At 42.4% G+C, this 72,089-nt stretch overlaps 1 protein-coding gene across 1 annotated transcript; it reads right to left on the reverse strand.

Annotated features, from left to right (window-relative positions):
- Positions 1–867: 867 nt before the first annotated feature.
- Positions 868–47,063, reverse strand: GNA13 (G protein subunit alpha 13). Its single transcript, XM_511632.7, has 4 exons — positions 46,551–47,063; positions 43,731–43,957; positions 8,388–8,438; positions 868–4,986 (listed from the first exon to the last, which is right to left on the reverse strand). The coding sequence occupies exons 1-4, from the start codon at positions 46,831–46,833 to the stop codon at positions 4,414–4,416; spliced, it is 1,134 nt and encodes a 377-aa protein (XP_511632.3). The 5' UTR covers positions 46,834–47,063; the 3' UTR covers positions 868–4,413.
- Between the last annotated feature and the right edge of the window lie 25,026 nt (positions 47,064–72,089).

Raw genomic sequence — 72,089 nt, forward strand, 5'->3', positions numbered from 1 at the left:
TTCCTAGTACCATCAAACAGGCATGATTAAGGACAATTTCTCACTTACTATGGCAAAAAATATTATATACAAGCTTTCTTAACACAAACCAAAGTCACATACCAAGTAGTATATGACGTTCAGTGATATTCACTGACTGAAAATTTATGCACACTGAGTTCCAGCATACTCTGATCCACCTGTAAACTTTCATCAACAGATTTGTATGTCACAAAACTCTCAAGACATAAAATATTGCCATATCATTCATGCTTTCAAAACAATGTTCGTATAAGCTCTCGCATTTGAAACCAGATGGTAAGACCTGAATGCTACAAGAGTGAACATAACTTAAATGCTAACTACACGTTCAAGTACAGACATAAGAATGCTAGTGGTACAAACACTGACTCCAAATAATGTTGTTAATCACCTACCAGCCTAAGACTAGTATCTACTTGATGGAACTTGAAAAAGCCATAAAGTCCAACTTGTTTAAAATGTTCAGATTTAGACTTACACTTCAAGATCTCGTATACATTTATTAATAAGCCCTAACCTCGTACCATAAAAAAATGGGCATGTGCTATATTTGGGACATGCGGACACACCCACACCCACCCACAATCTCTCCCCTCCTCATGTTTACTAGACTGAAAAGCCACCCTGTATCCTATCATTAAAAAACAAAACAAAACAAAACAGTGCTTTTAGTCAAGCAGCACAAGGACAGATCATCTGTGATTAACAGAAGCGAATGCCTTAAAATGATGGGAGAGAGACAAATTAACTAGGTACTAAGTCAGATTTCCAAGTGAAAAAGACATGAGCAAAACTTCTGGTCTTAATTTCTCAAATAAAACTAAAATAAATGAAATGGTAACAGAGTGACTTTCTCTAAATTTATTAGGGAGTTTGTTACAAATGTTTGGGCTTTACAGGCATGATTTCACGGATTCAAACAAGAAATTAACACTGATATTTAGCCTTCTCATGACATACACAGAAATAACATTGCTACAAATTGCAATGGAGAGAATCTTGTTTCAAATGGCTTAGTTTGGGGTTTTGTCTAAATGTATCATTATATAATGAAAGCACCAATTTGAGGGTTTCTCAAATAGTGATTTGAATTTTAGGACATAACAGTATAACATGGTAACTTTATTCTTCATATATAAATAAGGCATAATCGGATGTGTAATAATGCTGAAAATACATTTTATCAAAAGCATAAATACAAGTATTTGGGTACACATTGAAAGTTAGGACTTAACCAATTTCTTCTTACAAAAAATGATAAGGACATATGGCATTTGTTGAATCTAAATCAGCACTTCTAATCATTTCTGGTATTAAGGCGATCTTTTTCCTTCTACTTTAAACCAACCACTGCCACCAACTGAATAAGGATTTCCCTAAACAGCCTCAATTTGAGAGACTAACCAGAGGACCTTCTCTATGCAAATTACATGCCAATACACCTTAAAAGAAAAGAAGACAAAAGTGAATGAGTTTTTTCATTCCATACTGCTTTCTTTGGTTGCAGAGCAATCCAGTGCCCTTTCCAGATAATAAAATTGAAATGAAGATTTCAATTTAATATTTGGCAGACAGCAACAATGCAGGTTATTAAAAATATTAAAGGGGCAGAGGCATGCTTTGAATTATTCAGATTTTCAGAAAACATTTGACAAAACCCTTTCTCTATAAAAGTTACGGTCTAAATTTATGTTGTTTTATAAGGCAACTGTGCATACATTTCTTCAAGGTCAATGAAGACACTTGTGTGATATTTCCTCAGAATTAAATGAGAAGGCATTCAGATTTAAGAACAGAATGTAATACAGGATTAGGCACATTTTATTCCAAATCATAACCATAAAGATTTAGAAAATCAAATACATCAAAGAACTTTAAATCTAAATTACTTTTTTAGAGACTGGGGTAAGTTGGCATAGTGAAATTATGAGCACCTTTTCAATTCTGTTCACTAAATTTCATCTCTCTCTTCATATAGTGGTATTTCAAAAGGATTCAGTTTTCATGATACAGGTATAAGACTCCTTTCAAACGTTTTAAAAATACAATGTATAAAAAAATGTGGACTGAAGCCTTTAGATTGAACTTAAAGTTCTACTGAATGTCAAAACAAGCCTAAGTTGAATATAAGTAATTCACTGCCTCAAAATATAGTCTAGATTTTAAAAGAATGTTGATTCTGAGACATTACATGCAGCAGGGAAGAAAACTGCAAATGCCCAAAATAACATGATATCTATTTGGTGTTTCAACACTTCTTGGTGGTAATTCAAAAGGGGGAAACTTGGTGATTTCTGCTTTGTCAGGCAATATCTATGGTTCGTATCACAGATCTTAACTATGACTTAAGTAAGATGAAGTGTCCTCTTTCTATAGGGATCTAACTTGAGCCCTCACTGGAGTCAAATGTTTTGGCCATTCAATTTGCTAAATGTATGGGTAAACTCTCCAATGAATAGTCCAAATGTTACTGTGCACATATTCCGATATTCATTAGCACTGCAATTATGCTAATTTTGTGAATTTAAACAATGTATTCTTTTTGGCAAGAAGCACTAGATGTAGAACTATTCAAACATGCATGAATGATACCATGATACCATACCATGAACATGCATGATACCATGAACATGCATCACGGTGCCGGGCTACGTATGTGTAGCTCATGGATTACCATGGCATGAAAACGCTAGAAGTTACATGGATACAATGATAGTGGAAGTTCAAATGTGAGAAAAGTCAGGTATGTCAAGAACAATCCCTGGTTAGTTCACTGAAAAGCCCCACTCTCGTATCAGACAGCAAGACAGAACAACAGCCACTGACTTGGAAAGGCTGGGTGATCCATAACGACCAATCTTTCAAGGACCAATAAAATACCTGAGTACACAGTCAGCTATACAGTAAAATGACAGATATCACAGTCTTAAAATTTTCAGGAAAAGTAGAAAAGCTGTCAGACTTTTCAAGCTGTCGCCAGCCTTGGACTTCTGTTTCTCTAATTGTAGCACTACATACAGCCTAGAAGATAGTATTTCAGTACTGCAAACCAGCCATTCTGATGAGTTCACTATGAATGTATCTGCGATCACAAAGCTACTTCGTGGACACATTTTAATTTGGTAAGCAGTGGGGGAAGGTCAATGTAATCATCTTCAGGTGCGAACTAAAAAAATTACTACTGATTCTTAGAAGCATCCTTAAAACATTTAAAATATACCTCAAAAAAGCTGGACTTTCAACAACAACAATTATACAAATGTATACATACTGTATCTGTTAGAGACACACCAAGAATGAACAGGAATCTCAAATAATGCCTTCTTGAATAGTCTTGACAGAAAAATACTGCCCTTAGCAAACTCCAAATAAACAAAACGATGCCACAAATGCCACAGTGTGGAGTTTATGGGACTGGACAGGACAGCAAAAGATAGATGTTTGTGATGATACAACAATGATTTCCTACAGTAAGGATTGGTCTTTACTGACCAACTGAGATAGGGCTTAAAAGTCAAATACATGACATTCTGGAACAGGTTAAGTTTATTTAGAAAGTTCTGTTACCAAGTTGCTTGCAGTTTTTAGTTGCTGCTATGGCCAGAATGTTTCACATATGGTACATTAAACTACATGATAATTAAATATGAGAAAGGCAAATTCTATTTCACTCATTACGTTTGACCAAAACACGGTAAATAGCATTAGCTTGCCTTTTGCTCTCCCATACCACCTGTGAACTCTTCATCAGCGTCAGACCAAAGATCCTTATGTAAACTTGAAAACAGGAAGAACATTACCTTCAGAAACACAGAAATCTAAAAGCAAAACAGCTGTTGTGTATACAAGCAATTAAAATATGAAGGCTAAACCTTCTATAAACCTACAGAATGCCATTTCTTAGATCGAACTTCTAACAGCCCTTACAAAATAGGAGGTCACCATAAAGTTAGGCAACAAGTGTCACTGCTATGTGTAAGGCGGACAGAAGATACCTTGTTTTGGAACTGAATATTCCTAACCTCATCCCTACAAGTATTTAAGGACACCTTTGATACTTGGCACTGCAGGAGAATTCAGTTTGGAAAGTAGAATAATTTAAAGCCTGAAATATGCCTAGTCTGAGGTCAGCTGGGAAGTTTTAACTGGACTTGAATAGAAGCCATGGTGAAACAGATCAAAGCCTGCATTACAGCAAATCTTGGCAATGTGTCACTCAACAGCTTTCAGCCACAAACCAAAGGCCGCAGAAAAAGTACTAAGATTTTCAAGAAGTTAAACGTAGAATTAAGATTGTTCTAATTCTGGTTGTAAACTGCTATTTTAAAAAACAAAACAAACAGAAAACATCAAAAACACAAAAAGATATTAAAACAGCAAGTCTTTTGTACATCACTGTAGCATAAGCTGCTTGAGGTTGTCATGCAGAATAGTATCCTTCACGTCACGGAAAACAAGGCGGATGTTCTCCGTGTTGATAGCAGTGGTGAAGTGGTGGTATAAGGGCTTCTGCTGCTGGTCCCGGCGTTTGTTCCGGAAACATTCCACCAGGAATTTTTGGACGTCTCTTAAGCAGTGGGGATCCCCTTCAAATTCTAGGAAATAGTCTTTGATGCTCACAATTTGCACCTTCTCCTCAAGCAAGTCTGTCTTGTTTAAGAACAGAATTATGGAGACATTGCTGAAAACCCGGTTATTGACGATTGTTTCAAAAATGTTCAGAGACTCTGTAAGGCGATTGGTCAGTCGATCTTCCATAAGCACCTGGTCAAATTCACTTGAGGAAACAAGGAAAAGTATTGATGTCACACTGTCGAAACATTCAAACCAACGTTTCCTTTCTGATCTCTGACCACCTACATCAACCATTTTGAAAGGAACATTTTTTATTTCAAAGTCGTATTCATGGATGCCTTTGGTGGGTCTTCTGGCAAGCAGAATATCTTGTTGTGATGGAATATAATCCTGGAAAAGAAAAAACTTGTTTTATACCTAGTAATCCCGAAATAATGTGAATTTTTAATGGACTACTAACTGGACTAGTGAATAGATATGCAAACAAAATGATCTTTTAAGTGACATTTTCAGATAGATTATGCTTATTATAAAATGCCAAGACTTGTCAGACATGGTGGGTCATGCCTATAATCCCAGCACTTTGGGAGGCTGAGGCAGGAGGATCGCTTGCGAAGCCAGGAGTTTGAGAGTATCCTGGGCAATATAGCAAGACCCCACTTGTGCTCCCCACAACAAAAGCCAAGATACATTAAAATGTTAGCAGGACGGGTTCAAAATTTACTACAAATGGCCAGAATCTACTTGTTTTCATCCCTGCAATACTACTCAAAATTTAAGCGGAAGTCTTATCAATTGTTCTCACCCACCCTCACTGCTATATATCCACCTGCAATCTTACTCCCCACTATCAGCCACTCTTGGTTCTAGCCAGAGTGATCTTCCTGTCTGCATATCCACCTTCTCCACACTGCTCCTTGCTCCTCTATTAAAAGCAATGGGGGCTGGGCGCGATGGCTCACGCTTGTAATCCCAGCACTTTGGGAGGCCGAGACGGGCGGCTCACGAGGTCAGGAGATTGAGACCATCCTGGCTAACACAGTGAAACCCCATCTCTACTAAAAATACAAAAAAATTAGCCAGGCGTGGTGGCGGGCGCCTGTAGTCCCAGCTACTTGGGAGGCTGAGGCAGGAGAGTGGTGTGAACCCAGGAGGTGGAGCTTGCAGTGAGCTGAGATCACGCCACTGCACTCCAGCCTGGGTGACAGAGCAAGACTTTGTCTCAAAAAAAAAAAAAAAAAAAAAAGGCAATGGGATCTGATTCCAGTGCCAATTCACAAGGATCACTTCCCAGTTCCAAGTTCTGCCCACCTCTCTCTAACCTATTCTAAAAGTTCTTTTACTGTGCAACCCCACTCATGACTTAAAACTTCTATGTTTTCATTGCTGCTATATTACATGTGTGAAAAACCCTTTCTCTACTGTAATTAACTATATTCTAGCTTTCTTACTTACTGACCCAAGAACTCAAACTAGTCACTTACTCTGAGTGTCAGCACCTCTGTCTGTGAAATGGAGGTGATCACACTTCATCTATCTACCTGGGAGGGAGGGTTGCTGCAAGGATCAAATGAGCTCTTCTCTGCACTCTTGGTCAGTGAACTCTAAGACCCTGAACAAACAGAAGCTGCTGGTCACACAAGTCACCGGCTACTCTGTGATGGCACACTTCCTTATGCAATGTAACTGGTTCTTCCTTGTCAGTCTAGCATTTTTCCAAAACTACAACACAACTTTCTGGTAATACATGAACGGGACAGCTAATATTTATCATCAAGGTCAAAATATTTTAAAAATCAAGGCAGGATTTAAAACAATGCTGTTATTCACAATGCTGCACTTTATGCCTTTCTGAATAGTGTCATATGATTTTGAAATTTCATTACAAGAATACTCATTGTCTCAAAATGGTGCAATGGAATTAAGAATATATACATACACATATTTTTTTGAGATGGAGTCTTGCTCTGTTGCCCAGATTGGAGTGCAGTGGCGGAATCTCGGCTCACTGCAACCTGTGTCTCCCGGGTTCAAGCGATTCTCCTCCTCAGCCTCCCAAATAGCTGGGATTACAGGTGTGCACCACCACAGCCGGCTAATTCTTTGTATTTTTAGTAAAGACGGGGTTTCGCCATTTTGGCCAGGCTCGTCTCGAACTCCTGACCTCAAGTGATCCTCCCGCCTCAGCCTCCCAATGTGCTTGGATTATAGGCGTGAGCCACTGCACCCGGCCAGAATTTAGAATTTTTAAAAAGTAGGTGGGTTCTTAGTTACTGGCAACCAACAGCCATTCATTAAACAACTCTAGGACTCAAGTGTTAGCTTTTCCATGTTTTCTTCTAGCTTTGTTCACATACATGCCTGCTTTATTCATAATCAGCATATGCACACAGCGTTCAGCCTACCTCTGCATTTTTGCTTAATATTTTGTGAACTGTTCCATATGCTGATACAATCATACCTCATTTCGAAAGACAAGAAAATACACCAAATGCATTAATGTGCTGTACTTTACATTAACATTCCCCTACTAGTGATCATTAAGGTTGTTTCCAATTTTTAGCCATAATTAACAGAAATACTGCAATTAAAATTCTCATGCACATATTTTTTTTTCTTTTGGACTATTTCCTAAGATTAAAATAATCAGGGATATGATTATGACGTTAAAAGTTACAAACATTTTAATGAGTCTGGATACTTAACACCCGACTGCTTTCTAGAAGGCAATACCAATTTACAGCATACGCCTATGCCAGCTCCTTCAGAAACACGCCGGGCCCTGAGCTTTAAAAAATGTAATTCCATAAAAATAAAAAGTTTTCTATTATTGTCTCTATTAAAGCTAATAATCTAGTTAGCAATCTAAAGGCTGCTTCACATGAAGCACAGAACTTCATGCAATCGAGTGCTAAATAGTCTGGCAGAGCAGAGTATGTTGATGAGGACACACACATACTAGCTGTGTGAAGAAGAAGAAACCTGCCTTATGAGGAGGCAAATGAAGCTGTGCTACATTTAGAGAGTAACAGATGACTCTAAGGCAATGGCTTTCAAAATTTTCCTAAGCAGCAGAAACCTTTCTCCCAGTGAACTCTTCTGTGTACGCCCAATACAGAGGTCAAACAAGCAAGATGCTCTGCCTGCAGCGGGCCCTGCTGGCCACGGCGCCAGCTTAGAGCTGCTGGCTCTGAGGAATACCTACAGGAAAATGATAAACTCTCTTTTCAAGGGCGACTCCCCCTACCTCGTGGAGTCTCTTCAGCCTTTAAAATCTAGCCCTCCTACTCCGTGACTCGACACAAAGGGGGCATGAATTCGAAAATGTCATTTGACAAAAGATTTGGAAATCAGTCAACCCACTGTGTTCTATTTCTGTTTACAAACAAAAACCTCTAAAGATACTAAAGTATAACAGATAATGCACAGTATCATTTTCAAACACAAACTTCTTTCTCTGAACAGTTTTACTTCCAAGAAATAGCAGATAAAGCATTCCTCAAGAAAATGGTAGAGACCTGGACAGTTAGAGGGAGAAAAAAGAAGTGTCGTGATTAAACAATAAAAATACTTTCATTTTGAAAAAATAAAAATCATTCAATATTCTGAGCTACCAATCACTCTAAATAAAGCAGGGAAGAATCAGAACGCCACCACTATTAAAAAAAAAAAAAAAGAGAGAGAAAGAAGCAAATAGCTTAATACATAATTTTTCTAAATTTCCTAACATCGATATCCTGACTTCTGCTTTCAAATGGCACTAAACATAAACATTTGGTTTAAACACTTACTGGTTCTCCAAGTTTATCCAAGTTATCCAGGAAATATTTTACAGATTCACCCTAAAAACAAGAAGAAAACAAACAGTTATTAGGGCTTAGAAATGGAAGATCTTGTTACAACAGTTTATATCATACTGTCTGGTTGTACACTTAACCCAAACAGACTTTGTTTAGTCACCAATTTCAGACAGCTAACCTTCCTAAAAACATACAAAACGTCTGCTCTGTCAGAGTGCTAAATCTGCAAAGGCAGGCTGATTTCACAAATGCTTAATAGAATCAATATCCCAAGTGATCATCTACTTGGACAGGATTACACGCATGCTTTTTGCTATAACTACGTATCCACAGTGAAGACATATAATTAGAAGATGAAAACTGCTTTTGAGATAAAACATAAATCTACATATACAATTTAAGTGACAGTCTTTTTGTCTACATTTTCTAGCTTAATAGTGATGGTAGTTATCTTCAGAGACAAACCAAACCAGAGATGAGGTAAGAATACTGTACAAAATCCCCCAACCACAGGCATGGACAGGCGTGCCTTGCTCAGGAAGGCCCTGGATAGTGCTGCCAGCTTCACATCTCCAACAGGTCTTTTCCCGAGTGGCCTATCCTTTCTGAGCCCAGTTTTCTCTATGAAACTTCCAAGCAATTTCAAACATCTAAACTGTACGAGAATACATTCCTAACATGAAAACGCTTGACCAGAGGACACAGAGAAGAGGGGAACTATTTTGGGAAAGAAGGGGTCTGTGTCCGAGTCTCCTAGTCCTCACCCCCTGCGTTTCACTTTCCCGCGGGATTCTACAGCTGCAGCACTGCCCCTGCCTGAAGCTACTTCCAAGTGTTCCTGAAGCAGCACCTCATTTAGTATGCCTGGGCATCATGTGAAGATCTCCTCACACTGCAGGCTCTGGTTTAGTAGGTCTGGGTGGGACCCCAGTTTCTGCAATTCAAGGAGTGCCTGGGACCACACTTTGAGTCACAAAGCTTGAAAGTAGCAGTTCTATAATTTTTTGGTCTCAAGATCACACAATATGATCCAGCAATGGCACTGCTAGGTATATACCCAAAAGAAAGGAAATGAGTATATGGAGGAGAGAGATATCTGCACCCCCACGTTTACTGCGGCACTCTTCACAAAAGCCAAGATTTGGAAGCAGCCTAAGTGTCCATCAACAGATGAATGGATAAAGAAAATGTGATACACATACAGAATGGAGTCCTATTTAGCTATAAAAAAGAATGAGATTCAGTCATTTGCAACAACATATATGGAACTGTAGGTCATTATGTTAAGTGAAGTAAGACAGACACAGAAAGACAAACATTGCATGCTATCACTTATTGGTAGGAGCTAAAAATCAAAGCAATTGAACCCATGGAGATAGACAGAAGGATGGTTACCAACGGCTGGGAAGGGCAGCAAGGGTTGGGGTGGCAGGAGGTGGGGACGGCTAATAGGTACAAAAGATAGTTAAAGTGAACGAATATGAACCAGTATTTGATAGCACAACAGGGTGACTATACTCATTAATAATTTAAGTGTACATTTACAAATAACTAAAAGAGTATAATCGGATTGTTTGTAACATAAAGGATAAATGCCTGAAGGGAGAGATACCCCATCTTCCATGAGTGATTATTACGCATTGCATGCCTCTATCAAAACAGCTCATGTACGCCACAAATATATGAATCTATTATGTGCCCACAAAAATTAAAAACAGAAAAATTAAAAAAATAAAAACGGAAGACACGGAAACAAATGATGATGTCTCTGGACTCAATAAGCTCAACAGCTTCTGATTACTTCTTTTTGTGTTTAGTGTCCTCATTCAAATTTTATAAAAAGCTCAGTACAAGGCAACTGGTATCCTCTCCTCCTACCTTCCAAAAGTGTCTGGCAGATAAAATATGAATTACTGGGAGAAAGTTACCCTTCAATATTTTTTTCCTAACAATTTCAGAAGTGATCAAAGTCTTCTTGTTTTCTAATATTAATGTTAAGGAACAGATGTGAATTTCAGTCCTTTCTCTAACAAGGAGTGATCTGGCCAAGTCTCTAAACTCCTCCAGGCCTCCATTTCCCCCAGAGTTACATGAAGAAGTTCAGTGGTTCAATGGATAACCAACCACTTAAGTTCTGCCCTGTGCAACAATTTCAGTTAGTTCCACTGATTTAAAGTTAAGTTCTCCTTTCCTCATAGGCCATGTGTCTGTTAATCCTAAATCTGCTTTTCTTGTGACTCATTCAAGTGGTGTTGCTTCCACGTTCTTTGCTAATAAATAAAGGATTTAATGTATTGTGCAAGAATATTATGAGTTTAAGACTCACTTTTTGCTGATTGTAACTTGAGGCTCTCATATTTTTCCCAGTTCATCTTATGTTACTGAAGGGAATTTTTTTTTTTTTTTTTTTTTTTGAGACAGGGTCTCAATCTGTTGCCCAGGCTGGGGTGCAATGGCGCGATCTTGGCTCACTACAACCTCCACCTCCCGGGTTCAAGCCATTCTCCTGCGCCTCAGCCTCTGGGGTAGCTGGGATTACAGGTGTGGGCCTCCGCGCCTGGCTAATTTTTGTATTTTTAGTAGAGACGGGGTTTCTCCATGTTGGCCAGGCTGGTCTTGAACTCCTGACCTCAGGTGATCCACCCGTCTCGGCCTCCCAAAGTGCTGGGATTACAGGTGTGAGCCACCATGACCGGCCTGGAAATTTTAAAAATAAAATTTCAAAGAAATTTCATTTCACAGTTAACACTTTAAAAACTTAAGATTATTTTATTCGGCCCTTAGCTCTTTTTTCTGTTCAGAACACTACAGGTAAGTTTCTAGGTTACTGCAGTAAGGCTGAAGAGTAAAAGTAGCATGGCACTCTGAAAAGTGTTCCAGTATTTCTTTAGCCTTGTGGATATTTCAGCTCCATTTAAATGGCATAGCAGCCAGTGTACCTGGGTTCCAGCCCCAAGATAGACTTTATTACTGACAAAGTCAACGAACAGTATTAGGTGAGCTTCAGTTACCCTTTGAGTATTAGAAGTCTATGAGGTTCCACGAACCATATTTCTTACGAGTTTTACAAAATGGTGTCTAAGCTGGGAATGGCTTCAATGTTGCCCCCACTTCACAACAATAATTTGTTATAAACATCCTTTGCTTGTAAAGACAAAATGGGTCTGGGGTCCTAAGCTTGAAGGTAACAGAAAAGCTAAGAACAAAAGTTAGAAAATAATTTCTATTAAATTTATAGTCATACAGAGAGAGGCTTAGCAGCTTATCGACCCAGTTACTCAACAAGTGACATTTGTATTCAATGCTCTCTGCTGCACAGCTAAAATATTAAAAGGAAAGGATTTAGAATGTACTTCTTTAAAAGGATATGGAATTTAAGCTGGATAGCCAAAGAACACACAAGAAGAACTGATCTGCTGTTTTAGAACATACTCAAAAACACCAGTGGCTTTATGTCAATAAGAAAAGGGCAACTCTGCTTATAGAAAATAGGTAAAGAGTAGAGTTTTTTAATTCAAAGTCTGATTCATGCCTTAAGAATATAACATAAGGTTTGTAGAGATGGGTATCAAATATAGATTTTCTAATAAAAAGCAAGGTAAACATATTCTAGAAAGCAATTTGGCAATATGTATTAAGATCTTTCAAATGATCCTCAACACAGTACCACTGAAAAAGTATACACAACTACAACAGTGCTAGTGAATTACTATTATGGCAGAAGGAAGAGCTGGTTGAGAGCAAATGGATTGCTCCTTATATTTATCTAGATTCTGGACCAGGGGTCTGTCCACAAACTATACAGCCTGAAGGCCAAATCCAACCCAATGCCTGTTTTTGTACGGCTCATTTTTAAATGGTTGGGGAAAAAACTTAAAAGACTATTTCATGATATGTAAAAATGATATGAAATTCGAACTTCAATATCCATAAATAAAAATGCACTGGAACACAGCCACGCTCACCTGTTGGTGTATGGTCTATGGGAACTTCCAGGCTACAACAGCAGAGGTGAGGAGTGGAGACTGAGGCAGTGTGTTGCACTCTCATCACTCTGCACCACTGCTTGGTGCACCACAAACTGCAGTGACACAGTTATAACTTGAAAATATTCCAAGTGTCACCAGTATTGCCACACCATGACATTAAAAAAAAAAAAGGGAGTAAATACACATCCATCCAAATAAAAAGAAGGCCCTGAATACCACACTTTAAAGGCACAGTGGGATGTAAATAATTTTGCTATCAAATTCCATGGTAAAGCATTATTTATTATGCAATGACACTATAGCTATGCTAGAAGAATACAATGTATGCCAACATTTACAGACTAAGCTTTCTTCAATCCTCCCAACCCACAGAAAAGCAATGGTCATAAAACAAAAACAAAACACATGCAAAATTTTAAAATGGAATAGCTTATCACTGCAGAATTTCTTCACCAAAACAAAAAATGAAATGAGACTGCAACCAAAGTGTTTTCAAGTTTTCAAAGTTTTTGTTAGACAAGCAAGGAATGCCATTTACCAAGTGAGTGAGTAACTCATGTTTGATTGTAACAGCTGAAGAAATATGGCCAGAGAAAATAACCTTGTTTAAGACTATTAGCCTTTCAGTGAGAGCAGTTGCTCAGAGTTGAGGACACTCGGAACAACCATCAACTGTCAATTAAGAAACATGGCAAATTATTTCAGTGGTTTTCCTTGGCTCTTGCTGAGTTTATTACCACAATGCTCAGTTGTTGTTTACTTAGGGAATCAATGCCAAGTTTGAAGTGACTGAAGAACCAGCCTGTATGAACAGTCCATGTGGAAGAGCTACGTGTGAGAGTATTTTCAGAGAAGCTGAGAAAACACTAAATGAGTACAACCTAAACTGGAATATGCTAGGCTGTGTTACAACTGATGGTGGTAAAAATGCGTGGAACAGAAAAGGGGTCAAACATGCAAAACCTGTGTAAGGGTTACTCACTGCATTACTCATGAGCATGTACCTTGTGGGAAACACACGAATCTATTGTGCTCATGAACGAGTAATGTCAGTGATGAATTTAACACGCTCCTGTGAACTTGACCATCAGCAGGTCATGAGTTTCTGTCAGAAACAAAAAGTGAAAATTCTGACACAGTTCGATGTCTTAGCAGCGCTAAAGTTTTACTGACTTTTTTCTGAGCACAGGGATGGAACTGATTTCTTTTCCTGAACAAGAACTACCCTTAACCACTATTGTTGAACACTGAATGGTTTCGGAAATTAGCCTTAGGGCAGACCTGATTTGATTTCTGAATGAATTCAACCTAAAATTACAAGGCAAAATGGCATTGTTGGTGAAACTTACACTCTGGTAAAGTCATTTCGACAGCTAGCATAGTTTTAATCAAAACAATGTCAAACTGCTTTATATACTTTCTTTGCTGTCAAAAGTTAAAACAAGAAGTGAGACTTCCATTCCCATACAAATTTCCAGTGGACATAATATTTCTAAACTCTAACTACAGTTCCAACAGCATCTTTCAGACCCCTATGTAAGTGCAAAGGAAATTTCCATATTTCAAAATCCATTTAACTATGCAAATGAAGAGCTTCTACCTAACCTTCAAGTGGTTAATCTGCAATGTAATGACATGCTAAGAGGCAAACACTGAGAAGAATCTAACAGGATTCTGTAAGTATCTCTCAAGCATTGACTATGCTCAATAAAAATCATATGCTATGGCTGGCACGGTGGCTCACACCTGTAAGCCCAGCACTTTGGGAGGACGCCAAAGCGGGAGGATTGCTTGAGCCCAGGAGTTTAAAACCCACCTAGGCAACACACTGAGACTCATCTCTACAAAAAGTTAAAAAATTAGCTGGGTGTGGTGGCATGTGCCTGTAGTCCCAACTACTAGGGAGGGTGAGGTAGGATCATCACCTGAGCCCGGGGGTTGAGGCTGCAATGAGCTGTGATCATGGCACCGCACTCCAGCCTGGGCGACAGAGCAAGACCTTCTCCAAAAAATAAACAATCATATGCTCATTTGGTAGTATCTGTGTGAAAATATATTTTCAAGGATGAAATGTGTAAAATCTCATTACAGATCAGAATGGAGGAATATTTGTAACTGACTTTGACAAAAAAATGCTAAAACGTTGAATCCCAATAAACAAAATGTTATTCCAAAAGAATCCAATTTTTTTCACATTCGTAGCCACAAAAACTTGCACACAAGTTTATATTTTTAATCTCATCAATAAAAATTTTTATATAAATACCTACATAATGCCCTTGATTTCTTCCCTTGGCATGCAGTGCCTGAAATATTATACTATCTGACCCTTTACACATTTCTAGACCAATGACACTTAATCCTGGTAATCTATCAGAATTACCTAATGTGCTTATTAAAAATACAGATTCCCAGGTCTCCAAACAAATCCACCCAATCAAAATCTTAGCAAGTTCCGAGAGAAGTGATTCTGATGTAGCCAGCCCTAGCATTACTTCAAATCTGGATATATATTTTACTCAAAACTAGATTTCATATTAATTTCATCTTTTAGGATCAATTACACAAAATCTGTTTTTAAAGTCTAAAAATGCCAAGATAAGAAATTTAGTTTAGTTTTATCTTACTGTAAAAGTGGGCTTGTTTTTTGTTTTCTTGAGATAGGGTCTCAACTCTGGTTATCCAGGCTGGAGTACAGTGGCACAATGTAGCCACTAAGGCTCACTGTAGCCTTGACCACCTGGGCTCAGGTGATTCTCCCACTTCAGCCTCCAGCGTAGGTGGGATTACAGGCACTCGCTACCATGCCTGGCTAATTGTTTGTATATTTCGTAGAGATGGGGTTTCACTATGTTGCCCAGGGTGGTCTCGAACTCCTGGACTCAAGCAACCCACCCACTTCGGCCTCCGGGAGTGCTGGGATTACAAGCATGAGCCACTACACCCAGCTGTAAAAGTGGATTTCAAGCAGTATTTGCATTCTTCATAATTCACCACGTCTCACAAGAAACTATCAGGCCTTCTTTTGGGATATCTGAATCATAAACAATAAAATTAAGTCTATATATAGCTCCCTCTTTTAAAAAAACTTATTTGACAATTCTGACAAGCTTTATTTCCTACTGTACTACAGTTCTAGCTGCCTACTTGTCTATACCCCTAGAGCCTATTTTCAAATGTTCACCATAGTCCACAGCTTTCAAGCTAACTCAGATTTTGTGGTTAAAAATTAATGGACCTGATACTCCAGATGTAACATTACTGAACGTGCTGAGAAGCGCGGATGGGAAAAGTTATCGTTAAGTGCTACTTATATTTTAGCAATAGGACTCTAAGGAACTTGAAACCTCAATTAAACTTACAAAATTAATTTGCTTCTATAATAGACACCTAAACATTGCATGATAGGTAAATAAGCAATTAAAAATGCTTAATAAGCAGCACTCCCTGGCCAGGTTCAGTGGCTCAATGCCTGTAATCCCAGCACTTTGGGAGGCTAAAGAGCAAGGATTGCCTGAGCCCAGGAGTTCGAGACCCAGCCTAGAACACATAGAGAGATCCCATCTCTGCAAACAAACAAACAAAAAAATTAGCCAGGTGTGGTGGTGCACGCCTGTGGTCCCAGCTATTTGGGAGGCTGAGGTGGGAGGATCACTTGAGCCTAGGAGTTCAAGACTGCAGTGAGCCACGACTAAGCAGCAGCACTCTCCATCATTTTACGTGGTAACAGGTAAAAAACTGCACTATGATGAAAACAGCAGATAAGACACAACAAAAAAAATTATAAGTAATGTATAAGGTTTTAATTTTCAGAGTTAAAATGAGAGGCCTACTCTGCCAAACATTATCATGATTTTATATATTAGTTAATCATCACTAAAAACCCAAAAACTATACAATTTTCTATATTTTATACTCCCAAAATAAGACCAAATCACTACTCTCCACCAAAATAAAAAAAAAAAACCATAAGACAAAACAAAAATCACATCCAACCCTTAAACAAACCTCAAATCCTTCAAATCAAGACTACACTATCCCTCTGAGTCAGGTCAGAGTCCCAATACCAACATAATTGACAAATACAATTTATCACTTTATCATCTGATCCCCAAAGGGAATGATGATCTATAGTTATATCAGGAAGCCATGACTAGAAAATACTCTATGGCTTAGATGTAAGACTTTCCATTAAAAACAAAAACAAAACAGTACTCACTTTCACAAATCATAAGCCAAGTTTATATAGGCTGTAAAATAAAGCCATTTCCAAAGTAAGTATAATTAAAGAAATATTTTTTTGCCAAATGAATCTTACACTAAAGAATCACAAATTCATCAAAAATTATGAAGCAGAGGGGGTTCATTAAAATACAGAACTTCTAGATCATTCAAGATCTAATATAGTATGAACCTTTTAAGAAAATTGCATAGAAAATGAGATTATAAGGAAACTCATCAAAATGTAACAGTGGTTATAAAGACATATACATGAACCTTTTCCAAGCATATTCGATTTTTTGTTTGTTTGTTTGTTTGTTTTTTTGAGACGGAGTTTCGCTCTTGTTGCCCAGGCTGGGGTGCAATGGCAGGATCCTGGCTCACCACAACCTCCGCCTCCCAGGTTCAAGCGATTCTTCTGCCTCAGCCTTCCAAGTAGCTGGGATTACAAGCATGAGCCACCATGACCAGTTAATTTTGTATTTTTAGTGGAGACAGGGTTTCTCTATGTTGGTCAGGCTGGTCTCGAACTCCCGGCCTCAGGTGATCCGCCCACCTTGGCCTCCCAAAATGCTGGGATTACAGGCGTGAGCCACCGCGCCCGGCCTCTTTTCCCAGCATATTCTTAAGGCTCACTACTTTCTGAAGCAGAAGGAAAGAAACCATTTTATGAAAATCTAGTTTACTGACTTCCTAATAATTTTTCTACAATTCTGATCTTAACACTAGCACTTTTGTGTCCTTTCTCTTGCCTCAGAAATCCAAAGTGCACCTGTCTTTCTCAAATCATCCAGATTTATTTATGTAGTAAAGCCAAATTCCCACCTCACACCCCTCCCCCACCTTTTTTTTTTTTTTTTTTTTTAAGAGATAGGTTTTCACTATGTTTCCCAGGCTGGTCTCAAATTCCTGGGCTCAAGCAGTCCTCCTGCCTCAGCCTTCCAAGTAGCTGGGATTACAGGCGTACCACCACAAGCAGCCACTGGGGGCCCTTTAAAAATCTAAGAAAATCTTTTGCTTAAATTTCCATAGTGGTTTTATCAGCACCTCCTATGGCATGAGTCATTTTCTACCTCATATGCAATCATCTGTGTACTTGTTTTATTTCCTTTTCTACAATGTATTGTTTCTGGGGACAGTTTTTGCCTTCTTAGTCACTGTATCCCTCTAAATATTTGCATATAGTGTTAAATAATATATATGTTTGAAAAAAGTGAGTATCACAGAATTGGACTCTCTTTGAAACTAGGAACACTGACATGCTAATTTCTCCTTTACAACAAAAGGCTTTCCTAAGAATGATGGGAGAGGCCAAAACAAAACCAAATATTCAAAACTTCTATCAGTTAAGAAAACAAGGCTGGGCGTGGTGGCTCATGCCTGTAATCCCAGCACTTTGAGAGGTCAAGGTGGGCAGATTACTTGAGGCCAGGAGTTTAAGACCAGTCTGGCCAACATGGTGAAATCCCATCTACTAAAGGTACAAACATTAGGCTGGGCACGGTGGCTCACGCCTGTAATCCCAGTACTCTGGGAGGCCGAGGTGGGCGGATCACGAGGTCAGGAGATCGAGCCCACGGTGAAACCCTGTCTCTACTAAAAATACAAAAAATCAGCCGGGCGCGGTGGCGGGTGCCTGTAGTCCCAGCTACTCGGGAGGCCGAGGGAGGAGAATGGCGTGAACCCGGGAGGCGGAGCTTGCAGTGAGCTGAGATCGCGTCACTGCATCCAGCCTGGGTGACAGAGCGAGACTCCGTCTCAAAAAAACAAAAGAAAACAAAAGTACAAACATTAGGCGGGCATAGTGATGGGCTCCTGTGGTCTCAGCTACTTGGGAGGGAGGCTGAGGCAGGAGAACTGCTTGAATCCGGGAGGCAGAGGTTGCAGTGACTTGAGATCACGCCACTGCACTCCAGTCTGAGCGACAGAGTGAGACTGTCTCCAAAAAAAAAAAAAAAATACCACCTACCATATAAGGAAGAAAGTAGAAAAAAAAACCCCACTTCACAGGTGATTCTTAAGGTTGCTCATCATCTACTTGCAAGAACCACTGTAATTATAATTTTCCTAAATGGTAGCAGTTGCCTCTTGTAATTAGCTCACTGGTACTTAGGGCATTTCATGAAATACTTGAGCCTAAGAAGACTGTTTCATGTGTCATGAGAGGTATGACTGCAGATCACTTGTCTTGGCCTCAACACTAGGATGATAGCGCCACAACCTTAAGCAACTTTCAGGTCACCAAGAAAGATGAAAGTCAAGGAATACAGATCAAACTATCTCTAATTCCTGCCTCCCTACTTTACTCTTCAGCTCCACACCACCTTCTTCTTCCGATCTGCAGCCTCCACTTCCCCCACCTACACATCTTCCAGAGAGCTACAGCCTCTACATGCAGTCTCTAGAATCTAGCCTTCCCCAACTAGGTGACAGTTTCCTTAAAGAGGAATACTATGGATTTTGTTTCTTAAAAAGGAGGTAAAAACAAAAAGAAAAAGAAAAAGAAAAAAAAAGGAGGCAGAGTTACTGATATAATACTGAGAAGTTCACCTGAATGAGAAACATAAGGATGTTGGGAAAAACTTGGTGAACACTGAAGGATCAAGGATACTGTTCAGTTGTGCTGCTGAGTCAAAAAGTATTTACCAAGAACTACCTAAAATAGGAGAAATATAATAGTATCTGATAAATGCTGAATTAGCTATGCAGTTAGCATGTCTCGTGTTTGAAGTCTCCAGCTAGTCCCAACTGACTATCTCCAACATTATCTCCTACTTTTCCCTATGAAACAAGCTCCATGCCCATCTCCCCATGCTTCTGGAAAATTCTGTGCATATTCCTACCTCCTCTACCTAACACCATTTCCCCCACATGCCTCTGCTTCCACCTCTCCTTCTGGGGTTCTTACTATTATACAGGGAGCAAAGATAAATTTTAAGTTGGAAGACAGCTTGGAGAACAAGTAACCTTATGCTCCATTTTACAGATGAGAAGCCTAAGGGTCAGGGAAGTTAGGTGGCTTAGCCAACAAAACTGTTTCAGTGGCAGAACCAAGAATTTAATGTATCCTGATTCTTATTTTTCCCCTACCTCCACTGCAACTTCCCAACTCTCGGTAATCATACTCTTCACTCAATATCTTCTGCACTTATGGTTTATACCACTCATGGCACTTATTTTTATATGTAGTCCTACATGTCAAATTTAGACTCAAAATCTCTTTGCTACACCTCCCTGTATCCTAGGATAGCAATTTTACCCTGTACAGAGCAATAGCTACATAAACATCTGTTGAATTTTTTGTATTATAACTTCCCCTTTATGACATCCTGTTTCCATCTTATTATTTCTACAAATGTCAGAGTTGTCACAAGCATAATACATTGAACGGGAAGGTTTTTTTTTAAAGGCAACTTTCTGCCACTAAATTCCACTTGTTTATAAATGTAAATGCTAAAGACAGAAAAGAGATCAACTCAAAGGTACATGGCAAAGATCTTCAGTGGCATAAAGTGCGTGACTCTTTTCAATAAGTCTGAATGCTTTGAAGAGCACTGTAGGCAGTGGTACGGGAAGATGCTAAGACAAAATGGGAAGCTCCTACTCCATGTAAGTAACCATTCAGTGTTAACATCAATCAAAAAGACATCCCATAAAAGTGATAAAGTATCCTGGTAGTTTGAAGAGAATAATATAAAGATAGAATTTGGAAGGAGCAAAGATGATGACAAATCTTCCTAACTGCTTTTTCTCTGAGCAGATTTAGAAACTTTCAGAATATTTATAATCCTGAAGTTTCAGCGATCCAAATTCAAAGTAATGACCAAGCAGGGCTATTAACTACTCCAAGACTAGATCTCCAGATGCTGGTGAAGAATCACAGATCATGCAGAATTTGAAAGGTTTGTTTTTGTCATAGATAATATATGTTCTAATGATTAATACCGGAAATCTGACAAAGGTCAAATTCTGATAATGAGAATGTTAGGTAATAATATGCATCACACATGTAATTAACTTCATTTTACTGGATTTTATAGACTATAATGAAGGTCAGAAGACTATCACACTCAAGTAGGCTATTCAAAAGTTTGTTTGCTACTAAAATAAAACATCACTGCTTAATCTTGTAAAATGTCCACAATTTAATTGCAGGCCAATTAAGAATGTACGTAAATGGCAGAAATTTCACTTTGAAAAAAACAAGCCAACTATAAAGGACAAAATAAAGTGAATTAAAAAGTTTCCAATTTTGGCTGGGCATGGCTGCTCATGCTTGTAATCTCAGCACTTTGGGAGGCCAAGGTCAGAGGACTTTTTGAGCCCAGGAGTTCAAGACCAGCCTGGGCAACATGGCAAGACCCCATCTCAATTTTTTAAAAAAGTATCCAATTTTTATGTGTTGAGATCTCTTTAGTTATAAGGCTAACATCACCTACAAGTGTCTTTTAAAAGTAGACAACTAAAAAAATATTGAAAGTAAAAGAAAATCTATATTACCAAGATAATTAAGTAGAGTTTCTTCTGAAACCTAAGTATACATGTGATTCCAAAAATGAAAGTATAATTCAAAGTTGATATCCAGTTTTTCTTTATAGAGAACCAACCAAGTGCTATAAAGAGCAGAACATCTTAATTACTAGCATACACAGCCTACTACATACCTCGGCTACATGGCATGGCCTATTGCTTCTAGGCTACAAACCTGTACAGCACGTTACTGTACTGAATAGGGTAGGCAGCTGTAATACAATGGTAAGTATTCGTGTATCTAAACATAGGAAAGGTACAGTAAAGATACACTACAAAAGATTTTTAAAATGCTACACCTGTATAGGGCAGCGCCCTTATCATCTTACAGGGCCGCCATTTTATATGCAGTCAGTCCTTGACCAAAACATCTTCCTGGCACACGACTGTAAATGTCTGTGTTCTAAAATAGCTAAGCCCAATGGTTTAAATGGTTTACACACTTCCCATGCATATATAAGTCCTTTGTTTTGCAAGTTTGGAACATTTCAAAGAGGAAAAAGAATCAAGTGATATCAGAGAAAACTGTAAATCTAAGTTTATTCATACTTAATCACAACTGTGAGTTACTCTTATTAGCGTAAGGTTTTTATATACCTATAATATACTTCTAATTTCCATCAGTGTTATAATCCCAAAACAAATCCAGGTCAAAATGTTTTCTAAATATTTATTAGGCAGGACTCATTAAGCATATGCTTGGGGAAAGCTATTCAATAGCAAACTTATTAACTTGCTTTTAAAAGAGACCTAAGAGTTGGGCATGGTGGTGCATGCCTCTAATTCCAGCTACTCAGGAGGCTGAGGTAGGGGGAACTATTGAGCCCAGGAGTTCTACACCAACCTGGACAACAGAGAGAGAGACAGAGAGAGAGAGAGAGAGACAGAGAGAGAGAGAGAGAGACAGAGAGAGAGAGAGAGAGAGAGAGAGGAGAGAGAGAGAGAGAGAGAGAGAGAGAGAGAGAGAGAGAGAGAGAGTGTGTGTGTATAAAAGAGACCTAGATACAGGCTTTTATCAATAATTCGCATATGTATACACTAATAATTTCAGTCCTGGAAACATCTTGATAAAGTCATATATAAATAAGGAGCTGTTCATTATAACAGTAGGCTTATAATGAAGTCTATTCAGAAGCCATTCCATCTAGCATGTACTTACTAAAGTTTTCAGCAAGAATTAAATGCCAAACATAAATAGATACAAAATGGAAAACTCTGGGGTTAAGGCTGGTTAATCAACCAAGACTTTTCGATTCAACCCGAGGATATGGCTAGTAAAAAGACAGAAGGTAATATTTATTAGTACTTACACTCAATTTCCCACCCTATCTGTCCTCTCTCGTCTCTCCACATATTAACATAAAAATATGAAATATACCATGATATTGTTCTGCCCACACTATCTGAAATCTATTACATGCAATTCCTTAAAGACAGTAAATACAAAACCAGGCCTGACTACATTTTAAGTTTATTCACAGCTTTGAAAATGATTTTAAAGTTAAAAAATCTTGGAACCATCCTATTTCAAACATTTGAAATATACTACCTCTTATCCTAGGTCTTTCTCCCTTTAATTTTTATTTCAAATTAAGTGTGATAATGACTTGAGAAGGTCTTCCCAGTCCAGAGGCTGGCTTTACATACAGCATACAAAACTCTCCTCCTGGTTCTCAGAGCTTACCATGGACCAGTTTCACTTCTTTTATTTAATGCCTTTCCAACATTTTCATTTTGCTTGGTTGTCACAAGGGACCTATTCTATTGGTCTTTATCTTTGATATTGCCTTTTCTGCCCCATGGCTTTCTCTATGACTTCATTTTTCTCTGGAAAAAAACACAGTATTAGGCTGGGTGTGGCGGCTCATGTCTGTAATCCCAGCACTTTGGGAGGCTGAGATGGGTGGATCACCTGAGGTCAGGAGTTCTACACTAGTCTGGCCAACTTGGTGAAACCCCGTCTCTACTCAAAATGCAAAAATTAGCCGGGCGTGGTGGCTGGCACCTGTAATCCCAGCTACTCAGGAGGCTGAGGCAGGAGAATTGCTTGAAACCAGGAGGCAGAGGTTGCAGTGAGCCAAGATCGTGCCATTGCACTCTAGCCTGGGCAACAGAGCGAGACTCCATTTAAAAAAAAAAAATCACAGTACTTGATGTGATGTATAGGATATGTTTTCAATGAGGGTAATACTGTCATCGTTATCATTAGAGCATAGTTAGGCTGGACACACTGGCTGACACCTGTAATCCCAATGCTTTGGGAGGCCAAGGTGGGAGGATCGCTTGAGCCCAGGAGTTCGAGACCAGCCTGGGCAACAGAGCAAGACCCCATCTCTAAAAAAAAAGAAGAAATCAGCTGGGTGTGGGTGTGTGGTAGACCTGTAGTCCAGCTACTAGGAGGCTGAAGCAGAAGGACTGCCTGAGCCCAGATGTGCAAGGCCATAGTGAGCTATGATTGCACCACTGCACTCCAGCCTGGGTGACAAAATGAGACCCTGCCTTTAAAAAAAATAATTTAAAAAAAATTTAAAAAATTACAGCATACTCAAAGTACCACCAGTCATGCCTTTCTGTTTAGTTCAGGAGGAGTAAAATGTTCAGTTCATGAGGAACAAAACTTATAGCCGACAAGCCATTTTCCTTTGCTGTGTAGATACATAAAAATTAAGCAGACTCCAAGTGAATACACAGTTCCAAATTTCTTGCCAGCAATTTCTATGTACATCAGTTAAAATTTCCAAAAGAGGCTGGGCTTGGTGGCTCACACCTGTGATCCCAACACTTTGGGAGGCCGAGGTGGGCGGATCACAAGGTCAGGAGTTTGAGACCAGCCTGGCCAATATGGTGAAACCCCGTCTCTACTAAAAATACAAAAATTAGCTGGGCGTGGTGGTGGGCGCCTGTAGTCCCAGCTACTCGAGAGGCTGAGGCAGGAAAATCACTTGAACTCAGGAGGCGGAGGTTGCAGTGAGCCAAGATCACCCTGCTACACTCCAGCCTGGGCAACAGAGCAGGACTCCGTCTCAAAAAAAAAAAAAAAAAAAAAAAATCCAAAAGAACCAAAATTAGTCAGTTACATCATAAACCATTCCAATATTTGAAAATTCCTTTTTCAAACTAAGTATCTTTCCAGACCAATGTAAGACAGTCTACAATAGCATAAGTAGAATACTACCTTTATCTCACTTAGATAAGTTATTTCAATGTTTTCTAGCATATAAGCTACAAAAATAAACTACTGCACATGAAGTAAGAGCTTTTTTGGAAAGAACTTATTACATTATTCTAGAAATTGCCTTTTTCTTGTTGCTGCTCACAAATTAATAAATTCCTCTTTATATCAAGTTTTTGTGTTGGCCTTATCACCAAAATAATTTAAGGCTAATAATTTTTTTTTTTTTTTGAGATGGAGTCTCGCTCTGTCGCCCAGGCTGGAGTGCAGTGGCGCTATCTCAGGTCACTGCAATCTCCGCCTCCCAGGTTCACGCCATTTTCCTGCCTCAGCCTCCCGAGTAGCTGGGACTACAGACATCTGCCACCACGCCCAGCTAATTTTTTGTATTTTTAGTAGAGACGGGGTTTCACCCTGTTAGCCAGGATGGTCTCGATCTCCTGACCTTGTGATCCACCCGCCTCGGCCTCCCAAAGTGCTGGGATTACAGGCGTGAGCCACCGTGCCTGGCCCAAGGCTAATAATCTTAATGATCCAAGTGTTCTAGGAGTATTTCCGTAGTCCTATCAAATGTTAACACAAAATGTACAACGCAGTTTAGTAATTCTCCTACTACAGAAGTCACAAAAAAAGGACCTTACTAAAATGCTTCATCGTGGAGAAACAGAGAAAAAAGTTTTAGCCATATGTTTAGTATTTATTTTATTTTATTTTTTTGAGATGGAGTTTTGCTCTTGTTGCCCAGGCTGGAGTGCAATGGCACGATCTCAGCTCACTGAAACCTCCGCCTCCCTGGTTCAAGCGATTCTCCTGCCTCAGCCTCCTGAGCACCTGGGATTACAGGCATGTAACACCACGCCTGGCTAATTTTGTATTTTTAGTAGAGATGGAGTTTCTCCATGTTTATCAGGCTGGTCTTGAACGCCCGATCTCAGGTGATCCACCCGCCTTGGCCTCCCAAAGTGTTAGGATTACAGGCGTGAGCCACGGTACTTAACAAAATTAAGTACAAATTTTAAATGTGAGAAAGGAGTTTAATACTGCAGAAATGGGTCAGCTCTGACATCATACACATTGCTGATCAGGTAGCAACATGGTAATATTTACCCCATATTTGTTCCATGTTACCATTTAGCACCACTATCTTCTGTTGGCTAAAAAAACACATATATAGCGGGAAGAATTTTCCATTTAAATAAAAAATCCACATCTATTTCTAAAAAAATGCCTTGTTGTTCCTCTGAGAAAATCACCTCCTCCAGGAAATGCTCATGATGCAACATTAAATGAACAGGATATAAAGTTGTACAGAAAGTACAAACAAGCTTATCTCAACATCCAATATCGTATTCAAATACTGGAAGGAAATACACCAAAATGTCAGTGGAGATGTCCTAAGGTGGTAGGATAGTGGCTAACTGGATGATATTTTACAATGAACCATGTATGTTTAAAAATTTTAAACTTAAAAAAAAAACAAGCTAATTAAGGTTCTGGAGCCTGTAAGTCATGAACAGACAAAAACCACTTTCCTACTCTTCAGTTTTCACATAATGATAACAACAGAAAGCTTAAGAATTCTGAGCCTTGAAAAATCCCTCAAGGTTAAAATACTTTTTTGAAAAGGGCCAATCATATATAATCCCATCAGCATATCAAGAAATATTTAGCTTTGTCAGAACTAGAACCCTTCGTTGTAAATTTTTTTTTTTTTTTGATTCCCAAAAAGCAATGACTTCAATTGTTAAACAGAAAAAAAGTATATGCTGTTTTCCAACACAGGACATACTTCCCAAATACAGTTTCAATTCCTCCACTATCTAAACAGAGGCGCCTATAAGAGCGCTTCATAATACCCCGAAGTCCTCGTGAATGCACTCCAGGTGGAAAATTCTGCTGTGATGATGTGCTAAAAAATACCCTATAACTCAAATATTACATAATAATCGACACTAATTAATAAGGTAATTCTACGCCTATGATCACAAAAACGGGTGAAAGGAAAACCCAGGTGACTTTATTCCCAGTTTAGAGTTCAATCATTATCCCAACCAAACTCTCTCCAGCAGAAAATTTCCACACAGCCTATAAGGAGCACTAAATACCTTCCCATCCTTATCCTTCACAGTCAGGCAGCAAAGCAAGCCAACCTGTAAATATTTTCAAAAGCTGATGAATGTGAAAATTAGCTCAAAATGTATACTGGCACATCAGTTCCTGTTTCCAAGTCCCGATTTGGTCAATTTTGTTACTAAGGAAGCAATAAAGCAAGGCAGCTGAGTATCAGCCTCGGGCTTTGGAATCCTACAACCCGGAGTCTGAATCTTGGCTCTATCACTAAAACTAGCTGGGCCAGGCACGGTGGCTCACGCCTGTAATCCCAGCACTTTGGGAGACCAAGGTGGGTGGATTGCTTGAGGCCAGGAGTTTGAGATCAGCCTGGCCAACATGGCAAAACCCCGTCTCTATTAAAACTACAAAAATTAGGTGGGTGTTGTGGTGCGTGCCTGTAGTCCCAGCTACTCAGGAAGGTGAGGCATAAGAATCGCTTGAATCTGCAAGACAGAGGTTGGAGTGAGCCTACATCGTGCCACTGCACTCCAGCCTGGGTGAAAGAGTGAGACTATGTCCCAAATAAATAAATATATAAATAAATAAAACTAGCTGTGACCCTAGCCTCTATGTGTCCTTCACCTCTGTGGCAGTATGCTTTACTTACAAAACGAACAGAACTCGACTAGATGCTCTCTCAGGTCTTTTCTAGGTTAATAAAGAGTGATTCTGCACACTCTTGGCAGAACAGCTGCTAGTGCAGTAAATGATCGCACTGATCATTTCATTTGCTCCCCACTAGATTGGGAGCCCCCATTAAGGCAGCCAGACAGGCAGTTCACTTGGGTTGCTAGGGCCTAGTATGGGCCAAGAACATACTAGGGGCAGGTATTCAGTACATGTTTGCTGAAGAATGAATGAGTGCAATGTATATAACTGATCAGGTTATTACCCCAACTAAATTGGAAATGATCATAAGTAAAATAATCAAGAATAAAGTGAAAAACTCTTCTGTATTTGCCTGACCTAACAGATTAACAATCCTATGAACTAATATTTAATACTTCTGAGACTGAAATTCAAATAAATTGGTTAATATAAATACAATGTCCTCTCAAACTTTAAAAAGGTCAGAAAAACCACAACTTACTAAGCCAGAGGGTTGAAAGTACTGTAAAAGGGAAAAGAGAACAGTGAGCTTGACTTCAACTGAATCTTCTCCACTTCCTCGCCTCTCTCTCCTCTTAAGCCCTTCTAGGCTGGCCTCTCCCTCACCAGGGCACCTGCTGCCATAGTCAGCATATCCAACTTTCCTGTGCCAACATCGATGAACATGTCATTCTTCCTAGACCTCTCAATGGCACAGGACACCACTGACCACTTTTTTCTTCTTGAAACACTTTCCTGGCTTCCATGACGTGACATGTGCCTACATTTCTCCTACCTTTCTGGCCACTTCTGCTAGGATCTCCTCCTCTGAACATTCTCAAAAGATGTGGAGGTTTCTCAAGACTCTACTGTCAGACTGAGCACAGTGGCTCACACCTGTAATCCCAACACATTGGGAGGCCGAGAGAGGCAGACTGCTTGAGCCCAGGAGTTCTAGACCAGCCTAGGCAACATGCAGAGAGACCCGGCCTCTACAAAAATGAAAAAAAAAAAAAAAAAAAAAAAAGACAACAAGACTCTACCGTGAGCCCTCATCTCTTCTTTTTACACCCTTTCCCTGAGTAATCATATCAGAAAAATTATACTCAGTAATTATTTCACAGACATTAAATATCTCCTAGATACAAACACCTCCTCAATTTCTATCTCTAGCCCCAAACTGTTCTGGATTCAAGACTCATGTATCAAGCTGTCAACCTGGTATCTCCACCCATACATCTCACAGAGATCTCAACCTAGTACTTAAGCTCGTTGACTTCCAACAGGGTTATGCCTCAACAAACCCATCACTTAAGATGAAAATATCGTTAAGTCAAAAACACATTTATGGCCGGGTGCAGTGGCCTGTAATCCCAGCACTTTGGGAGGCTGAGGCAGACAGATCACAAGGTCAGGAGTTTGAGGCCAGCCTGGCCAATATGGTGAAACCCTGTCTCTACTAAAAATACAGAAATTCATCGGGCCTGGTGGCACGTGCCTGTAATCTCAGCTACTTGGGAAGCTGAGGTAGGAGAATCGCTTGAAGCTCGGAGGCGGAGGTTGCAGTGAGCCGAGACTGCACCACTGCACTCTAGCCTGGGCAACAGAGCAAGACACCATCTCAAAAAAAAAACAAAAACCATTTATTTTTAGAGACAGGGTCTTGCTTTGTCACTCAGGCTTGAGTACAGTGGCATAATCACGGCTCACTGCAGCCTCAACCTCCTGGGCTTAAGGGATGCTCCCACCTCAGCTCTGAGTAGCTGGGACCACAGGCATACACCACCATACCCAACTATTTTTTTTTATTTTTAGTAGAGATGGGGTTGCGGGGGGGTGTTTCTCACCATGTTGGTGAGGCTGGTCTCGAGCTCTTGAGTTCAAGCAATCCGCCCACCTTGGCCTCCCAATGTGTTGGGATTACAGGCGTGAGCCACTGTGCCCGGCCCAAAAATACATTTAATACATCTAACCCACCAAGCATCACAGCTTAGCCTAGCCTCCCTTAAACATGCTTGGAACACTTACATCAGTTGATAGTTGGGCAAAATCATCTAGCACAAAGCTTATTTTATAATAAAGTGTTGAATATCTCACAACGTTTACTGAATACCATACTGAAAGTGAAAAACATAACGGCTGTATGGGTACCTGAAGTACAGTTTCTACTAAATGTGTATTGCATTTACACCACCATAAAGTAAAAAAATCGTTAAGTCAAACCACAGTAAACCAGGGACTGTCTGTATGCCCAAACTAAACTCTTAATCATCCCCCTCAAATATCATTCTCCATGATCCTGTGATTTGAGTAAATAGCACCAATATCCACCTAGTTGATAAAGCCAGAAACTTGAGTCACTCTTAATATATGCCTTTCTTCCCTACCCCACATCCAATCTAGCAGATCCCAATGATTTTCCCTACAAAGTATATCCTGAATCCATTTTCTTCTCTTATCTCTACAGCCACCACCTGACGACAAGCTGCTTGCTCTGCAATAGTCTCCAAACTCTGGAACCGGTTAGGACGAAGAACAGTAGCTGGTGCAAAGGCTCTCCCTCACTCCCCTCTAACTTCCACACAGCAGCCTGAGTGATCTTGCTTAAAATCCTTTGGTGGCTTCCCAAGGCAGTCAGAGAAACCCCAAACTTCTCAACATGGGCTACAAGGCCTGGCAGTCACAGGCTTCTGCCTGCCTCTTCCACCTCAGTTCTCCCTCACTCACTCCTCCACCCTGGCCTGGATCATGTTTTCTGACCAGCAGTAAGTTTTTTTCCAACTTTGCACATGGTGCTCATTCTGCCTGGAGCATTCTTCCCCCTCCTTTCCTGGAGGACTTTCTCATCCATGGGATCTGAACCTAAATGTTGCCTCCTCAGACCATCCTCTTGGTCTCTCATTGTTTCTCTTCCTTCACAGCATTTACCACATGTGTAATTACATATTTGTTTGCATATTTCATGTAGATTACTCCGACTAGCATCTAATGTCAACGCAGAGATTACTTTCATTTGGTTCACTAGCAAACACCTAGCCCACAAAAAGGTAACTGACTCATTAATAGGTGTTCAGTAACACGTGACTGCATGGCTGCTGAAAGCTACCAGAGAACTGTCACCAGACCTGTTTCAGAATAACACATTTCCTGTAATCCACTACCTAGGGCTTTCTTGTCTCCTCATCACTTTTTACATTCGCTAGTTACTTTTCATATAGAATAAAATATAATTACATATACAAATATCACATGAACATATTCTTACCAGAAAAAGTATTTCTATAGAATGAAGCTTTTTAATAAAATACTTTTTCAAAAAAAAAGACACAGTAAGGCCAACTGTGCAAAATACTGTACAACAAGGGGAACCTTGGTTCTCCTACTAAACTATTAAACTAAACACCAACTTTAAAATTGGTTGCAACATTTAATCATAACATACCATAATTGGAAAAGTCAAGAAAAAATGGAAGCAAGTATAATTCTCCTTGTTCTAGTCTAGAGTTGAAATGTCTATTATCTTTATGGCAACAGTTTAAAGTCCCCACCATGTTTGAAGCTGTGGCAAATAGTTTAACAGTAAATGTGGCAAGCTGGTAACAGTTAAAAATAGCAAATCATTTGTATTACAATATTTTTAACTGAATTGGATAAATCACATTTTCTTTTTAAAATTTGCAATTAGGATAAACGGTATTTGCAACTTTGTGAACATACAGTATTATTTAGGTTTTGTTTTTTTTGAGACGGAGTCTTGCTCTGTCACCAGGCTGGAGTGCCGTGGCACGACCTTGGCTCACTGCAACCTCCAACTCCCTGGTTCAAGCCTCAGCCTCCCAAGTAGCTGGGATTACAGGTGCCCGCCACCACGCCCAGCTAATTTTTGTATTTTTAGTAGAGACGGGTTTCACCATCTTCGCCAGGATGGTCTCGCTTTCCTGACCTTGTGATCTGCCCGCCTTGGACTCCCAAAGTGCTGGGATTACAGGCATGAGCCACTCTGCCCAGCCAATAATTTAGGTTTTTAAAAACCCGTTAGTTGAATAGCAATTTTATCTGTCTGAAGTATACCCCCGTACATTCTCTCATGTGTTAGGCTTACTGTAGCAGTTGGCCAGGCAATAACTTGTGAGCAACTCTCTAGCAACATGGAAATTCTGGGGCAGCTGCTCATTGCTAGTAGCTTCCATAAATGTTTCTTTTATTTAATATCAATGAAAAGATACAACCACATTTCACATCATGATGCTTAAAAATCACATGATGATATATCTGATTTTCTATATAACTTCTGAGCCAATTCATCCTATTTAGCAGAAAAATAATTTTTTAAGAAGAGACTAAGAAAACAGTAACCAAGATGTTGAAAAGGAAAGTGAAAGTCTCTCACCCCAATTATTCATTATTCCAGCTCTTTTTCTTTAACCTTTCCAAAAGAGTTTAAAGAGAAAAGAAATGGCCTATTTACAAGCTAAATATAGCTGCCTTGGCTCAAAAAACCCAATGACATTGTTTTATGTTTTTTGGGGAGAGGGAGGTGGTATAGAAGACTTTTGTCTTTAAATGCTAAAATCAATACTTTTTTCTTTGAGGGGAGCAAATTTGAAATTTGCTAATTTTGCTCCATGAGAAAAAGTAGATATTCTCTAGACTTTTTAGTTGGTTTTTATACAAAATAGTCAGAATTTTTAATATCTCACCAAAAACATGGAATCTAAAAAAAAATAAGTATTTTGTGAACATATGAATTTTTGTACCTTGGAAATGAAGCTCTAACACCCTCTTTAACTAAGTACTCTCAACACCTCTGCTAAGTCACAGGGCAGAGAAATGACAGAAAGGGAAAGAGTACGTCTGTGTGTGCGTGTGGAAGGGGTGTGGGGAGCACCTCAGAGACAAAGGTGAAGGAAGAGGGGATGAAAGCAGCACATTCAGTGGGAGTGGTGTGCACTCTGCACCTGAGCCAGAGGTTATCTCCCCATGCCTCCAGCAGGAAGATAAATGACTTGTCTCACTCTGGTACATCTGAGGCGTTTCAGGAACACATTCTCCAAACAATCAAATAATTCTGGCTACAAATGTCATCGTGATGAGAAGGATCAATACTGGTTAGTTTCACCAACCATCTATATAACACTCTATTATTTTCAAATGACATTTGATTCTTTAGAGTTGTAAGTTTTTACATTTACAAAGACACACAAGGACTAGCCATAAAAATGTACACCCATTGTTTGTAAAATGTTTTCACTTGTTTAAAAAGGTACTGTGAAAAAATGAAGAACCAGCCAGCCGCGGTGGCTCACGCCTGTAATCCCCGCACTTAGGGAGGCCAAGGCAGGTGGGTCACCTGAGGTCAGGAGTTCAAGGCCAGCCTGACCAAAATGGAGAAACCTTGTCTCTACTAAAAATACAAAATTAGCCAGGTGTGGTGGCACATGCATGTAATCCCAGCTACTCGGGAGCCTGAGGCAGGAGAATTGCTTGAACCCGGGAGGCAGAGGTTGCCATGAGCTGAGATCACGCCATTGCACTCCAGCCTGGGTAACAAGAGCGAAACTCCGTCTCAAAAAAAAAAAAAAAAGAAGAACCACATCATAAGTTTTTGATCTAAAAATCAAGCAAAGCAGTATCACTAGGCAACAAGAACGAATGTAACATGGTGGCTGGGCACGGTGGCTCAAGCCTATAATCCCAACACTTTGGGAGGCTGAGGTGGGCGGATCAATTGAGGTCAGAAGTTTCAGACCAGCATGGCCAACACGGTGAAACCCCATCTCTACCAAAAATACAAAAATTAGCCGGGCATGGTGGTGTGGGCCTGTAGTCTCAGCTACTTGGGAGGCCAAGGCAGGAGAATCACTTGAACCCGGGAGAGGGAGGCTGCAGTGAGCCAAGACCGCACCACTGCACTCCAGCCTGGGCAACAGAGCGAGACTCCATCTCAAAAAAAAAAGAACTAATGTAAGAAGGAAAACTTCAAATCTCTCTTCAACATGTGGTCCTAGAGACAACATATGAGTCTAATAAGAAAACACAATATATTCTACATTATTCAGAATTTTTTATGTTGGTAATCAGGTTTAGAGAGTAAATCAAATCAAAGTTTATACTGCTTTATTTTTCTATGCAGCTACTTAGGTGCATAAAGCCCATTAGGAATATTAATAACTAATATTAATAATATGGTTAATACAAGTCAGGTACTGTGGGGCTTTACATGGGTTATCTCATGTCCTCGTCACAATAATAACAGTAGGTCCCTAATAATAGATCATTCTCATTTCACAGTTGCAGAATTAGAAATTCAGAGGCCGAAGGACTTGCCTGAGCTCACACAGCGAGTGGCAGCCGGAAGACGAACTCTGGCTGCTGCCTTACCCCACTTTATCCCACAGCATGGCACAAAACCAAATCCAATCTTAAGGCCACCACATGAAACCAAATGTAAAAATGTTTTGCAATATATACAATCATTAAGTTTGAACATGTTTATTAATTTTTTTTTTTTTTGAGACAAGGTCTTGCTCTGTCTCCCAGGCTGGAGTGCAGTGGTGCAATCTCAGGTCACTGCAACTCTGCCTCCCAGGGTCAAGCAGTCCTCTTGTTTCAGACCCCCGAGTAGCTGAGACCACAGGTGTGCACCACCATGCTCAACTAATTTTTGTGTATTTTGTAGAGGCAGGGTTTTAGCATGTTGCCCAGGCTGGTCTCAAACTCCTGGACTCAAGCAATCTGCTCACCTCAGCCTTCCAAAGTGCTGAGGTTACAGGTGTGAGCCACTGCGCTTGGACTGAATGTGGTTTAATTTGTATGGAAGATAAAAGCTTTTAAAAAGTCACAGATAGCACAACCAAGCACACAGATTTTACTATTTAGATTAAAAAACAAAAATATCTGTAGGCCAGGACTGATAAAAAATGAAAACAAGAACACAAAAAACAAAAATCAACGAAGAGTTCCACTAAAGTATTCTGGATCTACTGCAGAGTAGATGGGGATGAAAAAGTTTACCCACTGCATGGATTTAAAAATCCTTTTGAGGCTGGGCACAGTGGTCACGCCTGAAATCCCAGCACTGCAGGAGGCCAAGATGGGAGAATCATTTGAGGCCAGGAGTTCAAGGCCACCCTGGTCAACACAGTGAGACCTCATTTCTGAAAATAACAAAAAAACTAGCCGGGTGTGGTAGTATGAGCCAGTAATCTCAGCTACTCGGGAGATTGAGGTGGGAAGGTTGCTTGAGCTGGGGAGGTCAAGGCTACATACAGTAAGCCATGACTGTGCCACTGCACATTGGCCTGGGGAACGGAGCAAGACCCTGTCTCAAAAAGTAAAAAAAAGAAAAAATACTTTCAGTTCATTTTGCCAAAGGAAGAGTGATTATATTTGGAAGATTAAGATAAATAGCTACCATCAACGCAACAGATCGGTACTTTGGCCAAGTGCACTAAAGTTCAGTTCTCAAAACAAAACTATTTTCTTGATCCATATCAGCTCATTCTAATACTGCTCTGCTAATGTGGCTATAACAAGTTCTTTTGAATAAAAGGCATCTTGTAAACAAGATAGGTTCACAATATAGACAAAGGTGAATAGTATATAGCTAGGGAAAAACGAAATACTTTCAAGCAGGGAAATAAAAATCACTTCTAATTTCCAGAAATACACACTTAAAAAAAATTAGGTCACTTTTAACTGGAAAAAAATGTGTGACAAGCCAGGCACGGTGGTGGCTCACGCCTGTAGTCCCAGCACTTTGGGAGGCCAAGGTGGGAGAATTAATCGAACCCAGGAATTCAAGACCAGCCTGGGCAACCCAGCAAAAACCCCATCTCTTAAAAAAAAGGAAAAAAAAAAAAAGAAAAAACTTTGTGAGAAATTGCAATCTCGAGTGCTCACAGGCAGTATGAAAACTGTGACATGATTACATGAGAAGCATTTCAAAGGAGTTCATAAAAAGTTAACAATAGGCTGGGCTCACGCCTGTAATCCCAACATTTTGGGAGGCTAAGGCGGACAGATCACTTGAGGTCAAGAGTTCAAGACGAGCCCGGCCAACATGGTGAAACCCTGTCTCTACTAAAAATACAAAAATTAGCCAGGCATGGTGGCCCATACCTGTAATGCCAGGTACTCGGGAGGCTGAGGCAGGAGAACTGGCTGAGCCTGGGAGGTGGAGGTTTCAGTGAGCCAAGATCACGCCACTGCACTCTAGCGTGGGCAACAAAGTGAGACTCCATCTCAAAAAAAAAAAAAAAAAAAAAAAAAAAAAAGAAAAGAAAAGAAAAGAAAAGAAAAAGTGTTCTGGTGTCCCCTTCTCTAAAACAAAAGCAAATCTGACCAATTACATAGAAGACAGGCACTAAAGATGGCACTGTCCTAGAAAAATGTTGGCAATCTCTTTCAGCTAACTGGTTGCCATTAAACTTCTATTTTTCAGAATACATTAAAAACTGTGTTCAGCCAGGCATGGCGGCTCACACCTGTCATCCCAGCACTTTGGGAGGCTAAGACGTGCAGATTACCTGAGGTCAGGAGTTCGAGACCAGCCTGGCCAACATGGTGAAACCCCATCTCTACTAAAAATACAAAAATTAGCTGGGTATAGTGGTGCACGCTTGTAGTCCCAATTACTTGGGAGGCTGGGTCAAGGCTTGAACCTGGGAAGTGGAAGATGCAATGAGCTGGGATCATGCACTCCAGCCTGGGGAACAGATCAAGACTCTGTCTCAAAAAAAACCAAACTGTTTCCACTGATGAAACATCAGTTGAGAATCACTATTACAGTTAGTTTTCAAGGAGGTAAAGATTCAAACCGAACCTTTACCAAGCTGAATAGTGATTAGGATAAAATGTACCATTCAAAGTTAGTAAATTTACTATTAAACATTGCTTAAGATCACTTATATCGTTACTATAATAAAGAAAGAAGAAATGGTACAAAGATATTAGGAAAGTTCAGGATATAAAAATAACTATGTGACTATCAGTGTAACACCAAACATTCTTAAATAAAACCTTACATGCACTTAAAATAATGTGCTAAAACTTAATAGGGGAGTGTTAATTAATTGTATGTATGGGTGGTGGTCAGAAGAAGTTGGGAATGAAAGACAAGAAGAATGCTCCACAGATGCCATGTTTGAGTGCTAGTAAAATGGTTTGGTGGCCAGAGCTGTGGACTAGGAGTCAGCAGATTGGGACTGCGGTGTCTATTCTATTATTATTTACTAGGTCTGTGAACTGAAGCATCTCAAGGAATCTTTCTGAGTCTCCATTTTTTAATCTGTGAAATGCGGATAACAGTATATCTTGTTTTGCTTTTTTGTGGACCTGACACTTCAGGATTCTTTCTCCTTTTTAAATATAGCACTATATGATCATGAATGTGATAGCGATTTGAAAAGTGCAAAGCAAATGTTGTTATAAAACGTAAGATATTAAACAATTATTATAATTATATTAAACAATTATTATAATTATCAGTACTATGAATTAATTTTATTTTTATTTATTTTTGAGACAGGATCTCACTCTGTTGGCCAGGCTGGAGTGCAATGGTGCTATCATAGCTCACTGCAACCTCAAACTCCTGGGCTCAAGCAATCTCCTTCTCTCAACCTCCCAAGTAGGTGGGACTACAGGCACGTGCCACTGCGCTTGGCTAATTTTTAAAATTATTTGTAGAGACAGGATCTTGCTATGTTGGCCAGGCCGTTCTGGAATTCTTGGCCTCAAGCATTCCTCAGCCTGAATTAATTTTCTGAAGAAAGAAACTGGCACCTGTTTTGGGCTAAGAGGACTGGATACCCCAACTTGGTTGGCTGCGCATATCTGTGAAAGATAAGCAGGGAACATTCATCCAAGGAGTCCTTTGGCCATTATGCTTTTCTTTAAAGTAAGCTCACAAACCTTTTTCCTGGGTTAGGTACACACTCTAGGTAAAGAGTTCTGAAACTAAAGTCTACTTTTCATAACAAAACTATTTACTTGTTCCATCTCTTAGTTGTTTAATAAACATTTTCAGAGAATCATAAATTATTATGCCCCTAGCTTTGTTTAGCAATAAAAGGTAATATAGAAAGCAGCACAGTATTTTCCAATTCCGCTTTAGCACCAAGAACCCAGACATCCTACAGCCAGTCAAGTTTTCACCCAAAAAAATGCGAACATGAAAATTTCAACATAATAGAATACAACAAGTGATACCACCTATGTGTGCATGCACACACACCTCACAAAGTTGTATTAAAACTATAAGTGTAAACTTAAAGGAACTGATGGAAATTTTAAAAAAGAAACTAATTAAAAAGAAAAAAACTTCATTTTTAACGTAAATAAACATAAAGCTCTGGGTTTACAAGATTTGGATAAAATGTAACCACTCTGACATCTGATCAATTTCATCAAAAGGAAATTAAACTCAACTTTAAAATCTCTACTATCTCTGGCTGGGTGAGGTAGCTCACTACTGTAATCCCAGCACTTTAGGAGGCTGAAGCAGGAGGATCACTTGAGCCCAGGAGTCCCAAGGTTACAGTGAACTATGATCACACCACTGCACTCCAGCCTGTGTAACAGAGTGAGACTCTGTCTCTAAAAAATATTAATATAGTAAGATAAAAACCTCTACTATCTCTAATGTTATATACAATCTTTATTTTATATGGGATGAAATATTTAACACTAATCCTAGAATCAAGATACCCAATAGGTTTTTAGCAACTCAAAGTCCTTGCTTGACTATACTTATAGAGAAAATGGACCAATCATCCAAAAGAAACATAGTATTTTACAACTGAAAGTAGCAATTCTTTAATATTTAAAGCAAATCCAAATTAGCATTAATTAATAAATGACTCTGATTCTTTTTTTTTTTTTTAAGAGGGAGGGGGCTGTCCTCACTATGTTGCCCACATTGGACTTGAATTCTTGAGCTCAAGCAATCCTGCTGTCTCCCCAGAAGCTGGGACTACAGGAGCTTCAAATGACTCTTGATTGTATTATATTTCCAATACATGCTGCAGTGCAAATAAATAAATAAAAAAAATTAGCTGAAACTGAAGTTTCTAGAATACTTAGCTGGACCTCCCCTTTTTACAGGCCAATCATGGAGCTAAATGGTTACTTTGTTACACAGATTGAGGGAGTAAATCTCTGTGTTAATGAATACACTATCTTATCGGCTTCAAGAAGAGTAACCTCAAGCACAAAAAGAAAAGAATTAAGTGTAACTGAAGGTACCATGATTAGCAAAAACACTTTGGTTTCAGGAATTGCAAAGACAGACTGGCCATTACAGGAAGTTGTATTAATGCTGACAATGTTAAACTGTTTACAGAAAGTAGGAAGCTGTGGGATGTTCCTCCCACTGTCACACACACTGTCCTGTCCTACGTAACAAGTGTTGCTTATATTTCTCAATAAGTGAATATAAATTAAACAAAAAAAAAAAAAGTTGGAAATGACTCCTGGCCATTTTGTCAGTTTTCATCCATATCGCCAATTGTATCATCCAGCCAACCCCTGACTCCCATCTCTTTATTCATCTGAGTTACCAAATTATCTAGCTATTGTCACATAAGAAGGTTTTCTAAAGACAGGGTAACTCAAAAGTGCAGTGGCAGGCTATGTTGAATGTACAGCCAGAGTAGAGTATTTCAAATATTTAATTCAGTACTAAAACAGGCCACTTCTTACAATCTATTATCCTCAGTATGCTAATTTATAATAACTAGAAAGGTACCTTAAGTTATAACAAGAATGTGAATCTTATATTTTTCTTTTCCACAGTAAGCTATTTAGCTGACCCATGATGGAACTAACCAAAAAAGGAAATGTTTGCCTTTGGGAACTTAGAAAGAAAAACATTCATGTTTACACCCAAAGTTATTACTAACAAATGAGTAGTCTGCTAAAAACCTAAGCTGTGTTATCAACACCCTATCCCTTGTCCCGAAAATTGATTAAAGGGCAGTTGTTCATCTTAGGCAAAATGTTAAGTCATGTAGGGCCTTAAAACCTGTCAGTTTTTAATTTGCATTAATAAGTTTAATAATCAAATCATTAGTTGAAACGAAAAGGTTAATTTTAATTTTAGTTATTTTATCTGCTAACCTCTATTTCTTCTGATGTTTACCTTTCCTATCCAAAATTCAAAAATATGTTGCTAAACGTAACAAAAACACATTTCAACCCCCCCAAATAAAAATTATAATTACACAAGAACTGTCCACTTCCTAGAAAATTAGGAAACTATTATAGAAATAATCCATATTTCCCAGAAGGAACTTAATGTAGAATTAAATTATATTATATATTTTTTAATTTTTATTTTTTTGAGACAGGGTCTCACTCTGACGTTCAAGCTGGAGTGCAGTGGCATGATCTCCACTCACTGCAACCTCCACCTCCTGAGTTCAAGCGATTCTCGTGCCTCGGTCTCCTGAGTAGCCAGGACTACAGGTACATGCCACCATGCCTGGCTAATTTTTGGTTTTGGTTTTGGTTTTTGGTAGAGATGGGGTTTCACCATGTCAGCCAGGCTGGTTTCCAACTCCTGACCTCAAGTGATCTGCCTGCCTCAGCCTCCCAAAGAGCTGGGATTACAGGTATTTTATTTTTTTAGAAGATCTTTGTAATTAAGAATGTCTGAAAAACAAGGAAATAAAAGTGTCAGGCACTATGCTAGCGGGAGAGAAAAAGACAAACTAGGCATACCAAAGGACTTCTACTTGACTGACAGCCACACATGAAAGCTGTGACTCTAACACACATAATGGGTACTGTGAGGAGTGACAGGAGTAAGCATGCTAGGGAAAGCAAAGGACACGGAGATCTCCATTCTAGCCAAGAAGACTGGAGATGCTTCAAATAAAGAGACACAGCCCCTAAGGCACTGTTCCTGGGGAAAGGGAGGGGGCATGGAGCAAATTCATCCAAACCACCTATGGCTATTTGCTAAAAACACAGATCACTGGGTCCCATCCCAGAATCCAGAATCAGATCCTCAGGTATGAAGTCTGAGCATCTGCTTGTTTGTTTTAACAAGCATTCCAGTCCATGGGGTCCATGGGCCACATTTAGTGTGATTATCACTACATTAAGTGAAGGGTAAGACCTAGTAACAGATAGGGTAAAGAATAATTCTGGCAGAGGGACTACGCATGACGAGAGCTATAGAAGCAAAAAATTAGGGTATGTGGGAATCAAGAGATTACAGAGTATGTCCAGTGGCCTAATGAAATATATTGCTGGAATCACAGGTAAGCTAGCTAGAGTCTTGACTCCCACAAAAAAGCTGAGCTCTGTTCTGAAGACAATGGTGAGCCACCAAAGCTTTCTGAGCAAACCAATGCTGTGTTTGAACAAGACTGCCTTGGAGTCCAAGCAAGAGGTAGCAGGACACAAAACAGAGGAAAGGAGGGAATGAATGCAAGAGACATTACAGAGGTAGAAAAATCAGAACTTGGGGAGCTGCTGCATGTAGATGAGTAGATGGAATTGATGATGACTTTGAGGAAAATTTTAAGTAAGCCAAGTGCCTTCTCAGTGCCTGACACTATGCCAAGCACCACAGCACATCCAAGAGTTTAAGAGTCATTAAGTCAACATAATAATGGAGCATCTATATGTGTCAGGTGCTATTAACAATGCTGAAGCCACGCACAGTGGCTCATGCCTATAATCCCAACATTTTGGGAAGCCAAGGCAGGAGGACTGCTTGAGGTCAGGAGTCCAAGACCAGCACTGGCAACATAGCAAGACTCCGTCTCTACAAAATTTTTTTTTTAAATTAGCTGGGTGTGACAGCACACACCTGTAGTCCTAGCTACTTGAGAGACTGAAGCTGGAGAATCACTTGAGCCCAGGAGTTGAGTCTACAGTGAGCTATGATCACAACAGGGCACTCCAGCCTGGGCAACAGTGAGACCTTCTCTTAAAAAACAAAAACAAAAAAACAAAAAACAATGCTGAGCGTAGACTCAGGAAAAAAGAATCTCTGTCCTCCAGAAGTTTAAAATTAGGTCTTGCTCTGTTCCTCTTTTCTTGTCTCTACTTTTCATCATGGAAAAAAGTATTTCTGGAACTTATCTCTCCTCATCTTTGAGGACTTCTTTGCTCCTTAAGGATCAACTGGCTCAAGTCAACAACAAGCAGGTCCTCATCCTGAGTGGTTTTACCTATTCGTTCTTAATCACAAAGATATACTTAGGGATGCTTTCTCAACAATGAGGACTTGACAGTCCTGATGTGAGACAGTTAGACGTCAGCTTCCAAATTAAAAAACTGTCCATGAAACACAACTTTAATTAAATGGACTTAGGGCAAATACAGAACTTCCCCACAGAGAACTTTCAGGTATGCAGTTCTTTATTTATTCATTTAATCCATATGCACTGTATGCTTATTACAGATGAATGTTTCTTCTCTGACCTGGAAGGATGAATAGAGCCTGACAAAATTGAGTTGAAAGTGTGTGGTTTGTTGAGAAAATGAACTAAGAAGAAAGGAGAATAAGCAGCACTTAAAAACAGGAGGTAGATGGCCAAGCACAGTGGCTCACGCCTGTAATCCCAGCACTTTGGGAGGGCAAGGCAGGCAGATCACCTGAGGTCAGGAGTTAGAGACCAGCTTGACCAACATGGAGAAACACTGTCTCTACTAAAAATACAAAATTAGCCAGGCGTGGTGGCGCATGCCTGTAATCTCAGCTACTCGGGAGGCTGAGGCAGGAGAATCGCCTGAACCCAGGAGGCGGAGGTGAGTCAAGATCGCGCCACTGCACTCCAGCCTGGGCAACAAGAACAAAACTCTCTCTCAAAAAAATGCAAAAAAAACAAAAAACAGGAGGTAGAGTGATGGGCGATGGAAAGGGGTATATGGAAGAACTCATGCAAGCAAGTCTACCAAAAATAAAGTAATAAACATTGATCAAAGGACAAAACTAACCAGAAATCTGGGAATTGGATGGAGGTCATTTGTCAAGTTAAATTCATCATTTTCAACATGCAATACTGGCAGCTACTTAATTTTAACAATAATGTGAGACAGTCCCTGCCTTTCAGAAATAAACACATTACTTGAAAAGACAAGATGCAAACATGATAGAAGAGAACTATACAAGAAGGTAAATAATCAAATGCTAGTTGAATGACAGATATAAAAGCCATAATTCAGATATAGTCAAAATTAAGGTGTCAGTTTTATAAAAAGCTATCGTGAACACTTTCCTGGAACTTTTAAAAGGCAAGACTGCTTCTAAGTATAAATAATAACAGCAAGGACTGCTGGTTGTACATCACTTTGCAGCCACACCCATTAATGTGGATTAATGTTGGTGACATCATCAAACAACTTCCTAAGCAGCTTATTTATTTTTTTTTTGGAGATGTAGTTCTGCTCTTGTTGCCCAGGCTGGAGTGCAGTGGCGCGAACTCGGCTTACCGCAACCTCCGCTTCCAGAGTTCAAGCGAGTCTCCTGCCTCAGCCTCCTGAGTAGCTGGGATTACAGGTGCCTGCCACCACACCTTGCTAATTTTTGTATTTTGAGAAGAGACGGTGTTTCACCATGTTGGCCAGGCTGGTTTCAAACTTCTGACATCAGGTGATCCACCCGCCTCAGACTCCCAAAGTGCTGGGATTACAGGCATGAGCCACCGTGCCCAGCCAGCAGTTTTACTTTTAACTGTCACTTCATTTTAATCATATTAGAGTAAAACACTTCAGATCTGAACTACCTCCAAATTGCACACAGTCTAGATTTCTATCACTGCTGGAATCTTTCTGATTTTTGGCAAATAAAACCCAATCACAGCATTCACAGTTAAATTACAAAACACTTGATTAAAAATTTGTTTCAACTGTATTCTGTATCTTTAACCTGGATTGGATACTTTTATTCCAAACCTGTCTTCAATGCTGTGTAACAGCTACAAAGCATTTTATGGGTAGTCTCGTTAAAGAAAAAAGGGGAAAAATGCCTGGCACAATGCCAGCAATTTGGGAGGTCAAAGTGGGCACATCACCTGAGGTCAGGAGTTCGAGATCAGCCTGGCCAACATGGCGAAACTGCCTCTACTAAAAAGACAAAAATTAGCTAGGTGTGGTGGCACGCGCCTATAGACCCAGCTACACAGGAGGCTGAGGCAGGAGAGTTGCTTGAACCCTGGGGGCAGAGGTTGCAGTGGGCCAAGATCACGCCACTGCACTCCAGCCTGGGCAACAGAGACTCCGTCTCAAAACAAACCCCCCAAAAACAAAAAAACAAATTTCTGAGGCTACAATTTTGGATAGATACATTAAATTATGGAAGTCAGTGAAAAAAGTGTGCTAAAATCAGATACAGGTTGAGTATCCCTTATCCGAATGCCTGGGACCAGAAGTGTGTTGGATTTTGAATTTTTTCAGATTTTTGAAATATCTGCATACATATGAGATATGCTGGGAATGGGACTCAAATCTAAACTAGAAATTCATTTATGTTTCATATATACCTTAAGATATGTAGCCTAAAGGTAATTTTATACACTATTTTTACACGTAGTCATTAGAGACTAGGACACATTAGGTCTGTGCCTTAGCCTTTCAGTCTGTTCCTCCATCTCAAATACTTTTAGATTTGGGAGCATTTCGAATTTTCGCATTAGGGATGTGCAACCTGTATTACTAAACATCATTAAAATAAAACCACACGTTTTAAAAGAGCAAATCTCTTACCAGTTGAAATTCTCGACGCCGGTCATAGGCATTCTGTATGCCGCTGTCTGCCCATAATGCTCTTATAGCAGGAAGATATTGTAAGAAAACCCTTGTTTCCACCATTCCTTGGGCTGCCAAGGGGGCCCGGGTATCAAACGACATCATCTTATCTCCATGTTGTTGGTTTGAGTTGTCTCCCCAGGGAATATGAAGCTTCTCTCGAGCATCAACCAGCACCCTCATACCTTTGTTTAAAAAGAAGAAAAAAAAAATTATGGAGAGGAGTCATTACATATTATCATAAGTTTTTATTCCAGTATTATTTCCTTATACTTCTGAATTAACCTAGACAAACCTTCTTCAAAAATGAAGACCAACATTGAAAACAAATGTAACTTCTCAGAGGTTAAAAAAAATAACAGTTGCTCACTGTCTTAAAATTAGAGCCTTGAAAAGCAAATACTATTAGCACAATTCCTCTTTCTGAAGGATTTTTAACATGTTCCAATTTATAAAATAACTTCTAGGATAGAAGGTAGTCAAAAAAGAATCTAACTCAAGAAAGAAAAAGAAGTTATGCTGCACAGACCAACAATGTCCAAGCTCAGAAGAAAACAGATACAACCAACGTTTTACGAGCCTAAAAGATGTTCATTTATGAAACACTAAGAACCAACTACTATAGCTCCATGTTCTGTTTGTTGCTTCGGCACCCTAACCCAACATTGAGTCTTCTAGCAACACATTCAAAATTTAAAAACTTCTTCCAGCCCAAGTTTCAATCCAGTTTAAGTTACAGGATGGCCTTCAATTTCCCTAAAAGGGAGGAAGATCAACTGCAAAATAATACAAAATCGGACTCCAACTCACAGAGGTTAGTTGAAACTCATTTTTCCTATCACTGATCTATTACTTTTATTAAGTTTGATCAATCTGAACAGTCACTTGGCTATTAGGAAGTCATCTGAATAACTGAAAAACGGGTGGGTTTTTTTTGTTTTTTTTTTTTTGTTTGTTTGTTTTTTAATAGAGACGAGGTCTGGCTATGTAGCCCAGCTGGTCTGGAACTCCTGGGCTCAAGCCATCCTCCCACTTTGGCCTCCCAAAGTGCTGGGATTGCAGGAGTGAGCCACCACGCCCAGCCTGAGAAACTGTTCTACTGTCAAATTTCATGTCAACTTGAAAAAACTAGATTCCTGATGACTTACATCATCTCATAATCAATGCTCAACGTAGATCACACTTACAACTCAGTGTACATTAAGAACGAGGTGTTTACCAGGCTCACAATCAGTTAACATGTTGATGCTATTCATTAACATAATTCCTTAAGTTCAGCTGCATCAGGTTACAAAGGTACCTTCAATTAAGGACTGTCAAGGCAGAGTCTGCAGCCTTGAAAGAGACCTTAATTAGTTTTGAGCTAAACATTACAGCAGGATAAATACAACTGTTCTTTATAGTTTAACTGCAGAGGTACTAGGGCTAGAGCTGGCTGTGGTCTAGTGATTCTCTCTAATTCATTACTCCATAATGCCTGGCTCTTCAGGCAGTTTTCCTTTACCCAAACGCTGGAAGCTCGCGAGGCGGTTGGTGGGGGGGGGGGGGGGGTGTGACATGCAGAAGTCCCTTATGTACTTCCTGAACAAAAATCCCACTTAAAAAGACCTGCAATCTGTAGCAAACTCCTAAACTGCTCCCCAGATAAAATAAAATCCAGATGCACCTGAGTTACCAGGCGCTGCACCTAAATTTTGCCAGAATGCCTTTTCTATAGAACATACTTGACACGCAGAAACATGTGTTAATTATCTTTCAAATGACAAAAACCATCTTTTCGATTTCTTTGAATGCCCAGAAATAAACAACTTGTTTATTTTTCACTTAAGAACAAAGTTTAATTTTAAAACTACTGTCAATAAAGAGCAGAGCCAATTATCTAACTCAACACTCATTCATTGTCTCCATCTGTACAGGATCCACATGACTTTTAGGCCAGTCTTCTTACTACTACATTTCATCTAAATAGAAGCAGTGGTACTCCCTTCCTGCCAGCCCCCAGTTACTTAGCGAAAAGGAGAGTGGAACGTGTTGCACAGAAATTACACGTAAACATCCTACCTGACCGTGACACTGGGGCGAAAAAGCACAGATGCTACTTTTTCATACTAACTGTATGGGTCCACTCTCTCCTGATTCCAGTACAGTCAACCTGACACTCCTCAAGTTTCATATTCTCGCCCAAAAGGAGGCTGTCACCCTACGCCCTTGACAAGAAGTCTCGGGCAAAAGGTTCCCTTATTGCGACGGTTCCAGAACTCGCTTGCTTAGGAGACGGCCAAGGAAGCAGGGAGTTGGGAGCGCATGCGACCCCATGTGACTCGGGTCACTCAGCCAGGGTAGCGAGGTTCGGCCCACATCGCCCGAGCAGGGGATGGGGGTGAAGCGGCTAGGGCTGCTGTTGGTGTTCCTGCCTCATCCGCAGCGGGGAGGACAGGAGAGGTCTCCCCACACCCCGAGGCAGCACCCAGCTCGCCCCACTTCCCTCTCGCAGGGGGAAAGACCAGGACGAGGTGGGGGGTGGGGGAATGGCCGTGACGCCCACCGGGGAGACAAGCGGGAGAGCAGGGCGACCCCGAGCATCCTCTCGCCTGGGGCGCGAGGGCACCCCGGGCGGGCAGGGCCGGTTCCCGGGGCGCGCCCCCTTCCCGCCAGCCCGCCCGCCGGGCCCGTTCCTTCGCCAGCGACACAGCGGACGAGGGCGGTGCCCGGCCCCGCGCCCGCCGCCGCCCCAGCCCCCCTGCCCTTAACCCCCGGCCCCCATTCCCGGCCCGGCACCTTTGATCACGTTGCTGTAGATGGTGGGGCGGAACTCCTCGCGCGCGCGCTGGTCGAAGTCCTGCCCGTGGATGATCCGCATCTGCTTCAGGAAGGTGGACTTGCCGCTCTCGCCCGCGCCCAGCAGCAGGATCTTCACCAGCCGCTTCACATAGGTCTTTTCCCGAGACAGGCATTTGTCGATCTCCTTGGACTTGCGTTGCTGCTCGGCCTCGCCACTCGTCAGCAGGCAGCCGGGGAAGCACACGGACAGCACTGACCGCGACGGCAGGAAGTCCGCCATCTTGCCGCCGCCGCCGCCGCCTCGGCGGGCCCCTCCGGCTCCCTCCACCTCCTCCTCCGGCGGCGGGCGGCTCCGGCACCGAGGCTCGAGGGCGGGGAGCGCGGCGGCGGCCCGAGCGCGCCCAGGGAGGGAGGGAGCCAGCGAACTGACTCGCAGGGCGGGCCGGGCAGGGCGGGCCAGGACAGCGGGGGAGGGAGGGAGGGAAGGAGGGCGGGCCCGGCCCCGGAGGGGCGGTGGCCCCGGAGCGTGCGCGCTCCCGCTGCCTCCCGGAGGCGCGCGCGCACGCCGCGGCCGCTTCCCCGCCTCCCACCCTGGGCGGCGAGTCACGAGCTCGGTGTGTCGCTCGGGTGCCCGTGCCCGCAGCCGCGGCCGGGCGCGCGCGGGGAGGGCTGAGGAACCGCGGTCACATGGGCCAGGCTGGGGAGCCCGACTTTCTGTTTCCCTTTCATGGCCTGAGCCCACTTGTGGGCAGAAGGGCTCCTTCCCCGAGGCCGGGAGGCCGGAGACCAGGTCCCGGACGCGGTTCTTTGGGCTCCCACATAGCCTCCCTTTCTCCCGCGTTGCGCGCCCGCTGCCCGCTGTCACCGCCCACCCGACCCATTTCGAGGCCACGGACTCGAAAGTTATTCGAACAGAACAGCCGGCGTGAGCCTGGCAGGCCTTTGGTGCATTTTCTTTATTTCATTTTATTTTTTCTTTTTTGAGACGGAGTCTCACCCTGTCGCCCAGGCTGGAGTGCATTGGCTCGATCTCGACTCACTGCAACCTCCGCCTCCCAGGTTCAAGCCATCCTCCCGCCTCAGCCTCCCGAGTAGCTGGGAGTACAGGCGTGTGCCATCACACCCGGCTAAATTTTTTGTATTTATTTTGAGATACAGGGGCTCCCCCCTATGTTGCCCAGGCTGGTCTCGAACTCCTGAGCTAAAGCGATCCTCTAGCCTCGGCCTCCCACAGTGCGGGGATTCCAGACAGAGCCACCAGGCCCTGGCCTGGTGTGTTTTCTTAAAGTGACTCCCTTGACCTTCTAGTCTCCGAATCCCAGAACGGTAACCAGACGTCGTCCACCCCCACTTCCAGCTCTTTCTGGCATTTTCAGACCCCTGCCAGGGCTCTCTGTGAGGGGAAAGAACTGGAGTTGATGTTCACTTGAGACGTGCTACCAGGGGCATTTAATGGCTCACTCATGTGCATTCCACCTGGGCTGTGATGTGACTTCGGGGACGCTTGGCCGCGCCGGAATTAGCGAGTGGCAGCAGGAGGGTGAGGTCATGGTGAAAATCCCCTACACCGGACACTGTGATGTAGGCTCTTCCCAACAAGGAAGCAGATACACAAACACAACGAGGAATGGGAGCACGCAAATTTTAGCTTTCCTGCCAGATTACAGAGGATATGACCCGTCCAGGGACTTTTTTTCTGTCCTAACAGCAGATTCAGGCCAGGACACCTGAAAGGAGGCCAGGAGACAAGCCACAAGTGACAGCTGTGGGTTGGCAGAGAAACTGCTTAACCGGGACCCCCGAGAGCCGATCTCTTCATTCTTAGTATTTAGTTTCAAGTGGAAAAAGCCACTTTGGTCTGTCCCTGTTTGGGGCAATGCAACGTAGCTTTCGGCTCCTGTGGCTCAGAAACTTCGTATGTATAAGGGAGCGGAGGTAAGAGGTCAGCATTCCAAGAAACTCCCGAACAGGTTTAAATTTTAAAATCGGTACTAATCAGTTACTCCCTGGGGTTGGGTTAATGACTGAGAAGCCTCGACTCAGTAGATTGGCTGCAGTAAACAATGCCTGTAGTAGGATTATCTCCTGTGGCTCTGGCAAGCCCAGAGGGTGGACAACCTACAATATACAAGTAGAGTAGGCTCACCTCCAATATCTGTGGATTGATAAGAGTCAGAATCACTGAGCAGTGCTGTCAGGCAAAATATATGGTAAAACCCTGCCCTGAATGGAGAATTTTTCCATCATCTCATCTAGTGTTTGGGAGGCCCTGTTCTCTAACCATGCAAGGACTCGCCTCTCCCAGGATTGGGGCATAGAACCTGTCCCCGAGCGCTGTTTCTGCATTGACCCCAGGTGCTAATCTGAACTCCAACAAAGAGGAGAGAAACTTGTAAGTTAGGTAGTTAACATCTTTTTTCAGAAGTGTGTGTAATATAATGGAAAACCAAGAATGCCTAGGAGGCAGGAAGGTATTCCTGCCCAGCCAGTTCATGTCGTGACATGCAGAGCAGCAGAGAAAGCTGTTTAAAGCCCTGCGTGTAAGCTTGCCTTGGAACAAACTTGGCTCACATCAAGTCTGGCGGTTCTAGTCAGTGTAGTTTTTAAAAAGAGACCTCTTTGACCTGAAAGTCAAATGAAGGAAGAAGAAGAAGGAGGAGGAAGGAGGAAGGAAGAAAGAAAGAAAAAGAAGGCCGGGCACAGTAGCTCACGCCTGTAATCCCAGCACTTTGGGAGGCTGATGCAGGCAGATGACTTGAGCCCAGGAGTTCGAGACCAGCCTGGCCAACATGGCGAAACTTCATCTCTACTAAAAATACAAAAATTAGTGGGATGTGGTGGTGGGCGCCTGTAGTCCCAGCTACTCGGGAGGCTGAGGCAGGAGAATTGCTTGAACGTGGGAGGCGGAGGTTGCAGTGAGCCGAGATCAGGCCACTGCACTCCAGCGTGGGTGATAGAGTGAGACTGTCTGTCTCAAAAAAGAAAAGAAAAGGAATGAATGAATGAAAGAAAGAAAAAGAGACCTCTTTGGGTCCAACCTGGGGTTTGGCTGCAGCTGTCCAGCTTCATCTAACTGGTGATCAAGACACCTTGTAAATTGTAAACATAAAAATGAGTTAGAGACTTGGTGGTTTCTCGAAGAGTTGAACATAGAATTGCCATATGACCCAGTAATTTTATCCTGGGTATACCCCCCAAAATACTAAAAAGAATTGAAAACAGTGTTCAAACAAAAACTTGTATACCCACGTTCATGGCAGCACCATTTATGGTAGCCAAGAGATTAGCCGGCTGCAGTGGTTCACGCCTGTAATCCAAACACTTAAGCCAGGAGTTTAAGAGCAGCCTGGGCAACATGGTGAAACCCTGTCTACAAAAAAATATATAAAAAGTAGGGGAAGGTGGTGTGCACCTGTGGTCCTAGCTACTCAGAAGGCTGAGGTGGGAAAATCGCTTGAGTCCAGGAAGCGGAGGCTGCAGTGAGCCAAAATTGCACCACTGCACTTCAGCCTGGGGAACAGAGCCAGACCCTGTCTCAAAAAAAAAAAAAAAAAAAAAAAAAAAGCCAGATGTGGTGGCACATAGCTGTAGTTCTAGCTACTCAGGAGGCTGAGGCAGGAAGATTGCTTAAATGCAGGAGCTCAAGGCTACAGTGAGCTATGATCGTGCCACTGAACTCTAGTCTGTGTGACAGAGTGAGACCCTATCTCTAAAAAACAAGACACAAAGAGGGGAACAACAGACACTGGGACCTACTTGAGGGTGGAAGGCAGGAGGAGGGAGAGGATTAAAAAAAAAATACCTGGTCGGGTGCAGTGGTTCACGCCTGTAATCCCAGCACTTTGGGAGGCCGAGGCGGGCAGATCACCTGAGGTCAGGAGTTTGAGACCAGCCTGGCCAATATGATGAAACCCCGTCTCTACTAAAAATACCAAAAATAAGGCGGGCATGGTGGCACGCGCCTGTAATCCCAGCTCCTCAGGAGGCTGAGACAGGAGAATTGTTTGAACCTGGGAGGCGGAGGTTGCAGTGAGCCGAGATCACGCCATTGCACTCTAGCCTGGGCAGCAAGAGCGAAACTCCGTCTCAAAAAACAAAACAAAACGAAACAAAACAAAAAACATATCGCATACTATACTTATTACCTGAGTGACTAAATAATCTGTACACCAAACTCGAGATGAGCAGTTTACCTGTATAACAAACCTGCATATGTACTCCTAAACCTAAAATAAAAGTTAAAAAAACCCACAACAACAAAAAAGGAATAACCAAAAGGTGTCCAAATGTCCATCGATGAATGAATGGATAAACCAAATGTCACATATCTATACATTGCAATTATTCAGCCATAAAAAGGAATGAGAATGAGGTGCTGACCCATGCTGCAACATGAATGAACTTTGAAAATACTAGGCTAAGTGAAACAAAAGGCCCCATATTATAAGGTTCCACTTATGTGAAATGTCCAGAATAGGCAAATCCATAAAACAGAAAGCAGATGGGGTGAGGGAAGTTGTGGGGAGACTGCTTAACGGTACAGAGTTTCGTTTTGGGATGACGAAAATGTTTTTGGAAATAGATAGTGATGATGGTTGGAGAACATTGTGAATATACTAAATGCCACTGAATTCTACACTGTAAAATGGTCACATGATTAATTTTATGTTATGTGAATTTTGCCACAATAAAAAAATGAATTGGGGGAAAAAATCTATATTATATATTTATAATATATATAATATAAATATATATTTTTTATTTCATTTTATTTTTTAATTATTATTTTTTTCCAAGACAGAGTCTTGCTCTGTCATCTAGAGCTAGCATGCAGTGGCGTGATCTCGGCTCACTGCAACCTCTGCCTCCCGGGTTTAAGCAATTCTCCTGCCTCAGCCTCTGGAGTAGCTGGGAATACAGGCGCTGCCACCATGCCCTGCTAGTTTTTGTATTTTTAGTCCACCTCCCAGGTTCAAGCAATTCTGCCTCAGCCTCCCGAGTAGCTGGGATTACAGGAGCCGCCACCATGGCAGGCTAATTTTTGTTTTTTAGTAGAAACAGGGTTTGACCATGTTGGCCAGGCTGGTCTCAAACTCCTGACCTGGTGATCCGCCCACCTTGGCTTCCCAAAGTGCTGGGATTACAGGCGTGAACCACCGTCCCCAGCCAGAAAAATATTTTCTTTAAAAAGTCATTGGCATCATTTAAGGTTGAAGTGCTCACAGTGTGCAACATTCAAAGAATGCAAATGCCATTGTGTTTATTTCAAAATAATACTAACAATTGAAATTCTTTGCAACAGAAGGAAATCTAGCCATTGCTTCAGGTTACATTGTAATCATATTAATGATATTTTCATTTTCAGATACATTGTTTTGTAACTTAAAAAAAATCCAAACTTTTTAAGGGAGTATAAAGTCTACCAGTTAGAATTGAATCTGCTGGATGCTATATTTCCAACAGACCCAGATGTTAACTCATTGGAAGCGTCTGTATTGTTGCCAGCCAGTTAATCCATACGCAAATAGATTCAGATGCCCTGTGGAGCTGTGATAAAATAATTGCAGCAGTTGATTAGTTGCAATGTTCGTTTCTTTCTGGAAACTCAGTTCAGTGTCCGTCTTGCAAGATAAATAATTAAAGGTGTGACTAAAAACGAAATACATTTCCAAATAGCTTTTCTCCTCTTGTCACCTTAGAAAGAAACAAGCTCTTTCCAACAATACTGCCAGTCTTGAAATCTATTTCTAACTCTTCTGGAAAGATAGGCTTCTTATAGTTACAGTTTATTTTCAATTAAAAAAAAAGGTCTTACTTAGCTTATTTGCCAATCTTTGTGCCAAATAACTTTAGGCTGTTTACAAAAATCAGAATCATCCACAAAGGACAAAAAATGTGTCACCCTCAGACATGTTCAGAAGAATGTGCCAAGGGCTCTAGGAACAGTTCCAAAAGAGGTGTTAAAAAATTTTTTTTGATGGGAAATATAATTTAAATAAGTGTTTCCCCTGCCAAGGTGACTACTCACTACTCAGGATGAGACAACGCCCATTTAGATATGTTTATTTAAAAATCTGTCACATTACTTGATGGTTAAACCTTGTGTTAATCCAGCCTTCTTATTACGAAACTCTCTTTTGTCTCACCATCAGTACAAAATAGGTGGATTCTAACCCTTCCTTACAGATAAAACAGGCGTAGACTTTTCTTACCTTCCATAGGGAAAGGAAGGGAATTCCCAAGCCCTCCCAAAATACAAATCCCTTGCATTTGTGTCATGTTTTAAATGCCTCAAAGCACTTTGACCTACTTTATCTCATTCTCTGCTCACAGTAGCCTGACTAGGAACACCCAACATTAACCTCGCTCCCATTTAGCAAATGACTCTCTGAAAGCCTCATTCACTGTGGCCAGTTGCAGAGCTGGAACTGGAAGCTGCTTAGTCCAGTGCTTTTTTTTTTTTTTTTTTTTGGTAGGAGATAAGATCTCGCTCTGTTGCCCAGGCTGCAGTGCAGTGGCACTATCATAGCTCACTGCAGCCTCGATTCTCCCACCTCAGCCTCCTGAGTAGCTAGGACTACAGGTGTGCCCTACCAGGCCTGGCAAATTTTTAAATTTTTAGTATGTTGCCCTGGTTGATTTTGAACTCCTGGGCTCAACTGATCCTCCTGCCTTGGCCTCCCACAGTGCTGGGATTATAGACGTGAATGACTGCACCCTGCCCCAGTGTTCTTGACTTTTTCTGTTTTTGTTGTTTAAGAGACAGGCTCTCACTATGTTGTTCAGGCTGGTCTTGAACTCCTGGCCACAAGCTATCCTCCCACCACAGCCTCCCAAAGTGCTGAGATTACAGGCATGAGCCACTATGCCTGGCCCCCCATGCTCTTTTTGATGTACAAAAATTGCCGTAGTGCCCAGAATGCCCAAGTGTACGAATTTCAAACCTGAGACAATTAGCTAACTGGACTTAACCTCCAGGCACCATAGAGTTCAGTACTTTCTTTATTATTTTTCCAGCCCCTTTCAGGCTGACTGCCATCTTGAAGTTCCCCAGCTCAGACAGATCCTGGTAAGATGTTCTGTACTTTGAACTCAGGCTCTGGTTTGTAAAATATTCCAGGTGGCTGATGGAGAAATAAGAAAAGAGGAGCCAAGCTTGTTTGTTTGTTTATTTGTATGATGTACAAGCCCCACACATTTTTCACTTACCGTAGGAAGATTTAAAAAGAAACCCTTTTGTGTGTGTGTGTGTGTGTGTGTGTGTAATGAAATTTGATGTTGCCTTTACCAGAATAAGCCTCTATGTGGAAAATTTTGTATGAAACTAGACATGTGGAATCAAATTGGTGGTGGTTTTGTTTGTTGCTGTTAATAACCAAAAACATGACTTTAATTATTGGTTGTATTTTTTCTCAGCCTCCAAAAAAGACCTATGGGCTGCTGTTGACCAGCTGAGACCTCAGCTCCTCCAAAGTCAGAAGCTGGTACTGTCTTAAAGGTACACTGGCACTCCTAAAATCCTTCCACCTTGCTTACTGCGTCAGATAGGTTTAAGGGCAATCTGTATGTAACACTCATCACAAGGCTTTGCCTGTAAATCTGAGATTCGGAAAAACTCAAAACATCGTGCTCACCCCCTCTCCTTTATTTTTACTTACAGCTTTTAAAGCAGAAGGATACATTTTTAGTATTTTATTGCCTGTCAATGCGCTGCGCCTTGTCAGAAACGGATAACGATACTTTTAAATTATTTATGTGTTTATTTTTATGAGACAGAGTTTCACTCTGTCACCCAGGCTAGAGTGCAATGGTATGATGACAGCTTACTGCAGCCTCCAACTTCTAGGCTCAAGGGGCCTACCTCAGCCTCCCAAGTAGCTGGGACTACAGACCACCACACCCGACGAATTATTTTTTGTAGAGACAGGTTCTCACTTTGTTGTCCAGGCTGGTCTTGAGCTCCTGGCCTCAAGTGAGCTTACCACCTCAGTCTCAAAAAGTGCTACGACTACAGAGGAGAGTCACTGTGCCTGGCCTAAGGATGCTTGAATGTAAATTCTGTTTCTCCAGTGAAGTTCAAGTTGGCAGTCTCAATTCATTCCTCCACGTAAAGATCTTCTGCTCACAACCCGGCAGCAGACAGCAGTTTTCTTTCCCTCGGAACACTGGATTAGCAAGCTTGGACCTGCCCCTTCCAGCAGCCACACTCCTGGCTAGCTTGCTCTGTCTACAGGTAGCATCACATGTCATGGCCTGTAGACCTGGCCTTTACCTCAGTGCAAAATGCCAGGGCATGTCCTCTGGTTGAGTTTATCATCGAGCAGTAAGGGCTCAGAGGGTGCTGAGAAATGGTCCATGCAGCCTTTGTCAGACCATAACACATGGGCTCCCAGTGCAAATAATATCATAAGTTTTCTTTAAACTCCTGTGTCAGCTGCTACAGAAAAGAAAGGCCTGCTCACGATAGGATTCAGGGAAAGGCAGCAACTGCTGAGTCAGAATGACAGAATTAAAGGGCTTAGCAGATGAGGCACTGTAGCTGAGGTCCCTCATTTACTTTGTTTATTTAGAAACAGGGTCTTGCTCTGTCGCCAGGCTGGAATGTAGTGGTGAGATCACTGCTCAGTGCAGCCTTACCTGCTAGACTCAAACAATCCTCTTTCCTCAGCCTCCCAAGTAGCTGTGACCACAGGCACATGCCACCATGCCCTGCTAATTTTTAAATTTTTTGTAGGGATGGGGGAGCGTCTCACTATGTTACCCAGGCTGGTCTCGAACTCCTGGGCTCAAGCGATCCGCCCACCTCAGTCTCCCAAAGTGCTGGGATTACAGGCATGAGCCAATGCACCTGGCCCTCATTTGCTTTAGTTATTAGCTTTCTCCTGGTTGTGGAAAGGTTATGCCAGGCCCAAAGAGGAGAAGAGGAGAAAATAAAAACAAAGGAAGGTGCTGGGTGTGTGGCAAGCAATTGTGTATTTGTAATTGTTTCCCCTTTCTTTGCTAATTAACAGAACTATAATAGGAAAAGCTCCCTTAAGATAGTGAGATACTGGGTGTGGTGGCTCACACCTGTAATTCCAGCATTTTGGGAGGCCAAGGTGGGAGGATTACTTGAACCCAGGAGTTTGAGACCAGCCTGGGCAACATGGCGAGATCCCATCTCTATATCAAATATATACGTATACGTACATATATACATACATATATATATTTTTAAAGATAGCGAGGGAATCAACTTTTCTGTGGAAACCAGTATGGATCATATCAGATTTTTTTTTTTTTTTTGAGATAGAGTCTTGCTCTGTCACCCAGGCTGCAGTGCAATGGTGCGATCTCAGTTCACTGCAACCTCTGCCTCCCAAGTTCAAGCGATTCTCCTGCCTCAGCCTCCTGAGTAGCTGAGATTATAGGTGTGCACCACCACGCCTGGCTAATTTTTATATTTTTAGTAGAGACGGAGTTTCACCATGTTGGTCAGGCTGGTCTCAAACTCCTGACCTTGTGATCTGCCCGCCTCGGTCTCCCAAAGTGCTGGGATTACAGGCTTGAGCCACTGCACCCAGCCCATATCAGATTGTTTGCTATTCATTTGGTTTTCCAGAGAAGGATGTAGTACAGTGGGGAGAACCCCAGGGAGAACTCAGTTAATAGAACAGAGCCTTGCCTTTCTTATCTGTAAACTGGCAGTTACACACACAGATTTATTGTAGGATTAAATTATAGAACCCCCAGACTCAGTGTTTGTCCATAAATGGGAGGTTCCATTTTAGATTTTTTGAGGAAGGAACAACAAAACTTCTTTAAAAGCCCTTTGAAGGTTTAGCAATGTTGTCACTGTCAGAATGCTCTCTCTGTATCTTTCCAAAGCCCTTCCTTTTATGATTTAAACATGGTTGCTCTCTTTCTCATGCTCAGGCTCACTCACAGCCACAGGTGTGTCCCCAAACAGGATCTGTTTCTGGTGGAAAGGGCCTGATGCAGCAATAAGAAAAAAAAAATGCCTGTTTGGGGTTATATCCAGAATCTTAACTCTGAAGAGAGGAAGGATTTACTAATTCCCACAAGCCTAAGGAATCACTTCTTCAGCCAGAGAGCAGAGGTTCGAGCAGGGATGCTGGCACAGTACAGTAAGAGCAAGAGCTTTTATCTGAGGGGGTGGGGGGCTTGTGCAAAGCGGGGAAAAAAAGGAGTGGGTTTTGTATTCTTTTTTGTTTTTGGAGACAGAGTCTCACTCTGTTGCCCAGCCTGGAGTGTAGTGGTACGATCTCGGCTCACTGCAACCTCTGCCTCCTGGGTTCAAGCAATTCTCCTGCCTCAGCCTCCCTAGTTGCTGGGATCACAGATGTGCGCCACCATGGCCGGCTAATTTTTTTGTATTTTTAGTAGAGATGGGGTTTCACCACGTTAGCCAGGCTGGTCTCGAACTTCTGACCTCAAATGATCTGCCCACCTCAGCCTCCTGAAGTGCTGGAATTACAGGCGTGAGCCACTGCACCCGGCCTGGGCTTTGTATTCTAATCTGGAAACTGGACATCATAATTTCAGAGGGTTTTGTAGGGGTTATATAAAAGAGCAGGCTATCCATGTTACCATGTTTTCTTCTATCAAAGTGCTTATTGTCCAGTTGATGGACTGGTATCTATGCCATCAAGGTCATGGGCAATGGGGGATGCCTCATGGGCATGAATGTGGATGAGTCAGCCCGCACGCCCATGCTCTGTGCACTCCTTCACCCCCAGCAGCTGCCACTGGACAGCCCTCAGGCTTAGGATGGGTATATCAGTGGTGCAGTCCTCCCTCAGCACAGCCCTACACCCAGACCTTGGCCCACTTGAATGAATAGCCTTGTAGTCCCCGGTACCTAGGGTTTGGTCTGAGGGGAAGTACAGGCTCTGGTAAGTCCCTTGGCATTGCTCCATGTGTAGGGGTAGCACCAGGCGAGGACCAGAGCAGGATCCTCTAAAGCACAGGCGGGCAGGGGCCTCTGTTGCCTGGAGCTAAGAGTGGTACTGGCTGGGAAGACATAATGCAATAGCATCTAAATTGCCCCTGTTTGTCAAGGGCTGAACTAGACCTCCAAGTTCCAAGACTCTCGAAATGGATCCCAATAGGGACACTGAATGCTCGGCTGAAACACTGCATTGGATTCATGCAGTAGCCAGAGCTTGGCAGGGGACTGTCTGTGCCCTTCCCGTGGGAGCCTGCTGAGGCTCCTGTTGTCACTCTCCTTCCCAAGACTACCCGGGGCAAGAACCCAAAGGGCACTTTATAGAACAGCAGATACAAAATGCATTTTGGACTATCCCTCAGTTATTCTGTTACCCTGGATTTCTGCTAAGGGAAGAAAGTTACCCTCAAGGAATTAAACACACTTCAAGAGGAGGTGAGAGTTCTACCCTGAGGTAGGGTGTGAAGCCCTTAAGGCTTTTCCTCCTCCATGATTTATGAGCTTAGTGTAGGCATTCAGAAGAGTGGAAGGTGCAAGGTGCTCAGATTTATAAAGATTAATACCTACAGGCCGGGCATGGGCGCGGTGGTTCATGCCTGTAATCCCAGCACTTTGGGAGGCCGAGGAGGGTGGATCATCTGAGGTCAGGAGTTCAAGACCAGCTTGGTCAACATGGTGAAACCTGTCTCTACTAAAAATACAAAAATTAGCCGGGTGTGGTGGTGCATGCTTGCAGTCCCAGCTACTCCGGAGGCTGAGGCAAGAGAATCGCTTGAACCTGGGTGAGGAGGTTGCAGAGAGCAGCCTGGGGGACAGAGCAAGGCTCCGTCTCAAAAAGAAAAAGAAAAAATTAACACCTACTGCCTTAGATGGTTTTCTAAGGATCACAGATCCACAGAGACTGTGGGCTAATTTGTTACAACAATTAAGGAATGGGGAAAAGGGATGCTATTTAATTCCTCTTGGGACAAACACTCTTCACCCAATAGACTCACCAAGGAGAGCAAAATGAGTTCTGATGGAAAATCTAAACAAACTACATACTTAACAATTTTATGTCTTGTTTCCTGAAAGATTTGACCCTCAATGGTCCTATTCTTAATTACTTAATCATTGACATAAATGAGGGAACAAATAATAGTAGTGATCACTTTATCAATAGGCAGAAACGATGAAGTATTTCTACAATGCCTTTGCCTCCATCCCTCAACCTAGTCTTCTCTTAAAATAACAGCATTTTCCCTTTCCTTTCCTTTCCTTTCCTTTCCTTCCTCCTTCCCTCCCTCCCTTCCTCTCTCTCTCTTCTCTCTCTCTCTCTCTCTCCTTCCTTCCTTCCTTCTTTCTGCAGTGGCACGATCTTGGGCTCACTGCAACCTCCACCTCCCAGGTTCAAGTGATTCTTGTGCCTCAGCCTCAGGGATTACAGGCACCCACCATCACGCCTGGCTAATTTTTGTATTTTTAGTAGAGACGGGGTTTCACCATGTTGGCCAGGCTGGTCAGAATAACAGCATTTTCTTCGGATTTTTTTTTTTTTTTTTTTTGACAAATTACTGTCTTGGTTAATTTTATGTCCATCCCAACAGTGCCAGCTGTTTTTCGAGTTTTACCAGCAGTGGTAGAAAACACACAAAGTTCTCCTTGTTTTTGGTTTCCAGTTCATCTTGCCCCCTCTCCCATCCATTTCTTCCTCCCCCTCCCTCCCAGCCCTTCCTTCCCTAGTCTCCTTTCCCAGGCTGCTCAAGATACCTTGCCTCTGAGGTTCTATAGCATCCTCGCTTCTTTCCATCACAGCACTTGTCACCCTAGATTGTAATTGTCTCCTTCCTTGCCTACCACACCAGAATATGGGTTCTTTGAAGAAAGGGACACAGCTAACTTATTCTGTATCTTCAGCACCTAGCATGGCATATAATAAAGGCCCAATAGTGTTTTTTAAAATTTTTTACTTTTTTAGAGACTGCATCTCGTTCTGTCACCCAGGCTGGAGTGCAGCAGCACGATCACAGTTCACTGCAGCCTTGAACTCCTGGGCTCAAGTGATCCTGGTGCCTCAGCCTCATCACAGCTCACTGCAGCCTCGAACTCCTGGGCTCAAGTGATCCTCCTGCCTCAGCCTCCCAAGTAGCTGGAATTACAGTTGTGCACCACCATGCCTGGCTAAGTTTTAAATTTTTTGTAGAGATGAGGTCTTGCTGTGTTGCCTAAGCTCGAGTGCAGTGGTATGATCACAGCCAGCTAATTTAATTTTGTTGTTGTTTTTTTTTTTGAGACGGAGTATTGCTCTGTTGCCCAGGCTGGAGCGTAGTGGCATGATCTGCAAGCTCCGCCTCCCGGGTTCATGCCATTCTCCTGCCTCAGCCTCCGGAGTAGCTGGGACTACAGGCACCCGCCACCAGGCCCGGCTAATTTTTTTTTGTATTTTCAGTAGAGACGGGGTTTCACCGTGTTAGCCAGGATGGCCTCGATCTACTGAACTTGTGATCCACCCGCCTCAGCCTTCCAAAGTGCTGGGATTACAGGTGTGAGCCACCGTGCCTGGCTAAAAAAAATTTTTTTAGAGATGGGGTCTTGCTGTGTTGCCCAGGCTCATCTTGAACTCCTGGCCTCAAGCGATTTACCTACCTCAGCCTTCCGAAGCACTGGGATTACAGAAGTGAGCCACCACACCTGGGCAAGATGCAATAATTGAGCATAATTTAAGTGAGTATGCACCATCTCCAGGCAACCACCCTTCTTCCTGCATTTCTGAGGGTTGGGAGCTGGATTTGCTGTCCACCAGAATGATAGGGAACTATGCAATGGCTAGAAAAGAGACTTTTGGCTCATCTCTACTGGTTAGAACCAGAGTCCTGGGTCTTACTGCATACTATGCTACCTAGAAATGGGTAAATAGGCCAGGTGCGGTGGCTCACGCCTGTAATCCCAGCACTTTGGGAGGCCAAGGAGGGCAGATCACGAGATCAAGAGATCAAGACCATCCTGGCCAACATGGTGAAACCCTGTCTCTACTAAAAATACAAAAATTAGCTGGCTGTGGTGGCGCACGCCTGTAGTCCCAGCTACTCGGGAGGCTGAAGCAGGAGAATTGCTTGAACCCAGGAGGGGGAGGTTGCACATAATACCACATTGTGGGCTATTAAGTGGATCTAATTAAGGATGTATCTATGTTGGGGTGGGGATGGAAGATTGGGGCACAACAGCATACAACAGACATCAGTCTAGTAGCCTCCTCACAGATGGGCGAGTAGGACAGTCACGTTTCCCTGTGTAGGCCAGGGTAAATTAGAACTTCAGCCATCAATATCAACAGCAGATACTTCATGGATTCCCACTCCCATTAGATGTGAGCTGGGGTCAGAAAGAAGTCGGCTGGCATTTTCAAATCCCAGCTCTGGCACCTCGTGCATCTATCGGTTCCCGGTCATGACCCACCTAAGTTCTTTGAGCATCATTTACCTTATCTGAAAAATGGAGCTAATTATGCCCACACCTCAGGGTTGCTGAAAGGGTTAAGTATGACAACATAAGCACCTAGCAAAGTGCCTGGCCCATAACAGGAGTCCAGAAATAGTAGCCTTTGCTGCTAGGTATTGGAGATAAAAAATGGTAACAATGAAGTCATTATATACATACAAAGATTTTAAAAACCAACACAAAGTTGCATATACTGAGTTTTAAAGAAGGTGTGCTGATCATTGCTTCAGGAATGCAGAGACCAGAGCACTGTTAACATAAATACAATGCAAGCCACCTAGATAATTTTAAATATTCTGGTAGCCACATTAGAAAGGTTAAAAGTTCATGTAAAGTTTCTTAAAACTTAAAATTGTATAAATAAAAATGTTAAAAGAAAGTGAAATTGATTTTGATAATATTTTATCAAGTCCAATATCTCTAAGGTATTATTTCAACATGTAATCAATATAAAGATCATTTAAGAGATATGAGACTAAGTCTTCAAAATCCAGTGTGTCTGGGCCAGGCGAGGTGGCTCATGCCTGTAATTCCAGCACTTTGGGAGGCTGAGGCAGGCAGATCACCTGAGATCAGGAGTTCGAGAGCAGCCTGGCCAACATGGTGAAACCCCATCTCTACTAAAAATACAGAAATTGTTCGGGTGTCACCACACCCGTTCCTGTGGTCCCAGCTACTCAGGAGGCAGACCCAGAAGAATCATTTGAACCTGGGAAGCGGAGGTTGCAGTGAGCCAAGGTTGCACCACTGCACTCCAGCCTAGGTGATGGAGTGAGACTCCATTTAAAAAAATAAAAATAAAAATAAAAAAAACAACCACCAGTGTGTCTGGAGGAAGAATTGTTTCTGAGAAAACCAAAGAGAAAGAAAAGAAAAGGAAAAGAAAAGAAAAGAAGAAAGAAAGAAAGGAAGAAAGAAAAAGAAAATCCAGTGCACGTGTTTTATATTTGCAGCAATCTCAGTTCAGATGTGAAATTTTCGTCAGAGATACTTCATCTGTATTTAAATTTCATAAAATTTGCAGTAGAAAAAGGAGATTCACAAAACCAAGCTGCTCCAAATGTAGTCATACAATTTCTAGTCAGAGTTAAGTATCAGTCTTAAAATTAATTAAAATTAAATAAAAATTCCAATTAGTGACACTAGCCACATTTCAAGTGTTCAGTAGTTACCTGGAGCTAGCAGTTATTTCCTGGGCTAGTCCATGGGAAGTGGGCAGGAGCCTTGAATGATTGGATATGAGGAAAGGAGTAGGGAAAGGCAGATGGAATAGCCTGAGAGCTGGCATGCAGCTGGCGTGAGCCTGGGACAGTGTGGAAGCCAGTTTGATTAGGACCAACAAGCTGAGGCTGATGAGTCAGGGTAGAGTCAAATCGGGAAGGGTTTGGACCTCAGGTTATGAGGTTAGCATTTTGTTCTGTTGTTAAACAGTAACCCCTGGAATATTTCTTTTCTTTTCTTTTTCTTTTTTTTTTTTTTTTTGAGACAGAGATCTGTCACCCAGGCTGGAGGGCAGTGGTGCCATCTTGGCTTGCTGCAACCTCTGCCTCCTGGGTTCAAGCGATTCTCCTGCCTTAGCTTCCCGAGTCGCTGGGATACAGGCATGCACCACCACGCCTGGATAATTTTTATATTTTTAGTAGAGACAGGGTTTCCCCATGTTGGCCAGGCTGGTCTCAAACTCCTGACCTCAAGTGATCTGCCTGCCTTGGCTTCCCAAAGTGCTGGGATTACAGGCATAAGCCGCTGTGCCCAGCCAACAGGAATATTTCTGAGCAAGGGGCAGGCAATGTGAGCACTGTTTTAGGTTAACTGTCTGGCACCAGTGCCCGTGAGGGGATGGAGAAAACAGACACCATCCAGTGAGAGCAGGTTGGAGATGGCTGCAGTGATTCAGGTATGGGGTTAAAGCACCTAGCTAGCATGTGAGCCAATAGAACCATTCAGAGGCTTTACAAAGCCATACTCCAAAGGACTTAGAAACCAGCCAGGCTATTTAGAGATAGCTCTTTAGAGGAAAGAGGCAGAGAGGGCAGGAAGCTTGGGGCCTACGTGCCTGGGAGACTGGGTGGACACTGAAAAGTTCAAGGAACCAGGGTGATTCTGTTGGTTAGGACATGACTCCCTAAGACAGATAACTGAACCCAGACCCTGGAATCTGTATTTTTTAATGGATTTTTAAAACGTAAATGTAAAATGTGTAACACCCACCCCACCCTCTGAATCACAGTGACCCTGGACTTTGCCCTGAGTCTCTGAGATTGTTCAGAGACACTCCTTTGTTCTAGGGAACTCTTTGAGGTGCTGGGTCCAAACGGGATTTGAATTAAGGCGCTTCAAACTCAGAAGTGAGAGAAAAAGGAAGGCTAGGCAGCAACCCCTGGGCTCTCTGGCTTGCTATTTCTTACCCCGACATCTTCCCTGGGAAATGCATTACTTCTAATGTGAATTTAGGTTTTGCTGCACCTTATGGAGGAGGCTCCGCTGGGGAAATTGCTCCTCCTCTTCCCCTCAGCTTCCCTAATCTTCCACTCCCCTGAGTCTCTGCAAAGTCCAGTCACCACACGCAGACAGACCAGGTCAAAAGCAAGCCTCTTGGGACTCAGACAGGCTGCGGGCACTCAGCGACTGACCCATGGACTGCGCTTTCTGTTATGTAAAACAAGCCCAACGCTGCATTGTTCAGACATGTGAGGAGTGCCCACCCTGGGTTGGGTACTGGGCTAGATGCTGGGAGTAAGAGTTTATGGGGTGATCACAGTCAACCTGGGCGAGGCAAATGTGTCACCCAGCTCCTACAGTGCTAAGTCCTCTGTGCCATGATGGGGGCAGGGACAGCTGCCCAGGACTCTGAGAGTAAGAACTAGCCTGGAGCTTGGCATGAGTTTCAAAAGAAGAGGAAGAGGCTGGGCACGGTGGCTCATGCCTGTAATCCCAGCACTTTGGGAGGCCAAGGAGGGTGGATCACCTGAGGTCAGGAGTTGGAGACCAGCCAACTCCTGGCCAACATGGCAAAACCCCATCTCTACTAAAAATACAAAAATTAGCTGGGCATGGTGGCATGCGCCTGTAGTCCAGCTACTTGGGAGGCCGAGGATCCCTGGAACCTGGGAGGCAGCCAAGATCGGGCCATTGCATTCCAGCCTAGGCCACAGAGGGGAAGGAGGGCGTTCTGGGCTGGGGAACCATATGGGGTAAAGACACAGAGCTGTGGAATAATAATGCAACCATAATAGGATGATGATGGTGCTTGTTGTCTGCTGAGCTCTTGCTGCATGCTGGGCACTGTTCAAGGGGTTCTCATCTATTAGCCTTCTCATTGCTCAGAGGGAAAAACTGAAGCTCTGAGCAGTAAAACGCACTTGTCCAAGGTCATACTCAAGGAATGGTGCACATTCAAACCCATAAAAGCCTGACTCATGTCCACTTCTTTTTTTTTTTTTTTTTTGAGACAGAGTTTCGCTCTGTCACCCAGGCTGGAGTGCAGTGGTGTGATCTCAGCTCACTGCAAGCTCTGCCTCCAGGGTTAACACCATTCTCCTGCCTCAGCCTCCCGAGTAGCTGGGACTACAGGCGCCTACCACCACGCCCGGCTAATTTTTTGTATTTTTGGTAGACACGGGGTTTCACTGTGTTAGCCAGGATGGTCTTGATCTCCTGACCTCGTGATCTGCCCGCCTTGGCCTCCCAAAGTGCTGGGATTACAGGCGTGAGCCACCGTGCCTGGCCTCGTGTCCACTTCTTTAAGCAGTGCAGATCTGCAAACCACTGAGCAGCCTATTGGGAGTACTGGGGAACCCCACGTTGGTCTACAAAAACTAGGTTTTATTATGGTTTTGATGAGTGGACCAAAGTCATGAAGTAGGGGTGTCATGAGGTACTTCCTATTTCTCACTGGAATAAACTGGAAGAATTGAACAGGTAATTCTGTGCAGGACGTGAAAGGGATACTTAAGCTATTGTCATGGCTCTGCTCAGCCTGCAATATGGAGCCAGCAGTGTGCAGGCAGCCCCCGCCCCTCTCCCCCAGCCCCCAGCATGTCCCAGCAGCTTAGAGCCCCCTGGCTGGGTGGGTCTGGGCAGGCGCTTCCTCCCGGAGCTGGCTGGGCACCGCTCCCAGACCCAGGCTTTTCTAGGTCAGGCAGTTCTATCTTCAGGCTGGCCCGAGGATACAGTTTGTGTAAACTGCAGACATGGCTGGCGTGCTGTGTAAACACAGACTATCTCCCACTGCAGCTTTTCCTTTGGGGAGGCTCCCCCTCCAGTTGGGATACTGGATTCCAACTTCTTATCAACTTGTGTTTCCTATTCTGATATAAGGAAGCTATTAAAGTCCCTTTCCTGGTATTGCCTTGACCCCATCGGGACTTAACTTGTGTGGAAGCAGATGTCCTTTAGAGGAGAAGTTTTTCACCCCCCCCCCCCGCCCCCTCAATCCATTACCCAGCCTCAAATCCTCCACTTTAAACAAACCTGCAGGAATTTGTTTTCAAAGCCTTAGGCCCCGAACATTTACTTTCTACTCCAGCTAGTTAAAATGTGTTTTCTTGGCTTTTTGGGCCCTCCTTGATGGGTCTGCTGCTTCTTTCAGCTTCTTTCATCTTATGTCTTTTTTTTTTTTTTTTTTTTTTTTTTGTGAGACAAGAGTCTTGCTCTGTCCCCTAGGCTGGAGTTCAGTGGCGCGATCTCAGCTCACTGCAACCTCTGCCTCCCGGGTTCAAATGATTCTTCTGCCTTAGCCTCCCGAGTAGCTGGAATTATGGGAGTGTGCCGCCATGCCAGGCTAATTTTTGTATTTGTATTTTATTTTATTTTATTTTATTTTAGTAGAGACAGGGTTTTATCATGGTAGCCAGGCTGGTCTCAATTTCCTGACCTCAAGTGATCTGCCCGCCTCAGCCTCCCAAATTGCTGGGATTATGGGTGTGAGCCAACGCGCCTGGCCTCATCTTCATTATTTCTAAACTTTTTATGCTTTTCAATGTCAGTCTACTCTTCACTGCCCCTAAATAAGGCCTTGCTCGACTCTTTTTAAACATTTCCTCATTTTCCCCTGCTTCCTTCTTGCCCTTCTGACTGTGACAGTCCTGTCCTCCATCCTCCTTTCTTTCCAAGTTTTGCTGACGGGAGGAATATGAAGAAAAAGAAATGAGGATAGACATTCCTTCAAGATCTAGCTTATAGACCAGATAATAATCTGAACACGCCCTGAGCCCTCTAATTTTCATTTTTCTCCCTTTCATCTGAACTCCTGTGGAGCTCATGGTCTCTATACACAATTTAGTACTAGCAGTAGCCGGCCTCCAGGGTAGCCCCAATGTGACTCTATGCCTGGTATTCATGCATACAGGTCTGGTGGCATGCACCTGTAGTCCCAGCTGCTTGGGAGGCTGAGGCAGGAGGATTGCTTGAGTCCTGGAGTTCTGGGCTGTAGTGCACTATGCCAACTGGACGTCTGCACCAAGTTCAGTATCAATAAGATGGCCTCCCAGGAGCAAGGGACCACCAGGTTTCCTAAGGGCTTAATAATAAGTGCCCTGGCCAGGCGCAGTGGCTTACGCCTGTAATCCCAACACTTTGGGAGACAGAGGCGTGCACATCACTTGAGGTCAGGAGTTCGAGACCAGTTTGGCCAACATGGTGAAATCCTGTCTCTACTAAAAATACAAAAATTAGCCAAGTGTGATGGTGCACGCCTGTGATCCCAGCTACTCGGGAGGCTGAGGCATGAGATTTGCTTGAACCCAGGAGGCAGAGGTTGCGGTGATCTGAGGTCATGCCATTGCACTCCAGCCTGGGCAATGAGAGTGACACTCTGTCTCAAAATAATAATAATAATAATAATAATAATAATAATAATAATAATAATGTTCCCAATAAGGTCTCAATAGATGCCTGATGGTCAGGTGCATCCCCTAGCTCAGTACTGTCATTTAACAGGTTGAATGATAGTGCCATTGTGGCACTTTTCACATGGAAAGATCTTAGAAGCTTTTTCCTGGCACAAGCAGAACTGCTGCCACACAGAGGCCCAGACAACGACACTGCATGAATAAATGTATTTTTTTAGCTAGAGCCATGAGGAATCGTATCCTGATGGGTTTACCCAAACAGGCTGCTACCAAATGTGAGGCTGGGGTTGGGCCACAGGATTTGACTTGTGGTCACTCATGTTCCTTGATCCTCTACGCTCCTATCCTGCCCATTCTGGGGTGCTCAGCTCTCACCATGGACCTGGGGACATTAAAAGTCCCTTCCCTTTATTAGTCAGACACCTGCAAAAACCTCTGGCATCTATTTCACTTAACAGCACAATCAGTCATGTTCCATGTAAACATCAGCTCATTTCAGCTCCTGTCTCCTACTCTGGGAGTTGGAGCTTTGAGAACCTGGGAAAAAAGAGGATGAGGAGACTGTAAAATTGTGGAGTCCTTGTTTAAGATGATCACTAGCTGGGTGGTGCTAGTGGGACCCTGATAGGATGGGTGGCCAGCAGACCCCCAGCTGAGTAGGCTTCTTTGTGTCATTTTGCTCCAGCATTGACCTGAAAACTCAACAATTGTTTTTTTTTTTCTTTCTTTCTTTTTTTCTTAGACTCTTGCTATGTTGCCCAGGCTGGCCTTAAACTCCTGGGCTCTTGCTCTACATATTCTCAGTCCAATAAAAAAGGAAAAAAATATGACAGGGCATGGTGGCTCACACCTATAATCCCAGCACTTTGGGAGGCCAAGGCAGTAGGATCACTTGAGGGCAGGAGTTCAAGACCAGCCTAAGCAACATGATGAAACCCTGTCTCTACAAAAAAATACGAAAATTAGCTGGGCATGGTGGTGCATGCCTGTAGTCCCAGCTATTTGGGAGGCTGAGGGGGGAGGATCACTTGAGCCCAGGGAGATCAAGGCTGGGCTCGAGTAAGCTATGATTGTGCCACTGCACTCCAGCTTGGGTGACAGAGCGAGACTCTGTTTCAATTAAAAAAACAAACAAATAAATAATAATAAAAGAAAAGAGAAAAAAAAGTTCCAGGGCTCAAGCTATCCTCCCATCTCAGCCTCCCAAGTAGCTGGGACCACAGGAATGCATCACTATGCCTGACTCTCTCCAGTTTTTTTTTTTTTTTTTTTTTTTTAGACAGAGTTTCACTCTGTCATCCAGACTAGAGTGCAATGGCACAATCTCAGTTCACTGCAACCTCTGCCTCCCAAGTTCAAGCAATTCTCCTGCCTTAGCCTCCCAAGTAGCTGGGACTACAGGCGCTGCCACCACGCCAGGCTAATTTTTGTATTTTTAGTAAAGACAGGGTTTCACCATGTTGCCCAGGCTGGTCTCGAACTCCTGACCTCAGGTGATCCACCCGCCTTGGCCTCCCAAAGTGCTGGGATCATAGGCGTGAGCCACCGCACCCGGCCACCAGTTGTTTTTAAAATTAATTTTACCCAACATTTTTTGAGTCTTTACTACAGCAGAACCCAAGGCCCTAAGGATTAATATGGCAAGGTCCCTGCCTTCCAACGTGTTGACATCTAGCGAGGAAGAAAAGTGTAACATATTTCTCAGATCATCCTGAGGACCTGGACAGGGGAGGGAGAGGGCTGAGAGCAAGGGATGAGTATGGAAGTTGGTGGAGTCCAGGTTTCAAATTGGAACATCATGGCCACAGCCATTTAAATGTGATCCTGGTGGCCTGCTCAGCCTTCTGCATCTGGAAGCAGGATGTCAGGCTGGATGGAAAGTGCTGCTTTTACATCCTGTTCCAAGGGCTTCCTGGAAAGACAGAAGAAAGAAAAAGAAAGCACAGGCACTTGAGTCCCAGCCCGCTTCTCTCCCTGCAGCAGTGAGTCACCCTGGGAAAGAGTCAGTAGAACCCACTAGAGCATCCTGAAACTTGACTTGTTTGTTTTGACCATGGCATGAGACTGGAATATGTCCTGGGGGCTGGCCTGTGGGAATGGGCACAATAGCTCTACCAGTCTCCTTGACACCCTTCGAGATCCCAAGCACTCCACGGACTCCTGGTGCCTTAGTTGAGCAGGATTTAGTGACTCAATGCCCAGCACTGGAAGCCTGTGGGGTGTTAGGCCCTGCGCTGGGAGCTGGGGATTTGAGCATGCTGAGGATTACCTTCTTGGGGCGGGGGGGCTCAGGTTTACAAATTACTGCATGTCACAGACTTGTGGGGTCACCAGAGGCAGTTGGAAGCGTAATTTAAAATCAGTGACTACAGCCAGGCACGGTGGCTCAGGCCTGTAATCCCAGCATTTTGGGAGGCCGAGCCAGGCAGATCACCTGAGGTCAGGAGTTTAAGACTGGCTTGGCCAACATGGTGAAACCCTCTCTCTAATAAACATACAAAAATTAGACGAGCGTGGTGGTGCAAGCCTGTAATCCCAGCTACTCAGGAGGCTGAGGCAGGAGAATTGCTTGAACCCAGGAGGCAGAGGTTGCAGTGAGCTGAGATCGCACCACTGCACTCCAGCCTGGGTGACCGAGCGAGACTCCATTTCAAACAAACAAACAAAACAAAATAAAAAAAAACACCAAAAAATAAAATTGGTGACTGCCACTTTTTTTTCCTTTTTTTATTGCACTGAGAATATGCAGAGCAAGAGCCCAGGAATTTAAGACCAGCCTGGGCAACATAGCAAGAGTCTGTCTCTAAGAAAAAAAGAAAAAGAAAAATAATTGTTGAGTTGTCAGGTCAATGCTGAAGCAAAATGACACAAAGAAGCCTACTCAGTGACTGCCAGGATCCACTTGGCACTCCCAGTAGAGCCCCAGGGGGACTCCACATCCAGTTAGTATTCCAACACCCCCCCACTTCCCAGCGAGGAGGGGCTTGAGCCTCCCCAGATGTACGCATTTCCTGGGGCTGCCATAACAAAGAACCAAAAGCTGAGAGGCTTAAAACAACAGACATTTACTATCTTCCAGTTCTGGAGCCTGGAAGTCTAAATGCAAGGCGTCAGCAGGGCCGTACTCTCTCCGATGGCTCTGGGTTAAGAACGCTTCCTCGTCTCTTCCAGCTTCAGTTGCTGGCCAGCATCCTTGACATCTCTATTCACATGGCTGTCTCCTCCCCGCATCTTCACACCACCTTCCTTCTGTATTTCTGTGTCCAAATTTCCCTTGTTTACAAGGACACTAATCATATTAGATTAGGGCCCCTGACCTCATTTTTTTCTTATATATATGTATATATAATGAAAAATAAATATTATAAATCTAATATAATATTTTTATTTTTCTTATATATGTATATATAATGAAAAATAAATATTATAAATCTAATAAACTATAGTTGTATTAATATATTTAATATATTATAAATATATAGCTTATATAAATATGTTTATATTATATTATATAAAAATGTTAAATTTATATATAATACATGATATATAACATTTACATTTATATTTTATTATATATTATAAAAATATCATATATTAAAATATATTTAAACTATAAATATATATTAAATAAATATGTAACAATATGTACATATATGTGTGTATATATATTTATAAATATAATTGAGATAGTGTCTCACAGTGTTGCCCTGGCTGATCTCAAACTCCTAGGCTGAAGCGATCCTCCTGCCGCAGCCTCCCAAAGTGCTGGGATTACAGGCCTGAGCTGCTGCACCCAGCCCTGAACCTCATTTTAACCTGATTACTTCTGTAAAGACCTTCCTTCCAAATAAGGCCCATTCTGAAGCAGTGGGCGTCAGGACTTCAGCATATCCTTTTGTGAGTGTGGGAGGGGGTCACAATTCAACCCGTAACACCAGTCTTAATAAAACTTTTTATTTTTTATTTTTGAAACGGGGTCACGCTCTGTCCCCCAGGCGCGATCTCGGCTCACTGCAAGCTCCGCCTTCCGGGCTCACACCGTTCTCCTGCCTCAGCCTCCCGAGTAGCGGAGACTACAGGCGCCCACCATCACGCCCGGCTAATTTTTTTGTATTTTTAGTAGAGACTGGTTCACCGTGTTAGCCAGGATGGCCTCGATCTCCTGAACTCGTGATCTGCCCGCCTCGGCCTCCCAAAGTGCTGGGATTACAGGCATGAGCCACCGCACCCGGCCAATAAAACTATTCTTGGCAAGACCCGCAGCAACGTAAAACTGTGGCCAAAAGTATGAACTGTGCAGCTAGAAGGACTTGGTTTGACACCAAATCCAAACCTCTTGCCAGTTTTCTGAACCTGGCACATCACTGCAACCTCGGCCTTCTGGGTGTCCTCTAAGATAGGGACAATAGTGCTTCCCTCATAGTGCTTGTAGAAAGGGGTCACTACTGATATATCTAGCTATCTAGCACCTAGAATGCCAGGATCAATAAATATTTTATTAAATAAATATATATATTTATATCCTTACTTTTTTTTTTTTTTTTTAAGAGATAAGATCTCACTCTCTTACCTGGGCTAGAGTGCAGTGGTGTGATTATGGCTTACTGTAGCCCTGTAGCCTCAACCTCTTGGGCTCAAGTGATCCTCCTGTCTCAGCTTCTCGAGTAGCTGGGACTGCAGGTGTGTGACACCCTGCCCAGCTAATTTTTAATTTTTATTGTAGAGGTGGAATCTCACTATGTTGCTGAGCTTAGTCTTGAACTCCTGGCTTCAAGTGAACCTTCTGCCTCAGCCTCCCAAGGCACTAGAATTACAGGTGTGAGCCACCACATCTGGCCTAGTCCTTTCCTTAAGAGGCACTCTATGGGCAGAAAAGACAATACAGACCTAAACAAGAAATTATAATATATCATGATGTCATAAATAATGGAAATACCAACAAAATACAGTAGAAGCAGAAAGGAAGGCCTGGGGGACTTCCCAGAGGAGGCAACATCTGGAGAAGGGTTTTAAAGGTTAAGCAAGAGTTTGGCAGGCATAGGCATGGAGGTGGAAAACAATAGGGCCCCTTCTGGGCATCATAAGCAATCTGGCATTATAGGACTATAAAGCGCAAGAGAAGGAGAGGTGGGAGATGAAGTGGAAAGAGCAAGCAGGAAACAGATCATAAGTGGCTTCAGGTGCTCTTCAAAGAAGCACAGGCTTTATTTGTCTCCTGTGGGTGACGAGGAGGCATTTCAAGGCTTGGAAATATCAATC

This window comes from Pan troglodytes, chromosome 19 (genome assembly GCF_028858775.2).
Source record: "Pan troglodytes isolate AG18354 chromosome 19, NHGRI_mPanTro3-v2.0_pri, whole genome shotgun sequence".
NCBI classification, from domain to species: Eukaryota; Metazoa; Chordata; class Mammalia; order Primates; family Hominidae; genus Pan; species Pan troglodytes.

What these genes read in the sequence shown, in the direction of transcription:
- GNA13 (XM_511632.7), bottom strand. Translation starts at nt 46,833, where the DNA reads ATGGCGGACTTCCTGCCGTCGCGGTCAGTGCTGTCCGTGTGCTTCCCC. An exon ending in CTACAGCAACGTGATCAAAG is followed by an intron (nt 43,958 to 46,550) that starts GTGCCGGGCCGG and finishes TTTTAAACAAAG; the next exon opens with GTATGAGGGTGCTGGTTGAT. An exon ending in GGCGTCGAGAATTTCAACTG is followed by an intron (nt 8,439 to 43,730) that starts GTAAGAGATTTG and finishes TCTTGTTTTTAG; the next exon opens with GGTGAATCTGTAAAATATTT.